Below are 72,089 nucleotides of genomic sequence, written 5' to 3' on the forward strand. Positions count from 1 at the left end.
ATTTGTTTGAGAATTTATTGTTTGAGCACATCAAAGACAGGTTACTTTGAATTCAGAAATAATCAAAATGTCCCGAAAGTTTGTCATAGCCTATGGGTTAGAAGTTTCAACAAAGAGCAGTTGAATTAAAAGTTAAACGCATTTGCAAAAAAAATGCAACTTTAATGATTTTTGCGCCAACCTAATCAAGATACAATTAAAAAAAGACTTTGTTCAAAAAAGAATTGGAAAATTTCATCGAGCCGTAGGACAATGTTGTTATCAGGCTGTTTTTGCAAAAACAAAAATGAAGAATTCATTTTAAATTGAACAACTCTGACACCTACTTTGTTTGAGCATTTTTAGGTTGGCTCCAATTTGGTGTAACATTTATCAAGTTGGGGAGAATTAATTAAGTAAGTTTTTGTGCATCCACAAGAGTAATCTAAGTTATTATTATAAAAATAGCGTCGTGAAATGAAACGCACATGTTGGGGAGTGTTGGGTTTGACGTTGTTGTATCTCCAATGGTGCGATGGTCCAGAGTTGAGGAAAGTGGGCGCCAGAGGGCGTGGTTGGTTGAAGTCACACACGATATAGCTTCTACCATGTTGTAGTTGGTCAAGTGATGTGATTTGGTTGACGCCATGTGGCGTGTACATTGTACGTGCACCTGTAATAACAAAAAAAACAATAAGTAAACTCTTTACATTTCACTTCGTTAGATTTTGACAATACATTATTCATTACTCTCGCACGTTATGATGATATATATGTATAAGACAATACAGTTTTACTAGGATATAACTTATCCGTGCACAAATATTTCTTAGTTTGTTCACTTGTACTTACGAAAATGTTATTTTTGTTTGCAGGGAGGAGGAAAATAGACAAAATGTTCAGCGTATTCTGATTCAGCTTATTTTGATCGTTGAGGACTATTAAGATCGTGGGGATGAAAGTGAGTCACACCATATTCATTTATCATGAATTTAGGAAAGTTCGATGCTGTTGTTTGTGGTCTGTCGACTTAGACTTGAGTCATGACATTGACCTTGAATTAGTTGAAATAAACAAAAATTGAATTGTTAAATTTGTAGCAAACAGTAAGCTGCAGAATGGTAAAACTACTTAAAAGTGACCTTGAGGCATCTCCACTTTTCCAGTTAGATCTTCCAGCAAGTTATCCAGTGTCCGGTACTTGGAATCACTCACCCACAGGGGTCTTCGAACATTGGACTTGTTCTTGAAAAAAGTGCATTGTTTCGCTTTCCACTCCCGAGGTGGTAACTTTGGGTAGTTGTGGAAGTATTGCTCTGGACTTTCGTCAAAACTTGCTCGACGTTTGAGGACGTTGGGGTTGGGTCCTCCAGGGTGGTAGTGTTCTGGATACTCGTATCCCATTGGGACAAGTTGCTTCCCATACTAATAAGCAAAATGAGATTGGTTAGGTACGTATAACGTATCCCATATCAAATATCGGTCTGATAAATGTCTAATTTGGTTTCGTCGGCTTTATTGGTATATTACCGTGTCTTGGGAATCACTGAAAGATCATACATGAACCTGTGGCCCTCGTGGTTGGGTCCAGGAACGGTTTTACGTACGGTACCTGAGCTGAGTCATCCCCGAAAAGTAGGTGAAAGTCAAGGAGTCAGCAAAATCAGAATGTACGGATAGACCCTGAATAAATACAGTTTGGTAAGATAAATATGAACCCGCACTGAAGATGGTCCAGGACTTTCTGCAACTTATATGAGCATGATCCAAACATTACCAGAGTTTAACTTTTGGGACGTATGTTATACATTTTAACGCATCTCAGTGCATATTACCGCAAAGTTGTTAATGACTTCAAAATCTAAAAATTCCTAAAAGGTGATATTGGTAGAAGCAAAGCCAGGTACAAACATATTAGCAAAAATGGTTTTTTTTCTGCTGAAGAGGCATTTCAGTTCCTCTTGCAAATTCGTTTCTGAAATTTTAATTCCAGTGTCACGTCAGTTTAATTGGGAAATGAGAGCATAAACAAAAAACCGTTTAAACCTTACTAGTCACTAACCGGGGGTTGTTCATTGAGCATGGAGTGACTGCGGTATCCAATCATATTGGAGGATGCACTCAGTCTGTCTCCAATGTACAGTTCAGGTTCTTCTTGTTCCTCCTCTTCCTCGCCTCCCATTGCTTCAGGGTCCATTGGATATGAGTGGTCCCTGGGGTGGTTGCGTCGATCCTCATTCATCTGGATACCAGAAAAAATATTGTGGAATTACTCACCTTTATTTCATTTGCGCTGCCTTAGTGTGTTTTATTACACATTTTGCTATCTTCAAATTTTCTACTACAAATTTTTAACTCGATTTTTTTTAAAACAAAATGCAGATTCGATTTACCCGTTTTTTTACAAAGCAAAATAATTTGTCATTGAGTAAAGAAGCCAAATTTAGCGAATTTTTCGATGTCCTGCATGTCAAGATTGGTAAAAGCTAGCATGCACAACTAAATGCGAAGCATCAAAACTCTAAATTCAAGAGCAGGTTATATTGGGGAACCAACAACTTGGAGGGATATTTCATTTTTCAACATTCTCAAGCAACGGTATACCTAACGATAAAAAAGAAACAATGGAATACGCAATCTACTGTAATGTCAAACCAGATACACTGACTTTCCGACCGAATTGTTTCGCCTTCGAAATTTGTAAGAACAACGTGGATATTTCTAAACTATGAGGCTTAAAAGTACCCTTGAACCATTGCTCACAATTTGAAGGTCCAATTTTTTTTTCGAAAAAAGTCACAGCAGCTATGAAGAAACAACAAATCTCAGCCATAAAAGGTCTTCGACGAGACCAACATGAAAAAACTATTCTATTAAATTGTGTTTGCGGACAATTAGGGTATTTTTGTTCCGAATGAATTTGTTTATTCAAAAAAAAATCAAAAACTTTTTCGTTTTCTACAACATCGAATGTAGTATTCCTATGTTTACTACTTATTCACAAGAGATTTCCAGATTACAATGAGTTGCTAGGTTGCACACGTGGGTAAAACATAAAACCCGCAAATTTTACAAATCAAAACAAATCAGAAGTCATCAATCAATCAAAACAAATTAAGGAAATCAAGCTTGTGTTAGAACACTCCGGGCCGCGTGCATGGGGGTAAAACTGAATACTCTTGTTGTATTTTACAATTGAAGATTTCGACAATCAAGTTGACATGATTCTTTTGCTGATATGTAATTTCAACATTGTTTTGTAATGTCGAAGCTGTAAAGATGATCTGTTGTCACAATTGAGGGCATTTTTGGTTTCCTGAGTGTGTGTGTGTATGTGTAAACTTGTTGTAGAGAAATCGTTAATGTCAATAACTGTATCTGCAGTTTCTATACGTATGACGTTTGTCGCTGTAAAAGTGTGGTCTCTTTGGAAATTTGGAACGGGATTTTCTAGGAAGAATTTTGGCGCTGACAGCCATTTTTCTTTCAAGTCTGTTAAAGAAAGTCCTCTTGTTCCGTGATCTGCAAGATTGAATTTACCGGGTACAAAATTCCATTGTTCTGACTTAGAGTTTGCTAAAATTTTTGCAATTCGATTTGCTATAAAAAACTTTTTGGTGTTTTGTTGATTTAATCCAACCTAATGTGGCCATACTGTCAGTCTAGAATTGAATTTTGTCAGAGTGTGCTGTCATTTCGCGTCGAACAAATGAAGCAAGTTCTGCTCCCATAGCTGCTGCTTCTAGTTCTAACTTCGGGATGGTTGTTGTTTTGATGGGTGCAACTCTTGCTTTGCTAACAACATATTGAGTTGTTATTTCTTCTGCGCTGCTTTATCTGATGTATATTGTCGTTGCTATTGCTGTACTTGATGCGTCAAAAAATATCTGAAGTTCATGCTTAGCATCTGGGTTGCGGATCAGACATCTGCTAATAGAAAATTCTGGCATCTGCTCATAATCGTCGACCTATTGCTGTAATTCGTGTTGGAACTCTTTTGGAATCTGATTATTCCAGTTGTTACCTTGTTTCACTATTGATTGAAGAATGCATCGTACTCTAATGGAAAACGGCGTGATGATTCCAAGGGGATCGAAAAAGATGCGGCGGGTGATAGCAATAGACCTTATTGCATGCTTTTTACATCCTGTTTTAAGTCTGGTCTTTTGAAGATGAAAATATCTTACTTGGCATTCCACATTTGTCCTAAAATACGTTGCTATGTCGCTGTCTCTGCATTTTCTCAAGTTATTTTCATGACAGTGTTTGGGTTGTTACTAAAAAATTTTGTAAGCTGAAAGCCACCTTTTTGTAACGTATCCCTTAATTCTATTGTTGTGATTGCTACGTTTTCGGTTGTCTTGAAACTTTAAAGGTAATGATCCATGTAGAATTTGTTTTTTATGGTTGAGTAGGCTTCAGGATTACTTAATTTGTTATCTTCGGCACATCTGTGGAGTATGTATATTGCACATGAAGGGGAACAAATTGCACAGAAAATTTGTCTCTTGTACTTGAAAATTTTTTCTTCTCAATCTCTGTTCCACAAAAATCTGAGTGCGTCTTGATCTTCTGATCTTATGGCAACTTGCACCAACATCGCTTCAATATCACCGGTTACTGCAATCTGGTACTGCCGAAATCTCAGAAGAAGTCCAACAAGGCTGCACAGTAGATCTGGTCCGGTCAAAAGTGCTTTGTTAAGTGAATGTCCTTTGTATACTGAAGCTGCATTTGTGACTCGTCTTACTCTTTCTTCATTTTATGTTCAACGAGGTGGTGTGCAAGATACCAAATTTGTGAATTCATGAAGTTGGGGGGTTGACGTTGTGTCTCTTCAACAAATCCTTTTTCAGTGTCTGCTTCGATGGTTTGGTTGTAACGACAAAATAGGTCTGGTTCCTGTTGAAGTCTGTTTTCAAGTGACTGTAATTGTGCTTCGGCAAGAAAGTAGTTGTCTGGTAGCTTAGTTTCATCTTTCCAAGGTAGTCCGATCTCATAACGAGAACCGTTGTGGCATGTCGTCCTTCTTAGTGTTTCAAGAGCTTTCCTGTCATCTGCTGTCAGTGTCTTTTTTCCGCTCACTAAATTTTTTCCCTCTATTGTCCAAAACATTTGAAGCATGTCGTTCTCTATTTCCTGTTCTGGGTTTTTAGTTCTGTTGTAAAGCGTGATGTTGTAATTGATTTCCTGTTTATTACAGGTTGGCTTGTATTTCTGTGGTATTGGTCCCGTAATGGTCCATCCAAGCTGTGTCAATATTCCGTATGGCATTCCTGGTGGTCCTGTTGTGAATTTGAGTGGTACTGTTGCTATGAAGGCATCCTCTCCAATTAAAACTCCTTTTCTGTTATCTCGTATTTGGGGAAAAGTGATGTTAGTAAGATGATCGTAGTCGGCGCAGATAGAGTTCAACATCTCAACGGGTACATTGGGCATTTGAAAATCAGATGCTGACGTGGCGTACACCTGTAGGTTGTAGAGAGGTCGGGTGCTGTTGAGTGATCCAATTCCCAGAAAGACCTCAGTTGATGTTATGATATGTTCTCCGTAAAGTGAAGAAATTGGTACTGCAATGTGATCTGTGTTTATTATTCCGAGTGCATTTGCCATTGAGTTTGTTATTAGCCACACGTGAGTAAAACATAAAACCCGCAAATTTTACAAATCAAAACAAATCAAAAGTAATCAATCAATCAAAACACATTAAGGAAATCAAGCTTGTGATTGAACTTCCTATATTAAATTATTACATTAAAACTGATTTCTTTCGACACGCTGTATCACTATGAGCCATAAAAACAGTCGAAAAACAAGGAAAACAAGCGTCAAACTCTAAAAGCACCGTTGATTAGCATATACCAAGGTATTAAAAATTAAACCTTAGCAGTGTGGTGCCTATAATAATCAGTCTGCTAACCAAGTCCTTCTTCGTATCTTTTGTATCAGACAATTAAAACTAGACGGCAGGTTTCCGAGCTAGTTCCCAAAACTATTTATGTGCCGTAGACTAGACAGCTAATAGGTATTGAACTCAATTGACCAAATTGACTCAATTGACTATTCATTCCGTTAAAAACTTCAAAAAATTTTAAATAAAAGTTTTCTGATAGTTTTTAATTAGGTATTCATTTAGTTCCAAAAAGTTTATTTGCATCAGCCTTCAATAACGAGATGTCTTTTGACGGTGAGAGAGCTTAACTTGAAATTACATTAACAAGAGCGGCTCAACCCATTTACGATTTAAAAAGTCGCGATTCAGTTAAAACTCACCGCTTACGAGCACAACAAATGACATGTTATAAGAGAAAATAAATAGAGAAGAATACGTGAGAGAAGAATACGTCAAATCCGCTCCTTTAGACATTTTGCCATTAAAAATAAAAAAGACAAATTAGCATGAAACGAAACAAAAATGCAGCAAGAAGAATTCCGGAAAAGTATTGAAGTACAAAATTGACCATCCTTACTGACCTTGAGTACGTCCTTCATAATTATACTTAACATTTTCAAGCAATAAGAGCACAAATAACATGAGAAAAGCAACTGACAAAAAGTGATGTAGTATCTGATAAAATTCACTTTAATTTGCAACTCAAAAAAACTAGTGGCAAAGAACTTGTAATACAAGGACTTCGAAACAAAATATTGCCAATTGACGACAATCAAACAAAATGGGTTCATAGAGAGGAAACCGGGGAAAGGCGAAGATTACAAAGGACAAAATCAAAAAAAATTCTCATTAATGCTTAAAAGTAACTTCCGACCCCTATTCCAAGAAAAGTGTTCGTTCTATCTTCTTCTAGATCAGTCACTTAGTCAAAATAGGGAAGGGAAGCATTAAACAATTAAAAATTTAACAAAAAAAATTATTTCAGTGAATTTTATCATGCTTAGCTTCCAAGTGTCATTTCAAATTAGCAAAACCTATAGAATTGCTCGTAATGAAGAACTGACAAAGAAAAACTACATCCAAATTACAAAAAGAGAAGAAATAGACATGCAGAAAGAACGGCCAAAAATGGGCAAAATTTGGTTAAAATTTTCTCAATTTCCTTCAACAAAAACAACTGAAAAATGAGAATCTAATTGAAAGACCAAAACTGCTAAAAACAACGTTTTAACCACACAACTACCCAAAGGCTATAAAAAAACGTAAGAATATAAAAACTGCTAAAAACTTTTAAAACAAGGCAAAATGGAAAAAGGCTTAATTGAATCTTGAAAGTTGATGAAGTAGCCTTTTACCAATTTATATAAAGAGTGAAACACTTTTGTCAGACAAAATTGACGCTAAAACTAAAAACGGCAATTGAAAAGCCGCAAGTGATCAACAAATTGCAGCTCGAGTAGATGTTTTTTTCCTATCCCCTTTTCTCGTTCTCTCAAAAAAACGGCAAGAACAGAAAATCACTCTCTCTTCTCTGTTATTCAATTCTACAACCTCTTGGCATACAGGCGAGTTTGCACATATTGCATTTACTTTTACATCCTGTTTTAAACACTCAAAAAATTATCGAAAAAAAGACGCTCAACCAATACTCCTATTTGAGTCGCAAAATCCGAGAGTACAAAATAGCAACGCTAAGCTTAGAGCTTCACAGCTACGATGAGCAGTCAGTTCCGTTAGTTAAATTTCTCATTGCGTGACGATTGTGGAGTATTAGGTCACCAATGCTTCCATGCGACAACCAATATACTAACCACTCTATTAAGAAAGGCGAGAGAAAAGGTCAAAATTTGACGAATTCCAACATAAGCACCACGCGCACCATCTATTCCTGCTGTATCTTTAGATATTGCCTGGCGAGTTGATAAAGGCTCCAGCACAGATCATGGCCCGTAACCGTTTTTAATATATTCATGAGCTCACACGACCAGCTGGCAGAGCATTCACTTTCGCATTTTACGAATTGAACTACTTATTTTGGATTTTCTCAAGCGTCGATAGGAATTATTACCAACTGCATCTGAATATTGAGACGTTAATTTTTATTCAATTTATACTTGAGCTCATCCGTTTATACAATAATTAGGATTCTCTCAATCAACATTCGGTCCATTAAAAGCGATTTTGAATTTTTGTACTTACCGTGTTTCACGGGTTTGAAGTCGACCGCCTCCTTTTAAAAGTTTCAAGTAATAATGAAGTTGAATAATCTTCAGTCTCAGTACAGAGTTTTGAAAGCAGTTAACTACACTGCTCTAATATTTATCGATCAATTTAAATTTCTCACTGCATTAAGGTTTTGCTATGCTTGCACAGCTCCTACGCTACAGAGTTAGAGAAACGTATATGGTGGTCAGTATTAGTCCAATTAATAATTCATAGCAAAAACAGGTGAAATTTACATCGATACAACCAAAAGAGCAACTGGCGCATGTTCTTTCGTATTCTGTTGCTAGGAAGAAAAATATTCCCCTGAAACAATTTAAAGCTAAACATTTAATCCCTGTTTATGCCACATCTATGGAAAATGAAATGAGGCTCAAAATGATCAATTAAAGCTATGGCATAATCATCAAGTACTTAATGGAAACACAGAATTTACAATTAATATTAACAATGGTACAGATATTTACAATTTATACAAGCTTTATTCCACACAGGTTTTGCTGCAGTCCATCACCATTAACAATTTGAATACATTTAAAATGAAATTTAAATTTATTACTACTAAAAGTACTCGCAGCAAATAGCACCGAATCAGTACTGAATTATCGGAAAATCCTAGCAGCAGTTCTTTTGATTGAAGTAATTAGGTAAAAATTAAACTTGTATAGTTTCAAAGTGGGCATTAATTATAATTGATTTTAGAAATAAATTGCTGAAAAGTTAAAAATCGAAGCTGAAAACTTTCTAGCTCTTCAGAAAAAAAGAATACCTTTTATGCTAAAAAAATTGTTAGTCTTGCCTGAATATTAAGTTTGACAGCATCGAAAATCCTTTTCCAAATAGCAAATTCTCCTAGATTTAGCATTTGAGTGAAATTAAAAGCTACAAAAACTTAATGCTTCTTCACATGAACTTGCAAAACCGAATTGACGAAGATGAGATATCCCAGTTGGCAAGCAACGAGATTCAAATTATATAATACCAAGCTGGGGTTTGGTCTGCAAATGTCAAATTTCCAATCAATTGTGCTCCTAAAATTAATAGTGATTGTCGCATTTGTATCCTGACAGTTAGGATAAAAAAGTTGGTCCAAGCATGTGCTCTTCCCACATTGGTATGAGTTTTATACAGATTGGACACAGAAAAAATTGTTATCAATGAGATTGCAAGTTGAACAAGGCCACTTTCAACTGCTGCCAAAGCTATGAAAAGTTGTCATCGGTGGTAAGACTAAAAATTATCCATTGGTATTGCCAATGACTATTGTTAAATTCTCTATTTGGTCAACGTTAGATTCGGTAATTTTCTCATTTGGAACCTTACGGATTAGGGAGAGGAAAAACGTTGCAATCTCATAATGGAATTATGATCGTCTATGCAAAACGTATACCAGGCATTAAACATGTGTAAACAAACATACCATTCTGAGACTGCAACTTTTTTCCGGGATATATAATCCCATAAATTCAACACAAAAACTCTACCGAAACCAATCAAATACCAAATCGAACAATGAAACGTATATTTTTGACGTATACTTGAACGCTGAAATGCACTGATTATATCTTGAATCAGATAGCATTCCGCCTCTGCCAAACAAGCAATGATTGCAAATAATATTTAGATAGCAGAATGAAGAATCGTATCTGTGAAACAATCCCTGGATTCCTTTCTGAACGGCGCTGAATACTTGACAGAATTCAATGGGATTCCGAAACTACTAAACTGTTAACAATTACATCTGACTATAAGAAAACTTTTACCACTTGAAGATTGGCTGTGAGGATTGATTGCAAGAAACTGATACCTCTGATCCGTATACTGAGATTCAGTTTGATGCTGAGCAAGAAATTTACCAGGAGCTATAAAATTTTAAAACCGAAATTGAATTATCTAAAAATTCCTCTCCTCAAACGTAAAGCTGCTTAGAAGAAAGCGAAGTGATTCAAGAAGACAAAACATTCAAAACAGTGAATATGATAAGATCTTCCGCGCCAACATACACGTTCTGATAACATAGGAATTGCAAAAAAAAACTCACCAGATCCTTTAAAGAACAAGGATGCAAAAGAACTCAATGAACAACTTACGCCTTTTGCTAACGAAGTGGATTTAAACCCTGAAATTATTTGTCAGGAACAATTAAAAGACCTTGTTTTACAGCAAATTCGTCAGATGAGGTCCGAAAACAACAAAAAAGGAAAAATTGAATACCGCCAATCAAAACCTACATTGTCTTACACCAAAAATTTGAAAAGTTTGTTGGAAAGTTTATTTGTATCAAAGAAACTTCAGATAACCCAGACATTGAATATCTAAAAATTTGTGTTGCTCTATCTTTGTTTTTCAACGTTTTCCTGTTCGCACAATACTGGACCCAACGCAAGAACAGGTTTTTCTCCTTATAAGATTTTCTCTGATAACAGTTTCTTTTTCCTGATAAGACTTTCTCTAAAGATAGGACTGTTAAAAGATTCGGTAATAAACTGCAAGTCCGAATTTTGCAAAAATCTTTCATTGCATAGACACACACAGCCATCTTTAAAAAATGAAATTGACAAACTATTAAAACCCACCATTAACAATTCTCTCCTGCGAGAAAACCGCTTTAAACAAATTTACAATTACTGCCTACAATTAGTCTAGATAATAATCGACCTCATAAGTATCGCAACAAGCACAAAATGGGTAAACCTCTAGAAACTGGTCAAAAAGTCATAATGGAAGAACATCAAAATGAGCAAGGCAAATAAAAAAATACAAGAGTTAAGATCTGGACCATAAACAGTGACAAATAAGATCACCAATGTAAATTATTTAGTAACTTTGGATAGCAAAAAATCTGTGAAGTTAGCACACTGAAACCATATAGTTGAATAGTACCCCGCTGAGGAAACAATTCAAGAAAAATGAGAGAGGCAAATAAATATCACAAGAGTTAAGATCTGGACCATACACAGAGAAAAATAAGATCACCAATTTATATTATTTAGTAAATTTGGATAGCAAAAAATCTGTGAAGGTAGCACATTGAAACCATTTAGTTGAATAGTACCCCGCTGAGGAAACAATTACAGAACTTACGTTAGAATAAGGAATCGATAGTAGTAACTCGACATTTTAAACAAGAAGTTAATGACAAGTCAAATAAAATTAAACAGCCATTTAACTAAAAATTCAATTTAAAATCCATGTACTACAGTATACCTACCAGTAGAACATTTAGTACAAAAAATGAATTTCACTTAGATAAAACCGCAACCAACACTTGTTCCCTCACTTCGACTCCTATACATCAAAGGATTGTTCCCGCACTTCGACTCCCATACATGGCACTTCGACTCCTAAACATTGTTCTCGCACTTCGACTCCTATACATCAATTCCAATCTAAACAACCATGCTACACTAAGACTGACTCAAGGACCCAACCAAGATCCCATACATCCACTAAAACAAAATCTTTGAAATAATCAAACAGGAAATACCAACACAAAAGGTTAGATCTTCTAATCTCTCTAAAAATACACTTTCAGCTACCAGACTGGATATACTTAACTCTAGGTACCAATGTTCCCAGAGTTAGCGGGAGGAATCCATCACTAAGCAAATTTAGCAAACCTCGTCTAGCTAAGGTAGCTGTAAAAAACAGGGTGAACATAAATCCTTGTTATAGTAAACTAAACTTTACTTCGTTGATCATCATTTTATATTTTATTACTATTATACTCATAGTAAAGCCATTCTTAATCACTCTGATGATTTAAATGATGTTTCTCATAAATCGAAAGTTTTCACTACGATTTTGTCCAATTTGGTGAACATAACATGTATGCCTTAAGTAGAGTAGCGCCTTGTAAAATTACACCCGACAACATTAAAATAGTAGATAATCAAATTACTCTTTACCAAAAATCTCAACCTACATGTGTTAACGCACTAATGTGCAGGGCAACGGAAATAGATTCGGGTTACAATTGTTGTATGTACACACAATACTCCCATCATTACTCCTGAACAAGGTTTGCAATCTAACACAACAGGAAAAATAAAAAACCGGGTACGGTTATGAAAAAAAATGTTAATATTAAACAATGAGTAAGCAAAGTGACCTACCACAACAGAGGAACAAGATAAGAAAAAAGATCACCTATCCAAAGCTTGCAGTGGGATAGATTGGAGTGATTTTGGGAGTTGATTGGAGTATGGTGTTAAGAAAGAGATCAAGGCGTGTCGAGCTGTTCAATAAGGGGTGGGTGGGTAGAGGAGTTTCTGTTTATATCTTTTGTGAGGACAAGACTCAAATGACCCGACAAAAGCATAACTACAGTGGGAAGAATTGCTGTCAAACGACTAGTGGGAGCTCTAATCAATCGGAGCCTGCTTCAGTAGGGCGAGGAGTAGCCTGATTGGAACCAAGAATATGGACAACAGGGCTTCAAATAACCGCATTAGAGGTTAATAAAAACCACTATTGAGATCAATATAAAAAAGGCACTAACTTTGGCGCACTTACCAGTTGGCTTTTAGTATTAAATTGCCGCCAATCGAGTTCAGCTACCTCAAAATGTGAATGATAGAAAACGTAAATCACGCTACACGCAGAAAGTCAAGGGCGTAAAGGTCAATCAAAAATTTGGATAGAAAATGTACACGTTTTGAATAATTGCTTCTCTTCGAGTGCAATAAATGAACTCATCCTCAATTTCTTTTCAATATGATTCGGCTTTGAAATTTCATGTGGCCTTCAACTCTTTCTAGGGCTGAAGGCAAAAATTATTCACATTTTTTTTTTGAAAACGGTGATAACAAATTTTAAACAGTGAGTGGAACAATCTCCATTGTTACGTAGACACGATAAGAAAAATTCTTTTTAGGCTGAAGAAAAACAAGAGAAAAATCTCAACAAGCTTTAAGAAAACTCCTAGTTTGGCATTTTTCTTTAACTCGGATACGGTATCAACAATTGAGCAGTAAACAAATCAGATCCCATTGTTATTCAGACTCGCCAGGAAAATTTGTATTTTTTGTCTAACATTTTAAGATCTAATTTAAAAAAAGTTTTGTTTATCTATCTTCTTTTCTAATATGCTGGAACCCTTCGCTTTTTGAAAGAAAGACTCCGTGAGAAAGACCTTAAGGAAAGATTCCGTGCAATCCGTAGACAAGGAAGGGCTGCTCAGAAATGCAAAAACGTAATATTATTGAAAGAAAACAGAATTCAGGTTTGCCCTTAAAATACGATCTCGGGCTCTCAAAAACACTATTATAAATTGAATAGCGCTGCAATTCACAGTAAACAATTTGAAACCAAGAACTAATCTACAAATAAAAACGTCTACAATCCGCCAACAACTTAGTCAACAATAACTATTCAAAGTAAAAGAACCATATAATATGCGCAGCGCAAGATAGAAAAAATACTGTTGAGTGAATATCCATATATACCATAAAACATTCCCCTACCGATAAAATTCATATCACTCATCTTGAAATTCTTAAACTTCCAATTTAAAAATTTTTTGGCTGCAAATTCGCGATCTTAAAATGTTGATGATAATCCTACAAAAATTACAAACGGATCAGTCAGCACTTAAACGTCCAGTACTCGCCAGCTCTGGAGAAATGTTGACTTCAGCGGATAAGAAAGCGTAATTTTTCAAAAGTCAAACCATAATTCGGAAGTTTTTAACATGTGTCAATAAACCGAACGAAACAAACTATCGTCCTGATTCTTTTGAAGTTGAACATCTTTAAACAGTTTCTGAAAATGTAGAACATAGCTAGCAGATTCTCAAATAATGATAACTGCGAGAGAAATCTTGTCTACATTTAAAATCGGATAATAAATCCAAGATTACTTTAACTACATTTGTCTAAAATAACAGGAATGAATTCCGGTTGAGATGCATATTTAATTTCAAAAATGTTCGAATTCGAAAATGAGATTTTTCTGCGTGCATATTAATAATAGTGATAAATTTTGTAATTCTGCTGTTTTTCTCTCAGTTCGTTTTACTCATTCGATGCAGCTTCTTCTCTGTATATATACTGTGCAGTGTTGCCAGAGTTGGCGTTGAACTCTGTCATGCAGTATGGTGAACAGCACGTGAATAGGAAGGGGACATTTGCAGTTCCAAATATTCGTCTGGCTGGTCTCACTACTCGCAACCCATCTCCGAACATGCCACTGCCACAACAGTCACACACTCCGTCACTAAAGCAACAATTACTTCTTCAGAGCAGAGAAAAACAGCTAACATAGCTTCACAAAATAGATCTGAATACCAGCTTTATTTTTGAAATAGGTATAATTATAATGCAGCTTTGAAATGAGTATAAACTACATTGTTTAATTCAAATAGAAGTGTTTCCAAACATTTTTGGTTTTGTATAAAATGATGTACTGTAAGGAACAAATTTGAACCAAAGAAATATGTATGCATTTCAACGTTCATTATCGACTAGATTTTGCAGAACCAATTCTGATGTTGAAAGATTTCAAAAAAAAACAAACGACTAAACGTCGGAAGAATTGCTCTCGACTAGTGGGAGCTCTGATCAATTGCAGCCTGCTTCAGTCGGGGGGGGGGGGGGGGGGAGGAAGGGGGGGGAGACTAAATGGGACTAAGAAGTTCAATAGTGGGCTTCAAATAACAACATTAGAGGTAAACATATACTACAATTAAGATTTAAAGTAAAAAATGACACCAGTTTCGGCGCCCTTTTCATTTGACTTTTAGTATCACATTGCCGCCAATTGAGTTCGCCTGCTTGAAATTGTGAATAAGAGAGTATATTAGATCACGCGAAACGCAAAAGGTCAAGGGCCTAAAAGTCACTCGAAAAGTCAAAATTGTCAAGCGAAAACTTTGCATAAAAAAGACACACACGTTTACAACAATTGCTATGAACATCGTTCAAGAGCAATTAAAAACCTTAAGGAAAAAAAAGAGAGAACAGCATTCTCCTAATTTCACAATACGAAAATGATGAGCCAAAAAATTATTGTTCTCAACTCGGTTGTTTTCAGTTATCAAGCCAAAACTATGCTCGGACAGGAAAAATTAACTTCTCACTTCTCACTAACCAATGTGTCGTATCTCACGTTGATCCGTTGAAAAACAAAATTGGCCACAATGGGCAAAATAATGCTGCAGTTTCCAACATAGCCGGCAGACTGCCGGAAAATAGCCGCCGTTGACGCGCTAGACGCACGTCGGGATTGAAACAGAAAAAAGAATAGAGAAATTCACAAAACTTTTCCCTAAGATTCAAAAATTGTTCTAAGTCAGTGTGCAGTTAGATTCTAAACCTATACTTAATTCAGCTTCTAAACTGAAGGGTATTAAGCTTAATACTAATATCAGCTGGCAATCGCTCTAATGAACTTTGATTACCGAAATGAAGACCTAATGACTGTCATGTACGAATTCCTTGATATTATTCATTCAAGATTAAATAAAAATAGAATCATAATTTATCCGCTATAACTATGTCTCGCCAATGAAAGCAGTTCTCTTTAAATCTCTCGATTGCTATAAATCGGATTGACTTCTAAATGTGTTAAATCCAAGTTTTACTAATGAAGGCAAATCTCTTTGTAAATCCGTTTGGTTACTTAGAATGATTGAAGTTTTATGGAACTTACCAAAAATGAGTAGAGACGGTTGTTAAATATTCGTTGATAGAAAGCAGATGAAAAGAAAGAAAGTTGACTTGCAGAATTGTTTTGAAAGAGAAAGGGATAGACCACACAAAGAACACCAAACATTCGAAGACCTGAAACAAAAAGGAAGGATATTACTGAAATAATTAGTCTAACTTAACTAATTAAAACGTACATAAGGTGGTTACAGAAAAATGTGATTGATTTTACAGTAAAAGATCTGTTTTCCCAGTTATTGATGTTCGAAATAACTATCTATAGATTCAAATAGATCAAATTAACACAAAATCTCTCTTATTCTTTCGACGAAAAAATTTCAATTACTTATTTGACTTATCAACCATTAGAATTTATTCACCATTAATTTATTCACCACCATTGGAATATTTGTGGTTGACAATACAAACTTCCAATTTGGAAAAGTTAACTTTACTATCCTTGTTAAATTGAAAAATAAATGTAATTACGACAAAAACTCTGAATGCTCAATAGATTATGCTACTTAAAGCAATAGACACCCTGATTGAAGCAGCGCATACAAATAAATTTTTTAGAAAATTACTATTTAAAAGGAGCTACGTTAATTACAGAACACCAAACTTCTGATGTACTTTCTATGATTACAAACAAAAATAAAAACCCAATATTTCAAATTATTACAAAAGATATAAAAACAGAAGAACCTACCGTGCTTACTTTGGAAAGCTATTCATTTCTTTATATTAGGAATTATTTTCTTGTAGTTCGACCAACGGAGTAAGACCCTTTCGAATTTCCATATCTATATTTAGAAAAAAACTGCAGATCTTGCAGCCGCGGGTACTGCAATCGTGTATGCGATTACTACGAGTATTGGAACAGCCACAACAGCAGCTACATCAACAGGACCCTCAGTACAGTTAAATCTTTTCTCAGGTGGCCCAACGTAAGACTTTCGCGCCTTCAAAGAACGAAATGAAAGTTGTATAACACATGCTCAAGTTCCGGATCGTGGAAAAGTTGATTATCTTAAATTACACTTAGCCGGCGCTGTCTTCAACTATTTCTTGGAATTAACTGCAAGAAGCAAGAAAAAACATTATTGATGTACTGGCCGCAAAATCAAACAGATAAGCAACTCATAGTCAAATTGAACTATAGAAAATAAAATTTCAAGAGAAAATTTAATCAATCTAAAGAAACGCGGGAACACAAAGTTTGATTACAAAAGTTTGTCCAAGCTAAATGCAACAAAAAACAACAAAAGAACATTCGTATTACAAAACCTGTCGAAAATTACTCTTCATCCAAACGAATAACAATGTACAAAACAATGTTTATGTTGAGCCATTGGACAGAAAATTTCTTTGGTTTGCGGCACCTGAAAACTGTTTGGATAGCTCAAAACTGACTGGAATCCAGTTAACCATCTATAGTATAATAAAACATTTCAAAGAACTAGAGACATTAGATCCAACAAAAACGAAAAAAAGATGCAAGTTTCTTGAAAAATTTGATTGGAGTCAATCTATATTCTCAAAACTAGAAAGGATACGCATGGAAAATCTTTTAGTAAAAATTTACAAAATTTCCGCTAAACACCGCCTAGACTTTGGAAATAACGGACTGTCTAGAAAAACTGACTCGCGAACAATTGAAAACAATATATTCATCGAATCCGGCAGCACCTATTGGTTTACGTAATGAACTTCAAAATCGAATTAGCATTAATGCAATATTACGACATCATTACAACTTTACCATTCTCAAAGTAATCATCTCCAACTTTTGCGCAACGAAAATCATTGGGAAAACTAAGAATCCTAGTCGGTCTGCGACGAATCAGCCATCTACTTAGACATGATTATACGAACAATAACTTTCCAACCCTGACAGTGGCCGATGCAACTGCACACCTAGCTGAAATGTTGAAAAGAGAATATTTGCCACAACGGATTGCAGCCAAGCATATTTCTCTATGCAGATGGCAGATGAACTGAGTACCCAATTAATAGCATTCAACTTTGGTGGACCTTCAAACGTCTAGCTCAAGGTCTCAGTCGCTCCCCAACAGCATTCAGCTCTTGTGTTAGTCAACATTTAGAATCTGTAGTGGCAAATGATCAATGTTTTGTCTACTTTGATGACCTCGGTAGTGCTACGGATGGAAACTCTCATAGATTTATTTTGAAAACTTATAACTTACTTTTTATAACTTACAACATATTTTTGTCTGCAGAGAAAAAATGGGTTTCAAAGTTTTGAACTCTCTATTGAGAAACGCCTATTTGGAATACGGGAAATCAAATTTCTTGCTCACCCAATTGCGGAACATTGCATATGCCGAAATCGTGAAAAAATTGAAAAGTTGTTGAAAACTATTAAACGATTAAGCAAGTACGACGCCTTATCGGATTTGTCAAGTATTTCCAAAAACTCATACCAAATCTAGTTGTAAAGCTGTTACCATTCTTTAAACTTCTGAGAAAAGACCAAGAGTTTTTAATCACAAAAGAACATCAAGATAACCTCGCTTCATTGACAACAGACTTAGCTGCTGTGAAATGTCCTTGAAAATGGCAAAAACTGTGTGTCAATTTGTCATCGTCAGTGACGCGAGTTACTTTGCCGCAGGACATATTCTACTCATTGAAGACTACCATTGCCACTCGAGTAACAAAAATGAAAAATCGTATGATCCAGTTGCATTTGGTTCACGTCTCTTCCCATACAATCAATTAAAATTTTCCACATATGTTAAGGAATTTTTAATTGTCTACTTTGCGTTCGAAGCATTTGAACCCTACGTATGGAGAATAACTGATAAGCCGATCATAGTTCTAACAGATAACAAAAGCTTTACGCGGCTATTTCAAGCAAAACAACTGCCTGGTAATTTGTGGAACGCATTAGACTATGTTCCAGCATTTAAATTTCAGTCGGGACATATGCCCGGTTAAGCGAATGCAGCTGCCGATTATCTTTCTAGAATCTATATTAAACCATCATTAAAATTTCAAATGAAAATCAGAAACGAAGTTCCCGTTCAGAAGATTGAACTGAAAAATTTATCAACAACGCCAGACAACAGTCTCACAGAAATATCTCAACGAAACGATATATGCAAACCAAAAATACCCATCAATAGCGTAGAAGAAAACTTTACATTGTATTCAATGGCAGAAAATAATCCAATGATTGAACTCAATCTGGATTCTTAATTAGGCCCATTATAAACTGCCGCTGAACGAACAAAAAAACAAAGATATTGCTGAGACCATACGATGGATTGAACAGAAAATAAAACCAAACACAACATAATCATCGTATGATTCACGAAGATTATAAATAATTGAATAGACTTGTTCTTGTAAATCGCGTATTGCACAGAAAATTCTTGGATGACACAGGAAAATTTGTTGCAGAACAACTTGTAGTACCGAACACTTAAAGAGAGGAACTTTTATACAGAATATATAATTCTAAGCTCAAAGGCCATTTGGTTATACGAAAAACGATCGCCGAGCTACCCAGAAAATATTATCCTGGTTTCATTGAAATTCTGATTGCATATATTAACAACTGTTTATCTTGTCTGGCTTCAAAATCACCAAAACCTGAAACAATCACACCGCAATTGAACCCGGTAAGCTCGAACACGAGTTTCCCAAGTGACCTACCTCAAGTTGATATTGTTGGCCAATTACCAAAATCAGGTGGTTATTCCTACGTGGCAACAGCAATGGATGTCTTTTCCAAACACCTGTTTGCCCAACCAATCATCTCAACCTCAGCTGAGGTTGTTGCAAAAGTTTTAATGGAGTGGTTCTTATAACAATCATATATACGACTGCCTATTTTAACTGATAAAGGATGAAGTAAAAAATAAACCACACGTTTGTCAAACACGCACAAACAATTGGTCTTTTCGAGCGAACACATGGACCACTGAAAGGATGCTTGAAAATTTACCAAAACAGAGACAGGCATAAATACACTGAGTTGGTGTTCTTAAACACAACACAAGTTATCACACTGCCATAGGATGTCCACCTACACCAATCTTTCATGTGAATACCATTAAATTCAAATGATCTTCGATTCAACAACAAAACGCTAACAACATTCTCATCCAAATATGATTACATAAGCGAAATCCAAACCAAAATGTTGGATCTCTTTTCAGATGTGGAAGAATTACTAGTATTCTCTTTCAACAAACACCGCGAACACTATGAAAGGAAAGCAAAAGCTTTTCCACTCAAACAACAGCAAAATTGAATGCTTTTTCATCCAAAAATTTCAAATGGACATGACAAAATTGGAAACCTTGAATGCAAATGGGTAGGCGGGGTAGGTGTATACAGGATAGAAAACGTCCTTACAAAAAGCAATTATCTGATTCGAAAAACGAATACAAATCATACTAAGATCGTCCACCTTGTACGCTTGAAGCCATTTCAACCACAACTCAAAAGCGAAGATTTGCCATTAAGCAGCAGTGAAAAATTGGGTGAAAATTCAATGATTCCAGATGCTGTGAAGGGACCACAAATTTTTGACTCTCAAGTCGAGAACATTATTTATAAAACAATTGATAACAGGAGTACGGCTCAAGTGAAAATTAGAATACAACAGCAAGTTGATAAAAAAAGGAGAGCAAACAGAAAGCTTACAAACTCCGAAAACTTTATCAAATGAGGTAACAGAAAACATAACATCTAATATAAACTCACCCGAAAACCCTTCATCTTACAAGACGCCACCCTCATCTGTAGAATCTTCAAGTCAACAAAATAATGCTCAAGCCATATCTAGAACCAGTAGTGCACTGACAACAAAAATACCTGAGCCGAAAGTCCCAGTATCAAAACTTCGCAATATTCTAAAAATCAAAACACAACAAAAACAACAACAGCAACATATACCACAAGTTCAACAGCCTTCAACAAGCCAATCAGTTCCTACGTCAATTTCAGGACAACAGGTATATAATACAACATCTCGTTACGGAAGCAACGGAAACCACCCCAATTTCATCAATCAGAAAAGTAAATAATACTTCATTTCATACTACCATCATTGCTTTACCCTCACAATTATTAATAAGTATTATATTCTTAACCTTCTCACCGTCAATTACCTTAGCTGTTACCATTTCGATTACTTAATTTTATTCTCAAACATTGATTGTTTTACCATTTGTTCATTGAAATATTAATACCATTATATATCTAGACGTTAGCCTAATACTGCAGATACACAATAAGTATTCCATACTCTAGCGTATCGATATGCAGACTACCGAGCACTGCTTTCAATAGTGCCTGAGGCTATTACCACAGCTAGGGAAATAATAACTACTAAACTTTCAAAAAAGTAATTAAATAATTTCATGTTATCACCAATCTTAAAACATTGCCGGAAAAAAGATGTAATAATTGTGCAAGAACAAAACCTTTTTGAAAACTCTAATTCCGAGATGTTGACCTACTCATTACCAGCTTTCGATGGATATATACTTCAATTACTTAAACTCATTCCAGAAGAGAGGGTTAAATGACTTGAGACCGCTTACCTTATATGCTTTGACTGCGGATATATAGTCTGCAGTTTTCATTTTGCGGCCATTTTGGAATTGCTTGCTCAAATGCATGATGAATGACTCAAGCTTTTACAAGCTTCCGCGGCATGCTGAGCCACCACACAAGTGAATGTTGTTGTATTAAGAGAATTACAAATCCTCCACAAAAGTTTCTTTATATCTTTTTGCCACTTTGCTAAAAACAAAATTACACATACCAACTTCGATGCCACCATTGCAGGGGTACTCTAATCTTGGCGCATTGTAGACAACTAGGTCACCTTTGTCAAACAGTGCGATCTTTGCAGCACATTGCATTAGTGTCACTTTCAAACTGAATTATTTTTACCAGACGCAATCACGGCAAGAAGAAACAGGAAGTAAACGCTCATGATTCAATCTTAAAAAACCATTAACTGATTATTCGGTGATTTTATTATTAAATACATTTCATTTGATGAGCCAAAAAGAAATAAAACAAAAACGCTAACAATTGACTGACAGAAAAAATCACCACGCCTCTTTTAGTAAACCTTACTTAAACTTTTCAAATTGACGTCAATCGACAGACAGCGCCTATAGAGATGCGACAACAATTCTCGGTTTCATTAAAAAACATAGCCGGCAGATTGCCGGAATAGCTGCGAAATAGACTTGCGTGCCGTAAAATACAGATGGAAAAAGGTACAGAAGTGAGTTGATAATAGTTATCGCCGCCGCCTATAAAACTTACAAGTTTATTTCAAAGGAGGTTGTTTTTGGGTGCAAAAAATCTTCCCTGTCGCGTCTCGAACCGGCGATCTCCGGATTAACAGCCTTAACCACTTGGCTGTCGGACCATACAATCCGTTTTCTTACAATCAACTTTGTTTTAGGAACAGATTCTGTTTCTGAATAACCGCAATTTAGGTCACGCAGAAAGCGTGAAATCAAGCGCGAAAAAGCCATTTAAGCAGTGACGAGACAGAATGTTCTAGAACAAATGTAAAACGAAAATGAAGCGTCAGACGACGAAACAAAAAAACCAAGAGCAACGCAATATAGCTACGCTCAGCTTACAGCTTCGCAGCTATAATAAACAGCCGGCAGCAAAATTTTATGAAACAGCAATTAAATTACTTTAAAAATAGTTACCACCCAAATTTATTACTTCTTTAAGCTATTTTAATTAAACAAAGAGTGTTTAAAGTCTCCGCTTTACATTAAACAAGCCCCTCCTTTGCAGGAGGACCACACTTTGTATATTTTCACATCGGAGATTATTATTATCGATAAATTTTTCTCACTTTTTCCACAGGCTGCTCCATATAATTTTGTCAGGTCAACTTGAGTGCGACGTAATTCCTGTACAAAATAGATCTTTTTCAAGATCACTTTCCTATATGTCTGAATTAAGTACAAAACTTGACAAATTCAACCACACTTGGATTAATTACAACAGAAGATACCTATCATTAAGATAGTACTCAAAACTCTTGCAACCCTGATAATGATTATTTTATGCTTACTTTCAAAATCGACAGAGAAACTTTCTAACGATGGAGTTGAATTCGTCTATCAACAAAAACTGCCCCATGCTGAAAAATTTACAAACATTGAGTTCTTGTTTCCATTTCCACAACTACCGCCGTATTGATATAAATTTAGAAAATTTATCTAATATTATTGAATCTTCTTGGCGCACATACAAATTTGGATGTAATCTGAGTCATATTAATACTCTGAGTCATATTAATACTGAGTCTTAATTCCAGTTATTCAACCGAATATGTAAAACAGCAATTACAATACGCTCAGATGGATTTGACAAACGTAAAACAAGAAATCTCAGAAACACTGGCATCAAAAATGACAAATGCCAGACAACGATGAGGTGTACCATGGATTGCTCTGGTGCTATCTCAGCTATTACGGCAGGTGTCAAATTTTTCTAAGCGTCGAATACTTCGAGTCGTAAAAAACCAAGAGCACCTCAATATAGCTCCGCTCAGCTTACAGCTATAAAAAGACCGAGCAAGCTATAAAAATCTAATTGCTACCAACTTTGTTTGAGAGCAATTAAAAAGCCTTTCAGTTGAAACCGTGAGTTAGATAAGTCAAGAGTCACACGTGAAAATTTTAAAACAAAAAACGTGATCAAAAAAGTTACGCAAATTTCAAAGAAGGAGAGTGCCTAAATTATAGCGGTTGAGAGGCTGATGGCACCTATTAAATAGAATATGCAAAACGACTCCTTGCATTAAGTTACGCATTTGTCCCTGACAATGTTCATTGAACTGTAGGTTTCGATTCGGTCATAATAACAGCGTTTCATGAATAAAGAGAATGGTAAACTCATTTCAACTATTTACTGGTTTGAATAACATTGAGGAGTATTCCGCAATTTGAAAACACCATTAAAGTCTGAAAGTCTACATTTATCCATGCTTCTGATAGGGAAATTGAATGTACAAAAAACGGAGAGTGCATAATTGAGAGGTAAACTTCGAAAATTCAAATATATTATTGAAGTTTTCCGTTCATCGTTGGTATAACAGGAAGTTAGTGTAGATTGATTTTATTGAATGTTGATTGATTTTATGTAGATAGATACTCACGGTTCAAGTACATTGAGAATGTTGCTAGGGACTTTCTTGGGACCAGAATGAATGTCTATTCTGTTTCGAGTGATGATAACACAACACAAATCTTTCAGGCTCTGAAACCATTGAGATGTTTTTATTTACGGTTATATGTGAAAGAACCCAATTTATGCTTTTATGTTATAATTGTTCCAAAAGGCGACACAATATAAACCGATGAGTTTTAATGACAGCTTATTACCAGTCAGTCATGAGATAATCTCCTTTCTCACTGTTCTCCCATTGTAATATCCAAGAACTCCGAATCACTTAACGAAATTTCTCACTACCTAGTTTGGAGTCGGATGATTAGGAAACTATTTAAAATTTACCTGTACATTGTTTCCTTTGGTGAGATTCCTCCAGAGGAGAGGATGCATGAAGTTGTTCCTCACTCCCAATGACGTCACTCGCTTCAACCTCAGAAGACCACAAGGCATGTAGGTCAATTGATTACCCTCCACGTTTATTTCCCGCAGGTTCCTAATAATATTTATCGCTATTAAACCCATACTCATCCTCTTCAAAAATTTGTAGAGAGTACTAAGCATTTAGAACGCAACCTAATTTAAATTATGGACGCTAAGGATGACGCTAGGGAAACAAGCAGACTTGCATAAATGTAGACTTTTCACATCTAGAATCAGGTGTTTGCCCCAGGCGGTCAGTTGAGAGTCATTAGTTTGATTGTCCTCGCAGGCGTTTTGGCCGTTTTCATTATCTTGTTGTGAGTGGGTGGCAAAGAAGATGGTAGCGCCCTTCGGGCGCTAACAAGCTGTTGCACTTTGGCGAAAGTACGCATTGAACTACGCAAAAATTTTAGAAACTCATTTTCTCAATGGTGGCAGAAAATCAGGCTTGAAATTTGTTTCTGAACTTCAATAGGGGCATGATGTGGTGCAAGCCCCACATGCATGCCCAGTGTAATTTTCTAGCGAAAGTATACAAAAATGTTGATCAAAATGCCATAATTTGAAAATTTTAACATTTTTCTAAAAGTTTGCATTTTCATAAGACCAAAAAGCACTGAAAGCGAGGGACTTAGGTCTAGGGAACACGTGACAACATATTTCTCGACCAAAGAAAAATTTCCAAGTTTTTAAAATTTTTTGCACTTAGAAAAATTTCAAAAAAATTACACTTTTCAGTCAAAAATTGAAGTTTTTAATTTAAAATTTTCCAAAAGTCCGATTGCTCTCGTTTTTGTTTAAATGCAGGCCCAACTATAGGTCATAGGACTTCAGATTGACCTTGACGGAATATTGCTAACAGTTATGGTTTCAAAGGTACAGCTTTAGAAAAACGGTCGAAAAAATGAAAAAAAATTTTGAAAAATTATGTTTTTTCAATTTTTTTCAAAATCTGTAAATTTTTTCACCAAAACACCTTGATTACAACCGACATGATTTTTCACGGCAGACAAAGTTCTCTTTAATAAAAAAAGTGAAAAAATCAATATTTTGGGAGAAAACTGCAAAATTTTTATAAAATGCATAAAAATGGGTCAAAAATGTACATTTTCTGAAAAACTGGAAAAAGTTAGCAGAAAACTGTTTACGTGGACCAGACTGCAACTAAAATTTATCATAATTCACCCTCATGAAAAAAGACGTAAAAATTAACACAAAAGAAACTAGAGCAAAAAAACCCAAAATTTGGGCAAAATTGAACCCAAAATTTGCCCAAAAACCCATGAAGGAGAAGTTCAATCAAAAACTTCACTAAGGGACTTTTCATTTTCTTGGCTATTCGGGGTCGCATGCAAAAATTTGGAGAATTTTATTGAAACAATTTTGAGAAACCCACTTTTATTTTTTTCAGGGTATATAGGTATTTGGTTTTAGACCGGCCGGGGCCCCGACCCCACCCTACCGTATTTTTGATGCAAAGGGCGACCACCTAGGCAATGAGCATTGAGGAATTTTCATTCTTTATTCTGATTGGTTGATAGCTTTGAATCTCATTAAACACATTTCCTCGTGTTTTCAGATAGGAAACATGAGGAAAACATGGGAAAATCAATGCAAAAATATGATTTCAAATTATTTCAATTTTCGTCCAGCTTCAGCAATTAAATCGAAAAATTTCATTGTTTCGGATCGGAGAAGACGTTATAGAGACGAATTGGAAATAATTGCGATAGCTAAATATGTAGTGATATGTACTTGAGGTTCTTAACTTCCGGTGGCATAAAAGTGAGAACATTGTATCTGAAGTCAACAATTTCAAGAGTGGAGATGCTGAAGAGAGTGAGAGGGATCGTCTTGATGTTGCAATAGGCCATCACTATACACTTCAGTTTCGACAGGGAGCCAATATCTAAAACAGATTAGCACTTCATTAATCGACAGAAAACTTTGCAAAATAGTTTTGAGGCAGAAGAGAAGGGTGCATTAGTTTACCCCGCCTCCAGGGACCAAATGTGAAATCGATCAGAAAATAGGCCTTAGAAACGGAAACAAATTATTGCTACAAAATTAAGTTCAGAGAAACTGTTGAAACACAACGGAGCAAGTTACAAAATACCAGGCCTCTGCAGAGCCAGATTTTATACAGTGTCATAATTTAAAACTAGATAGAGTTTCAAAACAGGTTGAGCTTGAGCAACTCACTCTGGGGCAGTTCAGTGATAGGGTTGCTTCTCATCTTTAGAATTTCTAATTGTTTCAGCTCAAACAGCGCATCTGGGATCGACTGAAACAAATCAAAAATATATTCGACAAAGGACAAACAGAACGCTATTCACTTTTTTCGTTGTAATGATAAAAATAAGCCACCGAAAAATTGACCAATCTCCGATTTCGCCCACCAAAAACCTCGATTTCCCAAGAAAAATGTTCAGTGGAACTCGGCTTGGAACCTCGACATTTGTTTCGCTCAAATTTGGAACCTGCTTTGAATTATGTAAGTCCATTTCAAAATGGAATCTTATAAAGCAATTCACCTATGTACTTTACTGCTTGTTTGCAACTATTGAGCAAAACACTTTGCGGAACTCGCTGAAAAAATTTATATATTATTTATTCAATTCTTGTCCTAATGACTCAAACTCTTATCTATAATTTTTTTGATGTTAAATTAAGTAAATTGATTGTAAAAAATTTGATATAACTGACTAGCAATTTGCTCTCAAGCGAATATCGAGCGATTGGCATTGTCAGTAGCTAGATGCAGATTATTAAGGGGGTTGCGAGCAGTGTGGGGTGAGCGGGATGGTGGGTGAGGTGTGCGTATTGGGGAGAGGGTAACGTGAGGGGAGTGGGGCAAAATTGGTGGTCAAGCATGTGGGGTTACTGGTGGATTGCGATAGAGTAGTAAGGCAAGGACATCGGGTAGCCAAAAATACTAAGGTGGCTTCAAATGACGTCATTATAACTACCAACTACTAAGAAAATTGAAAGCAAAAAAAATCACCAATTTCGGTGCACTTTTCATTCATTTTGCTTTTAATAGTCGACTAGCAGGTCCGTAAAGCTATCTGAATGCATCTTATCTTGAAATTTTAACAATTAATTTTCTCATTGAAAATTTCTTAGAGATAACTGGTGTACATGCGCTCGCTTCAACATTTTTTTTTGCAAAACTACTTTGGACACACCAACAAAAAGTAAAAAATGAAAGCCAAATTTGTCAAAGAAAAGTTTTATGTGAGTTAAGAGTAATAGACGATCTCACAGAGCGTTAAAAAATCTAAACAGATAAAGTGAGGTATAATGAGGGAGAGAAAAAGAGATCGATAGCAGCAATATATAATGAGTCGGAGAGCAAAGAGATTTAAAAATACGAAGAAAAACAAAAGACAGAACAAAAGAAGGTTGAAAGAAGAGAAGGAAAACTGAAAAACCAGTCTGAGAGAAAGCAAACTGGAGCGAAATGCGAAAAATAATGAATTAACGTGAAAGACAAGGGGAAAATCGAAATTGATGACCGAGGAAAGAACAGAAAGAATACAATGCAACAGAAACCATAGGAACATCAGGAACCCACCATAAGAACAACGCTAGGAAACAAAAAAATTGAGTCAAAAACAGACAAATCAAATGAAAAGAAGAAGTTAAACAACCGAGAAAAAAAGAGTGTGAGAGAGAGAGAGAGAAAGGAGGAAAAAGGAAAGTGAGCGCGATGAAAAACGCAAGAAAAAACGGAAGCAATAGAAAGCAAAATGGGACATCTAAAAAAGAAGCCGAAACCATGAGAGAGAGAGAGAGAGAGAAAGAGAGAAAGTACAAGAACGGCGAGATAATGAGCAACCGCAAAAAGCAAAAGCTTAAGTGGAGAAAATGTCAGTTAGAGAGAACACTTGAAGAGCAGAAAATTAGCAGATCGCACAACTGAAAAGATAAAGAAACTGAAGAGAGGGAGAGATACAACAGTTCAAAAGAGAAGAGAAAACAGATTCTGGGTGAGGCAAATAATTCCGGTTCTCATAAAAATGATGAATGTGCTAATGAGAACACGATAGATGTACCCAAGACGATGAATGTGCCGAAAATAAGGAATCGTATGAAAGCTTTTGCGAACGCTTCTAAGAACTCAACAGACACCGAACTGAGTTAAAGAGATGCGTAATGCTTCCAACAAAATTCTCCTCAAAAAATTAAAGACAGAAAATTATATAACTATCATATTTTGTGTGCAATAATTTTTTTTAATAAAAGCCGTTATTATAAAAATATCCTACAATGAGCGCAAAAAATTTGTATTTGTTTCGAAACCTCAGTTTTGTCATATATAATTTTTTTGGAACCTAACTTTGGTTTTTGCATCGGCAGGTTTTGGTTCTCTTACACTTCACAAATTTCGTTTGCTGAATTCTTCTGTATTAAAAAAATTTCTTTCAGTGAAATCTTGACAGAACAAATTTCCATCATCTTCCTTTTATTCCTTGACGTTTTCAGTGAGTGATTTTTCCTTCACAAATATTCAGGACAACCTTTCTCATGAACAACAATTTTTTGACAATGAATTACGCCAACTAATGCTTTTCGGTCATAAATCCTCTTTGTCTTGACACAATTTCGATCATTTGCCATTTCAGTATCAAAAGCTTTTCAGTCAAACCGTTTTCTGACACAGTTTTTGGTCACAGACCCTTTTTCTGAACAACTAATTGGCCAATGATTTTTCGACATTATTGTTTTTGTTTATTGAAACACCGATTACTGTCTGTTTCTTTAAAGCAATTTCGGCAACAGGCTTTTTCGCAAAGCGTTTTTCGGTAAATGACACGACCTCTTTGCGACATTTTGGGTCAATGAACTTTTGGCAACACTATTCGGTCAATGACGTTTTTGTAGCATTTTTCGGTCAATGATCATTTAGAACCATTAATCGGTCAATGACCTTAAAGCCCACTTTTTCGGTCATTAACCCCAATTAAGCAACCGCTTAACCGTGCGCTTCGGTAGTACTGTTAAAACATGCTGCTCAGTGATGGTTCTAAAACATGCCGCCTTATGTGTTCACGCAATTAATATATAGATTGTCACCACTTGAGTTTGAGCACAAAAAGCAACACGAACAAGAGAGAAATTTAGATCACGCAAAACAAAAAAGTCAAGGGCGAAGAAGTCATTCGATTACTTTGCATAAAGAAGGCCAACACGTTTACAATAATTCCTTTAAACTTCCTTCGAGAGCATTTAAAAAACATAAACCGAATAATGTAGGAAGAATTTCTCTCGGACGACAGGCTGGAAGAAAAAAATTTGACTTCACTGGGATTCGAACCAATGACCTACCAATCCATAACCTGATGCATGACCACTGTGCTATCAGGCCCTTTCTATAGATTTGCTAAAACGAATTTATATTAGCAACAAGCTTTATTTCGGAGTGAGAGCAATAGAGATCACTCAAAAATGAAGAACGAAAGCGTGAAAAAGTCACTTGAGAAGTCAAAGAGTAGAAAAGTGCAAAATGGTCAAGCACAAAATTTGCATAAAAAAGACCAACACGTTTACAATAATTGCTATGAACTTCGTTCAAGAGCAATTAATTATGTAATGCATTAGGAAATTTTATTCAATGAAGGACTGAAAGGCACTACAGCTTTATCTGTGCCGTCCTAAGTAATGTGAATCGTCATATCTGCTATCTAATACTGTTCTCCGTGGGATTTATTATCTTTCTTCAGATTTAATAATTACTATCTTCCTATTTATTATCTTTCCTCAGATTTTTGAAGAAAATACCTAACTTATTTCACATATTGCATCATTTAATCTTTCTTTGCAAAATTGGCTCTACACATTTATTCATTATTAACTCCATTTCTTCATTCTAACAGAAAGAACTAATTGTAGAAAAATCCCCAGCTGCTAAACGGAACAAAAAAATCGATACCGCAGTATTGTGTGCAACAAACTTAAGTAAAACGAAAAACGTGATCAAAAAGTAAAACGAAATAAAAAAACATAGCAGGACAAGTCCTGAAGTACAATTCAACGAATTCTTATTGAATAGACAAAAACTGGACCTAGAATGGACTATAAGTGATGTAACCATTTCCAAAATGAATCAGACCAAAAAATTTAAAAAAAAACTGAAAATCAATGTCAAAAATCCGCATGTGAACAAAAAACCGCTAGCTAGAAAGATAAATTTGGTTCAAACAAAAAAACGAGGCCTATAATGACCTATGAATGGATTGGGAAAACCATTTAGAAAAAAAATCTGATCCAAAAATCTAAAAAAAAACAGTAGAAATCAAAGTGAAACTGCCGCATGTGAACAAAAACCACTATCGAGAAAGCGAACTTTTGTTCAAAACTGTTTTCTCAATCTGCTTTAAAGTTAGAGTGAACAAATTGCACGCCGCAAAACCACTCGCTTTTTCGCTCTACTTCTTGTTTCGGCGGGACCAAAATCACTTCTCCAATATGACTTCAAAATGTGTGAACAGATCTTTAAAAAAAGGACTTCTCCAATGTTCATCTTCGAGTCGTAAGAAAGACAGCACCCCAAAACATTTCAAATTCGAATTGTAAAAAAGGAGAGCGCCTAAATAGTAGCCGTAGAGAGGCTGACAGCGGCTATTAATAACCAACGATCTCACTTTTTCGTTGAAAACTCAGATTACACTTACTTTAACCGCTTCTTTAATTCTAATAGGAGACTTCGTTGGTTCTAGATTTTTCCACCAAAGATTTAAACGTAATCCAATTCCTCGGATTTTACCTCTAATGTACATAAATTAGATAAATATATAAATAGGAATATCCTTAAAACAGTGTTTAATGTGGACTAAAATAAGATGTATAATGGAAATGCGTTTCGGAAAGAAACACTCTCTATCAGATTAAAAAAGTTAGTAGTACGAACAATTGCATTTAGAAAGACCAGCAGAACTAATATATTTGCTATATACATTTTTCAGAGCAATTAATAGATCCAGCAGGATGAAGGACCAGAGGAGTAACGCAAAAAAGCAGATTTCATTTTTGCCAGGCTACTTACTCTGAGTTCGTTGAAGGAGAGGTTGAGGTATTTCATGGTGTTGTAGAGCGGGGAGATGTCTGGGATCTTCTTGAGGAACTGTGCCTTGAGACTTAGAGCTACTCCTCCACACACCATTGCATCCAACACTGCCAACTCATCTGATGTTATCAGAGCAGACTCTTCTACTTTCTCTGAAAGAGATAACAAGTTTAAAGAACTACACGTCTCCAATTACACTCATATTTCGTTTCTTGAGAAATCTGAAACATGTAAATTAAACTAACCACTTGGTTAATGTTACATAACAGAAATTTTTATAAATCAAACATTATCATTTGACATTTCATAACAAACTAAGGTTCGGCTTTCTTTAAATAATTTTAAAATAAGGTATTTGAAATCTTCTACCCTTCTGTCTATTGGAACTTTTTCATGTCGTTTAGGCATTTCTGCAATAACTTTGGTTTAAATTTGGTTTTCGATGTTTCTTTTCTAAAAGCAACTGGATGTGTATTCTATTTTCGAATAAAATTACAAACAATTGAACCATTACTCCAATTTGACTCACATTTCAGTTCTAGGAAAAGGTTATGGGTTCTTTTGTCTACAATGATTGGCACGTTTTCTAATATTCTGAGATGTTTATTTGTTTAACAGTTTTTTGTTTGTTGAAGAATATTGAAAAAAAAACAATTAATGACACTCTTGTTATTTGGAGTTCTGCTGGAAGAATTTTAGTCTCCAGAAGTGGATCTCTGGCAGAATGATATTTGGTTTTCAGAAAACAAATGTTTATGTCCCAGTTAATCTGCTTGTCGATAGAGTAAGATGGTAAATTTTGAAAAAAAATCGCACTAAAATCTAAATCTTACAATACACGTGGTTGAAAAAGATTTATTCTTGTTTCTAACGGTACCTGATGACGAACCAAGTATAATGATCTGGTCGCTGAAGCCATTTCATTGATAATTTTGTTTAGTTGATTTTGGTATGTCAGTTCCTCATCAATTATTTCACATAAAAATCTACACTTTTCAAATGCTTGCAATCGGTGTCCTTTGAAACTGCTACTTTGGCGGATGGGCATTTTTTCTTTCCTGAACACCATTAACTCCGTTTTGTCTTCATTCAAGCCTGCTTTGTTTCACTTGTCTCGTTTAATGCATCTTCAGCTTTTAGCTATAAAATTTTGTCAATCTTTGCATGACATAATTGCTGTATCATCGGCAAACTTTGATACATCACAATTCGTTGATACAGCTTTACTGAAGTCGTTGACATAAAGTTTAAAAATTGAAGGCAGTTCCTTGCGGAAACCGTGATTTATAACAACCCGATCTGATTTTGCGATCCAATTGTTAACACTGATTTCTATCACAAAGGAAGGAGTTATGTCAAATTCTTGCATTCTCTCCAAATCCACATTTTTTTTGCATTTTGTTCATAAAAGCATCTATAGATATTGAGTTGAAAGCTTTTGCTGAGTCTAAAAAGTCTAATTGTGACAACAATTTCGTTTTCGTCAAAGCATTGCTTTATTTTTTCAGTTAAGGAAATGATAGCATCGAAACAAGACTTAGCTTTTCAAAATCCGGTCATGACTTATCATTACAAAGTAGCAACGTAATTAAACAATTTAGGACACCGGCCAAAAATTCGATTATAGGCGCCGAAAATTAAAACCTGAGTCTTCGAAGAGTCATAAATTGGAAAATATAGATTAATTTAATGCAAAAAAAACTCCATGGAATAGAGGCACTAAAAGAATTAGTCAATGGTCTTACAAAGGTCAGTCAAGAATTATCAAGAAAGTTGGCTCAAGTTCTGTCAAGAGTATAGATTCCGTAAGCAGTAGAAAATGTATCGATTTCGTTTCACCGATTAGTTATGCTTTTCCTGATAGACTACATAAGCTAATGAAAACTAGTAACTTCAGCACAGCTTTGTCCGTAAATACATATTGGAAAAACTATTGGATCGTGAGGAAACGGAATTACAAAGTTCAAGAACTGACGTGAAAAGCACAGAGCATGAATAACGTACTCCTGTTTTACAGGATATCTATTATGGTAATTTCTACGCATACGGTATGATGAAATGACGAGAGCACTTACTGCCAGAAACACCTGTTCAAGAGATGAAGAGGGGACAAAATAAATAACAAATGCGGCTGTTAAAACCGAAACGCTTCACCATATGCAAACCATTCAATCTGAAACACATCATAGGAGACAAGCAGTAAATTTATTTAAGAATTATTCAGGTTAAAATGGCCGAGCAAACAATACATACAAATCTTCAATAGAGAAGAATAATTTTAATGAATTGAATCCACACATCATAAAAGAATTAAATTTTTGAAATAATGCCGTTACCATATTTCTCTCCAAATTTTGTTGGCAGCAATTTTTTGGCAGCAATTTTTTTTAGTAAGCCCCAGCTCAAATTCAAACTGACCAAAGCATCTTTGTTTATTAATTTTAAGTTCTGAAGTATTGTCTGCGATAATAATCATGTGGTAAAATTATCTCTGTCCCCACTTCGTGGGCATACAAATTTTACGCCCCAGGCGCGCGTGCATTTTTTACTGGAAAACTGGAAGGCCGAAGCAGGAAAAAATTCATATATCTTACCAATCGGAGAGTCGCTCCTCTCAATATTTTCGAAGAATTTGGCAGTAGTGTATTGATAAACATCACCCTCCGATCTCATCACATTGTCAAACCTAAATCAAACAAGAATCATTTAAAATAGCATAGGGATGAGAAAAAAAACAGACTTAGACTTAAGTCGAACGAATTAATCTCAAACGAAGGGTCGAGGCTGAAAAGGGAGAGGGGTCGGGATGGTTACGGGGAGATCCTTAAGCGGTTTCGGTGAACCAACAGTTTCGGAATTACATATTTAGAGACTAGTAAGGCGTCAGGCTCTAAGAGCGCTGCTCAGCCATATAATGCCCTCTGGGCTTTACCTGTTTATTCCGTTTTTGAGAATGAAAAGTTTGAGCGTCAGACAAAAATCAGTCGATCAAAAAATTGCATTAAACAAACCACAAGACTAATATATTTGCTACAAACTCCGTTTGAGAGCAATTTAAAAAAAAATGGTTTGATCTGCCAACTATCTAACTACTAAGCAGTGGAAACAAACGGTTCTTGTAATTTTAAAGCTCAATATTGAAAAACAGAAGCCAATATGCAGCTTCATGATTTACAAATAACGGCTTTTGTAAATCATGAAGCTGCAAAGAAAACTCAAAATGAAAATCGAATTGAGGGAAACCCTCTCTAAATGTCTCACAAATTTTGCAAACTAATAGGTAATTAGAAACCATAAACATTTCAATTATTCTCTACTTCTGTGTAAATTTGGTGATCAATTTTTCAAACACTGTTGACTAACAAAAGACAAATCTTCGACCTAAAAGCGAAACACTGCATATCACCGCATAGCTAGTACGAAAATGCAAAACAATTAATTCTGAAGTCTGCAAAGATTACTATACTAAAATCGCCAAATTGCGAATAAAAACGATCTTTCGAAAGTAATAATAGCAAAATTCAGTTTTACGTAAGCTCGGTTTTCAACTGCTATAAAAATGCAACAAAATATCCATTTTTTTTGTAATTCTCACACTTTCCGCAAGAACAAATTGGCTGCGTAATCATCTTAATTAATTACTTCTAATCTTTGATTTTATGCATGCAAATGATTAAAATTTGCCGAACACAAAATATCTAAATCGACAAACTCGGTCGTGCTGCGGTCTGAAAAATTTCTTTAAAACAAATTTTTCGGCCATTTCATAAATTGCGGACATTAAACACCAATCCAAGTTTTGGTTAACACTTTCCGCGATTTGTACATTCAACGACTGCCAATATTACTTTTCATTCTCTGCTCAGGCTGTCGGTGAAAAATTGAAAAGTGAAATTTTGAGTACAATGAAAAGTAAAGGAGGTAAGGCCACTCTAGCAGAAAAAGACCAAACAAAAATTCGGAACCACATAAACAAAGACACTTCCGTTTACAAAAATTGCTTCAAACTTTTTTCAAGAGCAATTAAACAGACAAACTTAAGAAAAATTAGACATCGACATTCCAAAACAAATTTTAGTTTTTATGGCAATAGCTTTTATCTAAAATATAAAGGAACTACTAACAAACAGAAAACCTACCCCACCTTATATAGGCAAACTGAGAGTCAAATTTATGTAAACAATGAACACTTTCAATTATTAGCATTTATTAAAAAACCTAAAACGGGCAAAAATTGGACATCTGCACACGCAGTCCTTTTTAGCCTATGAAAACCAGCTTAGCAAAAGTATCGGAAATCATACAAATATGATTCAAATGCTACGGTTGCTTTTTATGGCTTTTAAGCTAGTACTTAATGCTAAAAATTCTAGCCTATCAGGAGCCTTTCCCACCATCTCTGCAGCGCCCTTGGCAGTTTTGAGGAATTTATTGTACGCTTTCTGAGCAGTTGCAACATTCTCACGCATCGTGGCTGCTTCTTCTTGTAGAATAGCGGCCATTTCAAGTACTAATTGGCGCCAAGGGATACGATTAGCCTTTGCCTCAACCTCCTCACCTGTTAACACAAAAACACGCTAGCTTTTCAAATTCTGTACTAGTTTTTCACTCTAATAAGGACATTTTTTAACAATCGTTAAGCGTGATTTTTGGCCAGAAAGCAATTGTAGAATTCTACGAGGAAAATGAAGGTTATGATCATCAAGAAAAACCGTTTGAGAGTACCTGATAAACTGATTCATTTATTTTATACGAAGTACGATGCAAGTTAAAGCACATGCTCGAATTAAAGATTACCTTTTCTCATTTCAGTAAAAAAGCCATTGTAACACCCACCCTTTCGATCGCATCAATTAACAAATTTTGACTGACCCTGCTTGGTACAAGTAGCTTGCGCTTAGCAAAAAAGTATCTTTTTATATACTTAATTATTTACCATAACGCAGCTCTCAAAAGTAGGTCAGTAACACTTAGTTTTCTGAGAAAATTAATTGTTTTCCTTTTTAACAATGATCTAAGTTGCATTCACCTGAGAAGTAAATCTGATGCACGTGATTTTGTTCAGTTTTGAATGCCGTATCTGCGAACAATTTTGTCAGCTTATTGTAGTTGTGCCTAGACAACACCGCCTCTTTGATAGCACTGCGAACAAGCCTCGGACCTCTGGACTTTGGAACTGGCTGCTGGAAATCACCGAGAGTGAAGTGATCTTGTTGCTCCGAATCAGTTCTAGCATCCATTCTGTATTCTTGCTGCTGTGATTCTTCGAAAGCTGGAGTAAAGGATAACATGAATCTTGATTACATGTAGAAAAGTATTCGAATGTTGATTTAAGAGGCGAATAAGCAGGGTTTCATTTAAATTCTGTAATCGCTTTTTCAGCATTTTCCAAAACACTTATTAAATAAACTCTTAAGCTGACTTGTAAGATTACGACTTGAGGTATTATGAAAATTTGGTTAGTTCAAGATGTGCGCAAAGTCCTAGGCAAAAAATGAAACTTGTGCTTATAAAAATAAAAATTTCCGTTATTGCACCAATAATGGAAAAAAATGTAGTAAACGCAGCCCGTACTTGACTAGTATGACGTGGTCTTGATCATCAAATATATCGCACATTAAACCATAATTCCGTTAATCAATCAATTTCTTTCAGATATTAGGGAGCTATTACTACATGACGGGTTTGTCTAATGATGCAAAAGAAAATATCACGAAAACAAAAATAAATTCTCAAAGTGAATGCTAAACACACGCACAACTATATGATATAAACACCCAATAAACATCCAGTCTTTCCTGCTTCACTTTGCGTCGGAAGAAATCTTAAAAAGCATATTGAGCGTTCAGGTGATAAAAATATCACACAAGAGTCAAACAAAATCGGATCTGCCGCCTTCCCTTAATAAAGGATGAAAACCAACTATATTTGACATTTGGACAGCATGGATAACATAAAAAGTTACCAAATATCAAAATACCCTTTGTGCCAAACTACCCAATCTTTACAGCCTTACTTTTTTGTTGTGCCAATTTTGGCTCATGGATTTCTTTTGCTGATATCTATGTTGTACAATTAGAAAGCCCTTAATAACGGAATCTAAAGTTTTAGACAATTTTATTTTTTTTTACACATTTGCATTCTTCCTCGTCGCTGATATGCTCATGGATTAAGTTAGAAAGAAACAAGGAATTTGTGAACTTGCCCAACAAAGTTATTTGATTAAAAGGGAACCTCAAATGGAAAGAAGTCTAAGTGTCGGCTAAAATGCACCAGATTGTTAGTAAAAATGTTCCAAGAAATATCCCAAAAGCAACTTTCTTCCTTTTCCGTTTAAAAAGCGCTCAGAAGGTTGCTTTTATAAGCCAGTACACCATTTTTTGAGGTAACGAAAAGCTGATTTCGGAACTGAACAAAAACAGTGGTTCAAAGGTACTTTTGAATTCGATTGTTAAATAGTTGTGCTAAATAGTTAAATTGTTAATAGAAAATAAAATTTAGCAACATCTAATACCTAAATCTTGAAGATTTTCAGTCATTTTTGTTGTTTAAAAAAGGAAGAAATAGACCAACAACTGTAATTTTCTGGGGGAAACTACGGACAATTGTTTTGAAAAGTTCAGTTTCACTCTACTAAAAGAACGTCAAAATTACAAACACCACTTGTACAAGCTAGTTTGGTCTATATCATTTATCAATAGACACGTCAGCACAGCTAATTTTTCATTCCTTTTAAATTTTTTATTTATTTCGTCAGAAAAAGTATGTGCTTAACTTACTTTAACCACTAATTAAAAATACGCAATCCATTTTTCTTCAACTATGGCACTAGATTTTGGGCTGATATGTTAAGTTTTTTTTTGTTGCACTGAGAATTTCTCTTAGGAATTTCTCCAACTTCACTGCGCTTAAAATTTTAATTTGCTGTGAAATTTTGAGTTATGCGATACTATAATAGATATTATTATGTTAAAATTGCCATCCCCAGTTACAAACCTTGTTCTTTTCGTCAACTTGCAATCTATTCCATTACTAGTAGAACTCATCTGATTCCTTGTAATTCAAAAAATTACCGTGTATATTAATGCTATGTCATAACTGATGTCTTGTTTGTTGGACAATATGCGTTTTCATAAAAATTTTGTGAGTGGTCAACATTCGTGTTTTTTTCTCTTTTTTAAGCACATTCGCGTATTAACAGATCCACATGATTTTCAAATGAGGCCCGAGTAAACTTATTTAGTCTTGCAGTACAATTTAAGCTGAATTATTATAAATAACAATTGAAATTTTTAAAAAAAACAACGTTCAGATAACAGCTAATGATTTTAATTTAATGGCTTCAGTAATTTGCGTTTCGACAAATTGTTTGTAATTTTTTGAGCTCTTCTGTATGTCAGAATTATTTCAAAGCTTATGATTTTTTAGACGTTTGAAATCAATTGATTTAAAAGATGTTGATTGATTTTTGAATATCCCCTCATTATTTCTTTCTTTATCGATTTGTTACCTAGTCTTAATAAAGAAAAGTTCCATCTACTGTGTAGTTAAAAAAATAATTGTGTGTGTGTAGATAAGGTTTTATCTGATTGCATTTTCACGTTGTTACTAGGTGCTTTTAAATTTAGATATTGAGTTTTTGCCGCGAAATTTTTGTTTTTGCTTATTGTTTTCTCTTCTCGTAGTCTTTTTAATGGCAGATCTCGTGAGCGCTGTAATGAGGCATGGCATTACGCAATTAGTAGTTTGGGTGTGTAACGATTTCTTAAAACTCAAACATCTATTTTTGATAATATCTCTTCATTTGCCTGACAATTAAGTCAAAAATATAGATAAAGTCGGGTCGGAACATCGTGTGCAAACGCACATTAACGAGCCTCCTTGTTTTATCATTCAAGCAGCTGTTGGTCAATTTGAAGTAAACATTTATTTTTTTTATATTTTTATCAGTATATTTTTAGCAATATATTTTTTATCAGATGCTGAGTTTCAATAAATAATTAGTAGAATTGAACATCTGTAAAATCCAAACGCTCGCTGCTGCTTTTTGATCGCACTTTTGGCTTGAACAATTCTGATTCTTTAAACCTATCAAAATTATGACATTTAGTTCTCAAAAATATTAATGCCGGTATTTATGATATTGTGGTTGATCGAGGAAACCTACACCGAAATTTATTTCAATGGTTGATTTGAACGAAGAATGGAAATCTTTTTGAATTCAACACTGATTTTTCAAATTAACTCATTGTTCTTGCCTTCACTCAAAATTTCCTCTCATACATTCATTAAAAAATGGTAATTTGATAGGTTGGAATACTTCCCGTGCGAAGCACAGCGGATGCAAATCTCCCATGTTATTATTAATAGTCGTTATGGCTATTTTTACGATAGGATAAAATATTGGCTATAATTTGATTATTCTGTCCTGACACTCAAAACATCATTTTGTTCACGTCTCTATGAAAATACCTGCCTCTTAATAACCCAACCAATCCCAAACCAAAACTGATTCAAACTGCCTTTAAATTTTAACAATTAAATGACATGATATTTCAGGGAAAGGAAGCAGATCCGAGACGACAAACATTTTCACTCTATAGCACACAAATAGATTGCTTAATGTCTCGGAGTTTTATTTTTGGAAGCGGTACGAGTCAGTGGTTTAATCTCTGCTCCCATGAACTGCATTTTCCCACAATCAGTGCACATTTCGAAACAAGCTGACGCCGATTTGGCTCTCGCTAGTTTGCTTCTGTTGCAATTTTTGGCTTTCAATGCGGCCGCTTTAGCTTCTGCGGCCGCCATAACAGCCGATGCTGAGGCAGCTTGCTTGTTAAAAGCCTTGCTTGCTTGAATTGATGCCTGATGCCGGTCTTTGGCTGCAGTTGAAGAGATAAACCATTTCAGCAAAAAAGCGATGCTTTCAATACAATTTAATCGAATTGTAATTCTAATAGAAACAACGATCGTATTCTCAATGCTTAGAAATTTTTAAATATTCAAAAAAACTGACGTAAAACTTAAAATTAAGGTTCGATGTGATTCCTTTGGTTGAGTCCAATGGCTAACGCTCAAAGCGCTTATAAAATAGAGAAATCGAAAAAGGTAAATAATTTAACACTATAGTCAGAAGTGTCTTTATTTTTTTGAAGCGCCTCCTTCTACTATTTTGAAGATTCGGTTTCAACAACAGTGTCAGATATCATTTTTAACAACCTTGTAATAAATGCTAAATGGCATCGACTTCAGTTTAATGGGAGTTTCAACGACACATCGTTTGAAAAAAATTCTCAGCTAATTTTAAAGTCCCAAGTAAAAAAAAAACGCTGATGTGAGGAACTAATATTATCATTTCAATTTCTACAATGACAACTATAAACATCGTTGGCAAATCTAAAATCTGCCAGCCCTGTCAGCTCTGCAGTCTCAACGAGGTAATTAAAAATCGGAGCAAAAAATTCCTTTAAATTTCATTCGATGAGATGTAATATTTTGATTTAACATCTGTATAGCTTAATGCTGCTTCTATTATCTGTTCTCAAAGATCCTTTAGTTGAAGAGACATAAACTTTGGTAACCTATTCTCCTTGAATTTAAAAAGGCAAAGTCATTTTGATAGCGAGGAAACTCATTTTTTAGAGTGAGGTAAGTCGAGTGTGACCAAAAACTGAATCACGCTATTGAACAAAATTCCCGTCACCAGGAGTGAAAAGGATGTTATGCATGCAATTCAATCAAAAATAGTTCAATAAATGAACAAAAAGCAGATTTGAAGTGATGGTGACGTCATGTTCTAAGAAAAAATATTGACGACGAAAAACAAAAATATAGCCGGTTAAGTCTGAAACCTACAATTTAAGTTGCCGCATGTGAACAAGAAACCACAAGCGAGAAAAAAATTCTAATTTAAAATTCACGCCACAAAATTGCACGACAAAAAATTATTCGATTTTCCGCTCTACCGCCGGTTTCAGAGTGACCACAATTTTAACTTCAATTTGACATAAAAAATCATGAAAATGAGAGAACAGATCTTACAAACACGTCGACCGAATAAAATTTAAATTGTTTGGATTGTAAAATTTCTGTGAATTGTAAACATAAAACGACTAACGGCGGGTGAATTGCTCTGGAACGCCAGATGTCGGCAATTTAATTTAGAGGGAGCGTAGCTTAATGTTTAACGGGTGCAAAAAAACACGAGGTTCGAACTGAAATAGACTTGCGTGCCGTATAATTTAGGTAAACAGATACAGCTCAGATTATAAAGTTATTTGAGCCGCTCAAAGACCTATGTAGAAAACATACAGCTATAAATTTTAAAAACATAGCTGGCAGATTGCCAGAAAATAGCCGCAATAGATTCGTAGATCGGCAGTCTAGAAAAAAACAGTAAAAAAGACAGACCAAAAAAATGTCTTTTCATTGAAGGCTGATCTGTTATACTTTGATTAAAAATCTGTATAAGTTATTGCTGCCTCTATTAGCTGATCTCAAATAACCTTCATTTAGAGTGACACACGCCCATTTGATCTTATCTCTTTGAATTGAAGTAAATAAAAGTTAATTTCAAAGTGAGGAAGTCATTTTTGAGAGTGAGGTAAGTCAATTGTGACCAATAATTTTATCACGCGAATGAACAAAACTTGCTCCACTAAGAGCGAAAAATTACGTCACGCATGCAATTCAGTTGAAATTGCATTAACGAATGAACAAAAAGTGGCTGTGACGTCATATGGTCGTAACAGAGATCATGACGACAAAAAAACAAGAGAAGGCCAATAATAGCCCCGGGTATCGCTGTGCGGCTATTAAAAAAACTTGTTAAAAATCATTCTGCGGAAGTCTTATTGTCGGGGATCTCTATTACATTTATGATTTCCTTTGACCTTAAATTAATCAAATTAAACTTAAGCTTTAAAAGGCAAAAGCTATTTATAGTAAATTAAGTCACGTATGATCAAAATTTAATCATGCAAATGACCTCAAAAATATGGCAAAAGATAGTGAGAAATGAGGTCACGCGCGCAAACGCCATTAGAGAGGAAGAAGTCATGCGGAAAATTTGACTTTTTCAGCTTTGCTGTGAGAACAAATGTAAAAGGAAAAAACATCAGACGACAAAACAAAAAACATAGCTGAAAGGAATCCGGAAACAAGCCAAAGCGTGGGAACTCCGAAAAAAACGGCACTGAGGGATGCCGAAAAAAGATAGGATGAAAAAACTGACAGGTCTAAATGTGATGAAAAAAATCATGATGTTAGTCTCAAAGAACCCTACAATCAAACCAAAAGACACATTGTGCAATCAATCATAGGGCACAAAATTCTTAAAAACGGAAATGAAATTTTCTAAAAAAGGATACAAAATTTTGCAAATAAAAAAACTATGAAAAAGGCTACAATCATTTAATTTTTTAAACGACTGATAAAGCCCGATTAAATAAAACTACAGGTCTTAGCAGAATGCTAGAACAATACAAGCTAGAATGTTGGAATGAGATCATGGACACATTATGAAAATACAGAAACAAAAAAAAACAGATTTTTTAAAGTTAAAACTAAATTAAAAAACATTGAAGTAGAAAAACAAATGCATTTCATTACTTTGGATTCTCCGCTTATATAGATACATTGCCAACTTCCTGGAGAGATAAAGGAAGTGAAAACAGTTCAAATACGTGAAACATAAAAATAAATTTCAAAATGTTTTTCAAATTGCACTTATCCAAACAACATTACTGAATTGCAAAAACTCGATACCAAAAAATTACTCGGTTATTAATAAAAACGAGAAAAGGTCCAATAAAATAATTTCGAGTAGTTAAAACTAAAATATTAAATAGTTTCAGTGCTTGTTTGAAAAGACCGGATTATTGTGAGCCCTTTTCGTGAAAGGGATTTTAGAGGCCGGCATATATGGTTTACATAATTGTAGACGTGAGGGAGCCCCTGACATTTTTCGCAAATTGTTGGAGAGCAAAATCACCATATTAGACGTTAAATCAAACCTTCTATCCCATCGCAAGAGTAAAGATTTCAAAGTATTAGACGACCTAAAACAAACCCACCCGTCCACTGAACTTGAAGCCCGACTGCTCTCAACTGTTTGGCGGCACAGAAAGAACTTGAAAAGCCTTTACAAGAGTGACAAGAAGAAGAGGTCGAAACAGTGCAAGCCAAAGAAAAACAAGCCATCAAAGAAGGAGAGAGAAAGAGCGAAACGGAAGAAAGAAACAGCTCAATAGGTAAATTTTGATTGTTTGACTGTGTTGTTGGTTTTTGTTGGAGTGCCTTCGCAACCTTAACTGGTAGGAAGGGGCTCTGACGATTTCTAAACGGTACAGTTATTCGATCTGTTTATCTTTCGTTATAAGCACGAGTGTGTTGTTTGATTTTGATTTTGTTAGAGTGCCTTCGCAACCTTAACTGGTAGGAAGGGGCTCAGACTTTTCTCAGACTTTTACGAAATTGTATAAATACAAGTGCCTTCGCAACCTTAACTGGTAGGAAGGGGCTTGTACTCTTGAACTCTTGAACTCTTTGAAAATGGGAGATAAAGCTAGAACTCAATCAACGAAGTACCCATGTGGTACCTGTAATCTTGAATGCAAAGATGGATCAGTTTCGTGTTTTAAATGTGGTTGCTGGTACCACGCCGGTGATTGTTCCGGCATTGCTACAAGTGTCCTTAGATGTCTGCAAAAAACTTCAGGGCTTATTTGGTTGTGTAAAGACTGCGAAGAAAGTGGTAAAAAACTCCTCAGAGATGGACCCGATGATATAAATGAAATTGGCAGTAAGCTAGCCTGCATACAAAAGCAGTTAACTGATCGACAACTGAATGAGAATAAGCTTGAAAACACAGTGCAGAAATTCATTGATGAAAGAATGTTGCATATTGAACAAAAGCTTGAGAACAAAATAAATTTAGTCATTGAAAAACAGCAGCAGATACCGGATCAAATTAAGACATCATGGCAAAAAAGCAATGTATCGACTCCCATACCAAACATGAAGAAAATAATGAAAGAAACTCTACAACAGCAGGAACAAGAAAAGGAGGACAATGAAAAACGGGAGAATAATCTGGTACTATTTAATGTTCAAGACAGCAAACTCGAAACTCCCAAGGAAAGAGAAAGTGTGGACCTACAAGTCTTTCTTCATTTCTGCGAAGAGGGCTTAAGGATTGATCTGGACGAAAATCAAATAGAAAAAGTTATACGAATTGGGAAAGTTAGCAATGAAGGCTCACCAAAACCGAGACCGCTGAAAATTGTCCTCAAAGAGAAAAGGGATAAAATTAACATCTTTAGATCATTGAGAAATTTGAAGGAATCGCATTCGACACTCCAACTGATCAGTGTTTCTCATGACTACTCAAGACAGACCCGCGAAAAAATAAATTCAATGATTGAGGAAGCTAAAAAGAAGGACGGAGACGACTCAATAAACTACAGATACACAATTAGGGGAACTGCAAGTCAGCTACAGGTTCAAAAACGCCGCAGAAAAACGGTTTCAAACGCTGCTGCATCTGGCTTCTGACTAAAATCTATCAATATCTTACTATACAATGTAAGAAGCTTGATCGACTTGAACAAAAGAGTTAAATTTGCTGACTATGTATACAGACTTGATTTCGACGTTTTACTTTTAACTGAGACATGGCTCACTGCTGAGATAAAAAGTGCTGAACTGTTCCTTCCCGAACCAAGTGAACAGCATAATTTTGGGGAAAATGACATCTTAATTACGGAAGATTTAATCAAAACAGAGCTAAAGTCACTTAACATCTCGAAGAGCAGAGGTCAAGATTCGATACCACCATTATTGTTTAAAAGATGCGGGGGATCAATAGCTATGTCCCTGAAAAACTTGTTCTGTAATATCAAGCGATTGCGCAAATTTCCATCTGCTTGGAAGACTGGTATTGTCAGTCCGATATACAAAGATGGTGACAAAAGAGAAGTTTCGAACTATAGGCCAGATACTCTATTAAACATTGTCGCAAAATTATTTGAAAAATTTATCATTGCACCACTCTACACTGCGTTTGCTGATCGAATAAGCAATTTCCAATTTGGTTTTAGGCCAAGACGTTCTGTTGTACTACAATTACTATACAGTTTGTCTCATATTTACTCACACTTGAACTCGAGAGATTCTGTTAATTTATTTATTTTGTTTGATTTCTCCAAAGCGTTTGACAAAATAAAACATAGTATCCTGATGAAAAAGTTACTTCAAATTCCCATCTCCAAGGCTTTATTCGAACTGATACAAGACTATTTATTAGGAAGAACACAGAAAGTGCGAATAGGTGACCAGCTATCAAATGAGCGAACTGTAACATCTGGAGTACCACAGGGATCGGTATTGGGACCATTATTCTTCCTGATATACATAAACGATCTCCCCAATGCTGTTTTCTCATCGTTAGCCTTACTATTTGCTGATGATTTAAAACTTCTTTACAATGGGAGACCTGAACAAGAATCCTTAGAAAAACTGCAAACGGATTTACAAGCCCTTCACAACTGGAGTGTGCAAAACCATCTACTATTTAACTTGAAAAAATGTTCCATTAGCGAATTTCAGTACGGTAGAAATAAGAACACCCTAGAAGATTTTTGTTTTATTATGAATGGAAGAAATTTAAACCACAAAAGCCTTGTTCGTGACGTTGGCCTGTTCATGGATGAATCACTAAACTGGAACGAGCATGTGAAAGTAAGAGTTGGAATGGCCAGAAAATCGTTCTTTCGGTTGAGAAGCAGTACGTCCCCGATCATTTGCACCAAGAGTAAAGTCGACCTATACCGATCAATAATATCAATGTCGATGCTATCTGCATCCGAATGCTGGGAACTAAGAAAAACGAATTTCGAAATAATTGAAAAATTCAATAAAAAGGTTCTGAAGTGGATTTGCGGAAATTTTGACTACAAGGATGCTTTGATCAAATCAAACTTATTACCACCACTCTACATTAAAGTGCTTAAAGACCTTCTACTTTTCAGTAACATCTTGGAAGGAAGGTACAATGTCGACTTTTCGAAAGAATTCAACATCACCAACAGCGGTAGAAGGAGACGTGTTGTGCTTCCAGACACTAGATTTGAAATACAGAGGCAAAATTTTTGGTATAGGACTGGATTCCGAATAAACGTCCTGCAAAGAGCTCTTGATTTCTTTAACCCGGAGAATCTGAAGAACAAACTTATTGAATACATGTGGAGTTATTTTAATAGACATTGGACTGAAAACAATCCCTGTACTTGGATTTTTATTTGTTTATGTACAAACTGTCGTGCCAATCCTAGATTGTAAACGCGGGGTGTGATTCCCCAGTGGCATATCCACGAATTCATAATAATAATAATAATAATAATAATAATAAATAAAAACAAAAACGGCGAAAATCGGACAAAAACTGGCACAATCACTGAACAAAACCTGGTAAGGAGGAGTATTGGTTTTCTATTGGTCTTTTTTGTTTTTTTTACACGAAGGAGTCTTGTTCGTGCGGCATTTTGACCTAAAAGTGAAAGTCAGAAAAGCTGTAATGGCGAACAAATTTCTGCTTTGCAAAAACTTGGGCTTGGCGAAACTCGAAGGCTCAACTTAAGAATCAAGGCAAGTGACACCAACCGATGCGAAAAAATGAAAAAGGAGGAAGACACGGTTAAGCACACACTGTTATGTCAATGCGACATCACACCCGAGGTCTTATGGGCTAACCCAAAAGGCACCGCGGAGAAATCAAGGGGGCCTTCACAACAACAACGCACATAACTAATACTGTTGTTGCCAAATTAATTTCTTAATCAGTCCTCCTATTACTCAATTAAACTGATAGCTATATCCGGGTAAATAAACAATTCCAGAAATTCTCGAAAAATGTATAAAAGTGATAAGTTGACAAAGATAACATAAATTAGTAGTTCACATTTCAGATAACTTTACCATTGAGATATGCTAGAGACACAACGGAAGGCTGCTTGATAGAGTGTGAAGTATGGAATGGTTTTGGTCCTCTCACTCTGAAAGGCTGATGAAGACCTGCGTTTGAGTTGTAGGAGCCAAATTGATACATGTCTCTAGAAATACACGAAAACTTATCGACTTTAAAAAACTAACAACCGAGGACATCTCAAACACGAACAATTCGTGGGTCTTGGTATTGCTAAGCAGTTCATCGCAACTAAACTATCAAGTATTGAGTCGCAAAAACCTTGAATACATCTGTTTCCTCAAACCGATATTGAGGGCTGTGAAACCTAAGTTGTTAAAAAGAACTTGGCAAATTATTCGGGCTGCCACAAAGCTAAAATCTGAGGGGACTAAGCTTAAAAGATGGAGTGATCTTCATGCTACGATAAGCTCAAATTTTAATATTCAGGAAGTTTTCATTAGGTCACTTACTCTTCTGTGAACTCTCTTGCTCTGCTGCCTTTTTTCCGCATCATACTCTTCAGGTAGGCAGTCCTTGGACTTGGCTGTCGGTTCTCGACATGCGGGTATGAGTCGTACGAACGCTCACTCGGAGAGTCATCTTGGGCGTACGAGGAGTTGTCTTCTGCAGTTTGGTACTGAAATGAAAGCGCGAAGTTATCAAAATTTGGATATTTTCCGTTTATGTGGATGCATATATCGGCAGAAACGGAAAAGATAACAAAATTTAAACAATATTTCAACTTACATAATTCTTGAAAATTGTGTCGATAATATTTGTGACCTTTGAGTATTTAACAATAACGCATTTTCTCTTAGAAACGTTTTCTCTTTGAAAAATGCAGAGAAGAAAAGGAAGCAGATTATGTGGAAGTAACGATAGATTACCATAAAATAACAAACATTTTTCTACCAAGTTTTTTTTGCAGTAGTCAAGCGCTGATTTCAAAAGAAATAGTTTCTCCAAAAATCAGTTTCATCCATGGTCAAACACTTACAATGTCACTCAAATTGCGATCAAATATGTCATTTAGGTCTTCCACTAGTCCATCAATTGCTTTCGCAGCTTCACCCGTCCCTGCTTTGGAATCTTTTGCTGCCAATGGCCGCCTCAATAACGGCTGAAAACATGCGGGTAGTTAATTTGAGAACTATGTCAAGCCAAATTCCATTTAGGGGTATTTCCCAATACAGCCCCCCCCCCACCTTACTGATCAGATAACCAATAGCCCCCATCATCATTGTTAATATACCATAAAGGGGGGGGGGTAACATTTTCATGGGGGGGGGGGGGGCTATAATGGGTAAGACCCCCATTCAGAGTAACGCTTTCACAGTACCTTTGCTGTCGAGTGTGCCATTGTTATCTTACGGTTCCATTAAATCTGAAAAAGAACGCTTCACTTTGATTAGAAATTGAACTCACTAAAGTGTAACAGCGTTAAGGAAAATCAAACTGTGGAAATAAACATATTAGAACGACCCTCGATAGGCTTGTAGAGGTGAAGACCTATAAAAAAAATCTATTACGAGGTACAATTTTTCATTTGAGACCTATAATACTTCTATGGTAAAGAAACTGGAGAAAGGTAAAACTGAAGAAAATGGAAAAACGATTAAGAAATTCCTTGAATGAGGACCAAGCAGAATTCGAAAGTAATATAGCCACCCGTCTCATCTCTACATCGGTAAGTCGACCATACTGTCTCAGGAAGGTACGACACAAGGCGATCCCCTTGCGATGGCAATGTATGGAATCGCAATCCTACCCCTAATAACAAGACTTCATAATGACTCTTTGACACAAAAATGGTATGCTGATGATGGTAGCGTCGTTGGTAAGCTAAAAGATATCAGGGTACTCTTCGACAAGCTCACTGAGCTTGGTCCCAAGTATGGATATCTTGTCAATGCTCCGAACTGTCAGTTGATAATTAAGCCAGGAGGCGAGCGCCAAGCGTCAACTGTGTTTGCAGGCACAAATGTGGAAATCACGCAGGGCGCTCGAGTCCTGGGATCAGTTATCGGAAGCTCTGAGGCCAGTAAAAATTTCCTGAAAGATGCAGAAACTAAATACACAAAAAGTTTAGACAGACTTGGTCAATTTGCTCTCACCTCTCCCCAGAATGCCTATGCATGTTTGACGAAGGGGGTTCAACAGAAGTTGAGCTTCCTCTCGCGTACTACACCTTCCATGGACGGGGTTCTGGACAAGGTGGAGGAGAGGCTTGGCCGAGTCATACCGAACATCGTCGGCAAAGAAGTAATCCAAGAGGAAAGAGAACTTTTTTCTCTCCCTCTCAGAATGGGTGGGCTTAACATCGCCCTCCCACAAGATCTTCACAAAAATCTTGAGCAATCAGTTGAACTCTCAAGACCATTGGCGTCATTCAATAATATTCAACATTGTGAAGTAGAACAAACCAAGATCAGTCTCAGACAGAAAGCAGACAATCAACGTGAACTCATCTCGAAAAAATCCAGAATCGAAAACAATCTACCAGAAATGAAGTATACCATCCAGCTGGCCTCGGAGAAAGGAGCATCAAGCTGGCTTAACGCGCTTCCGTTGTCAAAACATGGTTTTGACCTCACGAAGACTGAGTTCCGTGATGGAATAGCACTTCGCTACACCTGGGAAGCGAAGAACACGCCAGCCATATGCCCATGCGGGAAAGAATTCAGCCTCACCCATGCCCTCCATTGCGCTAAAGGTGGTTATACGCACCTACGACACAACGAAATTAGAGATGTGTTTGCAAACCTGATGGATGACGTTTGCCACGATGTACAGATAGAGCCAAAACTTCAGTCGCTCGATGGAGAAATCTTCTCGAGTAATTCCACCACCACTGATGATGACGCTCGACTGGACATCAAGGCAAACGGTCTGTGGGGCTCCCGCTTTAATCGCACTTTCTTCGATGTGAAGATTTTCAACCCTCATGCGAAGAGCTGCCCTAAGACCATAAAAGATGCATACAAATATCACGAGAGCATCAAGCGAAATAAGTACGAAGAGCGAATCCGCAAAACCGAACACAGCAGCTTCAATGCACTGGTTTTTGCTTGTTCGGGTGGTGCAGGTCCATCAGCATCGCGCGTTATGAAACAACTCGCAACCAAGATCAGCGAAAAACGCGGAGAGCCGTACGCCGACACTATAAGCTACATCCGAACGAAAATCAGCTTCGCACTTCTGAGGAGCTGCGTTCTCTGCTTGAGGGGATGTCGTGCCCTGAAGCCTCGTGTTCTCAGTGAGACTTCGATTAGCGCCGTCGTGGAGGAGGGAAGGCTGCACTGAGTGTTTGGCTGCTTATCATTTTTCATTTGCTTATTCCTTGATGTTCCATTTTTATTTTAATCCTTCCATTCTATTTCCCTATGTGTGCTATATATATATAGGTGCTTTCCTCTCCACTTGTTATTTATTTTTGTGACTGGGCCGTCTTTACACTGTCTGGAGGGGAACAGCTTGGAGTGCAGCATCCGGCTACTAAGTGCTACTCATCATGCCCTATTTCTCGACCTACATCCATCGATGCCGGATGGTGTACACGGCCCTTTATTGTTTTTTTTTATTTCCTTAAAACCAATCAAATCAAGAAAAACTCCTTCGATAAACATCAGCACAATAAAATTGAATTAGACGAGAGCAAGATCAAAGAAAATCGAAAAATGGTGCCATAACAACAAAATGCAACTCAATGAAAGCAAATGTCACATCCTGCCGATTAAAGTAAACCAAAAAAACTGGCACTCCTTTATACTTAACTCTAAAACTCTCTCAAATAAAAGCGAGCAAAAAGATCTAGGTATAATTATGGCTACTAAGTTATCATGGAAAGCGAATATAAAGAAACGTTGTAGCAAAGCCTGGAAAGCGTTTTATTTCCTAAAACGAAACATATCAAACCTTGCATCGCAAACATCAAAACTCAATGCATATGTCGGCTACGTTATACCAGTCATAAGTTATGTCTCACAAGCATGGCTCGCGAATAAGACCGAAAGCAAAGACATCGAGCGCATTCAAAGAAAAGCAACGTCGTGGATAATCAGTAACTGGGAAATTAGTTACAAGCAAAGACTGACCACACTGAAGTTGCTGCCTTTGTCATATTACTTCCAATTGCATGATCTATTAATGCTCATCTCACTGCTTAAAGGATCTTACAATATAAAAATACCCATTAAAACAAACAATAATGAAGGGTTGTTAAGAACACGTCAAAGCGAGCTAATAACAATTAATAAAACAAGAACAAGGAACGCTGATGAAAACTTCTGGAAAAGAACCAGTTATTTACTAAATATAATACGAAAAGTAGGGAACGTCGATCTCGATCAAATTGATAAGAAATATTTAACAAAAATATACTGGAACTACTTCTTCAAAAGTTATTCGGAAGTCAACTTATGTTCCTGGGCTTTCAACTGCAGCTGTGGACATTGTAACCCGGTGCAGAAGCTCAGCTCAGTCGTTATATGAAGGATGCAAACCCATGTAGAAAGACTCACAGAAGCCTAAACTCTCTCTCTCTCTCTCACTACATTAAAAAATCAATTTAGCAACATCATAAACACTTTAATCTCTTCTTTCTAAAAAAAATTGTATTTATGAGTGAAAATAATGTTCATGTTTCTTAATGAAGACCTTTAACAGCCTCGCTTCTCGTGAAGCTAACGACTTTTTTACAAGCAGACTAGGTGGTCGGGTTTTTTTAAAAATTTAATTCAACCCGTTTGGCAGGGGTAGGGGCCCCTGTCCGTAGATCCCCATCAACATGGGACACAAGGCCCAAAATTTTGCGCGATTTTTTGATCTACCCACACGATTTGGCTAAAAACTTCCATGCGGGCCCTAATCATTGAGAAACCGACAAAACTTTTGGTCTTGATTAAAGTGTTCTTTGTTGCACTTTTTGCCGGTTGGAGGGATAAAAATGGCCTTTTTTCAACTTTTTGGAAAAAGACATCCCCGCACGAACTTTTTTGAATTTATTCCAATTTTTTTCAGAAGAAACTTTGATCACACACACGTAGGGGTGTTATTCCGCGCAATATTGTCAGAATTCACAGAAGTCAAAATTTTTCAAATCACGATTTTTAACAATTTTTTGCGATTTTTGACTTTTTCTTGGAAAAGGTTGACTTTTGACCCTTAGCCTCCATGATAAAAGTTGTTTATCGTCGAAAAATAGTGGTGGTCACAGAAAAATTGTTTTGGCGTAGGATCACTCTAAACGTCAAAAATTTTTCGACGGTTGGGGGCACAATGACCCTTTTCTAAAAGAGTTTACTGCTAACCTAATTAGGGTGTTGATGTTCTGAAAAGTCCAGTCGGTCATCCATGTAGTTAATAATGCACGCCAGTGATAAAAATGCACAAAATTTAAAGTTTTTGAAAAAATTTTATTTAAATTTTTGAATTTTTGACCAAATTTTTCGAAACTTTGACCAAAAAACGCCTAAGTCCGCAAAAAAATCAAAGTTTCGAAAAAGTGATTTTTGATGCCAGAAAAGTGCTTCCCGAGCAAAAATTACTACTGGTTGATGTTTTTTTTGCAAAAAATCGACAAAAAAACATTTTTTTAAAATGTTGAAAATTTTTTTCGAACTTATGATTTTTTCAACATAAGGTGAAATCGGGACAGGCTGAGGGGCTTGCCCCTGAAGACAGTCCCCACATTAAACGGAAGGACAGGAGATTGCGTCTCCATTGAAACTGAGTTCGAACCGGAACGGCTCGGCCAATTCAACATTGGTGTTGTAACAAAAAAAAAACATTTCTTTCCTTGTTTTCGTTACTTTTTGTCAAAAATTTGATAGACGTTGTAACTAATGATCAGTCAGCGACCACATATCAGTCAGCGCGAACTACTGTGAGCAGCAAAGACCTGATAAATTTTCACCACTTGCCGAGAGGGGGAACTCCTGCGACTAGATTGGTCAGGTGACTAGTACCGTCCCCTATCTAGTCAGCACTTTTCTTGTACAGCGAGTTTAGAAAAAAAGACGAGTGGCATTTCCTGATTGATTTTAGCGTGAACCTACACAGTTCAGTGGCGTAAAGTCGAAGTTGGGATTTTGCCAGGAGATATCCTCTACTTCTGAAACGTGACTTACATCTTCTTAACCTAAACTATCCAAAAGATAGATAAATTATACATAGACTTTTTCAATCTACAAGCAACAGACAGTATTTTTATGAAGCCCCTAAACTCAACAAACGCATATGGCGGAAAAATCAATATCCCGAGAATTGTTTGTCAAGCATTGTAAATCAGACAACTGGGAAATTTTAATTGACTCTAAAAAAGACCGAAAAAACTACAGCGCAAAAACAGTCGAAAGCTAACGTAAACCGGAAAGAGATACCCACACTTTTTCTAGAATGCATGAGACTAAAAGAAAAGCTGCAGAAACATCGGATATTACAGTGATCTACACAACCGGGGAACTCAAAATCTGCTTTCCGTAATTAAAGTGTGGTTTTGGTCAGTATTTTAAATCCAAGTGGTATACGTAGTATTAAACGCACGTGGTATACCTAAGTACTTGTAGTGTTTACAATTCCACATTTTTTGGCAAACCTGCAGCCATACAACCACGCGGATGGCACAGCATCAAAAACAAACTTGCCTGTAGGTTAACACACAAGCGAATGTTGTGACATCTTACGCGCGTTTCATAGGCGTATAATTGATCAGAGCAATGTGGCACTAGAGTTTACGACTCTCGAAGCAATACATATATTTGCAAAGAAGAAATTGTCAATTAAAACAAATTGATTTAAAAACACGAACGATTTGGAACATTGCGTTCATCAACAGGTTTAAAAATCAAATAAAATCATTTACAAAGATTAAAAACTTGTCATTGACTCTAATTCTAAGAAATGAATTAAAATAACCACGAATTTTTGAACTTAGTTAGAGTGAAAGGCACATTTACACCAAATTATTTACACTTATTACAATAAAATTACTTAAATCTTTGTTCCGGAGTTTTTGAAAGAACTGGGTGTTTTGTTTTCTATTCCTAAAAAGGGGTTTTTACTTTCATTCCTATCTGCTGTAATTGTTACTTGTTGTTGATTAGTAGTAGTAGTTCAGGATTTAGAGTAAGACTTTTGGATTTCCACCCAATTTACAGTTCCGATCAGTTTTATCTTCTTTAGTATGTTGCAGTTTCCACATCTGCAAATCACTCTTCTTTTGCACTTATTCTCTTCCACATAATGATTTCTGAAAAAAATCGAGCATACTTTCTGTAAAGTAACTTTGTTTAGGGTTTTTCCATAGTCATTCGCAACTCTAGAAATTTAATTGAAGAGCAATTTCGTTCTTCTAAAATTTTTATCGTTAGTTTTGTTAATTCTCGCTTTTGGGTTTTGATATTCGCCCCGTTCTGTCTGACGTGTTGTTTCTACTGATTCTTCAATATCGTTAATAACTACACCATAATCCCCTCGAATAATGGATAATAGAAGCAAAACGTTGTCTATTTCTAAATAGAGACTCATTGGTAACAATTTTAAGGTCGCTAAGCGATACCGGTAGCTCTGATTTGAGTTGAGCATCCATTTCATAGCATGGTGTTGGACTTTTTCAAATTCGTGGAGGTTACTTTTACTTGGTACACTCGTTTGAGGCGCATAGACGGCAATCGGCACAACATATCCAGTGTATGCTTTTAATTTCACTTTCCAGTCACATGAGCTTTAAAAATTACGTTTTATTTGAAAGTGTGCGCTCATTGCTTTCATAGAGCTACTCAGGCAATTTTTATTCCAACTTAAGCTTTGCTGTATAATAAGTCCCAAATCACGTAGAGACTTACTGGTTCGACATCTTTTTCTCTAATTTTTGCCTTGATGCTCCCTTTTATGTTAAGTGTATGCGATTTTTTTGTTTTTAGTTTCAATTTGCTGGTCTCAAGCCATTTCTGAATAGTTTCTGTTGCCTTATTCATGTCATTTTGGTTGCGCGCTATCGCATTAAAATCATCAGCGTAACCGTAGCTTTGAATTTCTTGCATCATCACTTCATTCATTGATGAAGAGGAGAAATTGAAGTGGCCCATGAATTGACCCTTGGGGTACACCGCTTGTGACATTCTGGAGGGAAGGTTTTCGGCCGTTTATTTGAGCAAATTGCTTTCTGGTTGAAAGATACGACTTTATTAATCCCCAAATGCTTCCACCAATTCCAAGAATTTTCAATTTTTCAAAAAAGACGACATGGGAAACAGTGTCAAAGGCTTTGGCGAAATCAAGATATAGTACACTTAATTCTCTAGTTGATTCGAGATCGTTGTATTCAAAAATTTGATCCGGAAAAGTGATTAACTGAAGCGTGGCAGATTGTCGCTCCCTAACAACGTACTGACTTGGGTGCCACTTTCTTTCAAAAAAGTAGTAAATTTTGTCAAAAATTAATTTTTTCAAAAACTTGAGGAACAGCAAAGAGACATATTGTGGTTGACAAAATTTCGAATTAACATGTACCAGAATATAGCACAACGTAGGCCATTGCTATGAGTACGGAAGACATGAGCTTTTATTAAAACACTAGTTAACAGAAGTCCTGTTGTTTTATTCGAAAATTAGAATTTAGTGAAACAAACTAATGAAAAGCTCCAAACTATTACGGGAAAGGTAGAAAGTTAAAAAACTTTTAAAGGACAGAATACAAGATCATGAATGCAAATTTAAGATCTAAACCAAAACGAAATTTCATAATTTTTGGTTTCAACAAAAAAAAGCAACTTCATATTTACTGTTTTATTCCATAATTATAAAAAGGATCGTGTACACCATCCGGCAACGATGGATGTAGGCCGGAACATAAGGGATGATGAGTTTCAAATCATTTTAGTTACAAATAAATTGACTTTAAGTTGCTTTATACCCGATGATGCTAGATAGAGCGAAAACGTTTGTAAAGATGGTTTTACAATTGACTTAGTCCTTTCACAACTTCTAAAGCTAATACCTACTCGTACATAGATTTACGTTACTATCTCTATATAGATTTTTACTTAGCCTAGCACGGAACTGATGATTCACCAGGTTGGTGCTTTTTTACACGTTCTCCGATTGGTTTTGTTAAGCTCTCCGATGGCTTGACTGCCGCAAACTGCTATTGGTTCTATACAACCTTTGGGTCTTTCCCATTATAGCCCCCCCCATGAAATTATAGCCCCCCAATGAAATTATAGCCCCCCCCTTATGGTATGTTTACCATGATTGGGGGCTATGAGCTATCTGACCACTAAGCTGGGGGGGGGGGGCTATAATGGGAAGACCCAAACCTTTATATGCTTTCAGTTTTGTCGTAACTGGAGAAATTTTTGAAAGGTTTTGATAGAGTGGGTGCAACACTAATAGTGCTTTTTTGCATATTTTTTACTTGCTATTTATCTTTTTTTCTATCCTTACATTTCAGTTTGAGGTTAACAATAATGATGGGATCGTTTGTATATTGACATTACTCAGATCTCTCTGATAAGGGTTCGTAGTGACAACTTTAAGTTCACAAGAGTTCAATTTTTGCTTTCAGTCTCATACAGTTTTCACTGCACCAAGTTTCCATTTCCTTTTCTAAAAAAATATAAAAAGGACTGTGTGCACCATCCGGCAGCGATGGATGTAGGTCGGAACATAAGGGATGATGAGTAGCGCTTAGCCGGATGCTGCACTCCAAGCAGTTCCCTTACAGACAGTGTAAAGACGGCCCAGTCACAAAAATAACTAACAAGTGAAGAGGAAAGCACCAATATATATATATATATATATATATATATATATATATATATATATATATATATATACATACATACATATATATATATATATATATATATATATATATATATATAAATAGCACACACAAGAAAATGGTAAGGAAGGATTAAAATAAAAATAGGATTTCAAGGAATGAGCAAAGGAATAAAGTTAAGCAGCCATTCACTCAGTGCAGCCTTTCCTGCTCCACGACGGCGCTAATCGAAGTCTCACTGAGAACACGAGGCTTGAGGGCGCGACATCCCCTCAAGCAGAGAACACAGCTCCTCAGAAGTGCAAAGCTGATTTTCTTTCTGATGAAGCTTATAGTGTCGGCGTACGGCTCTCCGCGTTTTTCACTGATCTTGGTTGCAAGTTGTTTCATAACGCGCGATGCCGATAGCCCAGCACCCCCGAGCAAGCATCAACCAGTGCGTTGAAACTGCTGTGTTCGGTTTTGCGGTTTCGCTTGATGCTCTCGTGATATTTGAATGAATCTTATATGGTCTTAGGGCAGCTCTTCGCGTGAGGGTTGAAAATATTCACATCGAAGAAAGTGCGATTAAAGCGGGAGCCCCACAGACCGTTTGCCTTGATGTCCAGTCAATTGTCATCATCAGTAGTGGTGGAATTACTCGAGAAAATTTCTCCATCGATCTGGACATCGTGGCTCTATCTGGACATCGTGGCAGACGTCATCCATCAGTTTTGCAAACACGTCTCTGATTTCGTTGTGTCGGAGGTGCGTATACCCGCCTTTGGCGCAATGAAGGGCATGGGTGAGGCTAAATTTTTTCCCGCATGGTCATATAGCTGGTGTGTTCTTCGCTTCCCAGGTGTACCGAAGTGCTATTCCATCACGGAACTCATTCTTCGCGAGGTCAAAACCATGTTTTGATAACGGAAGCGCGTTAAGCCAGCTAGAGGTTCATTTCTCCGAGGCCAGCTGGATGGTATACTTCATTCCTGGTAGGTTGTTTTCAATTCTGGATTTTTTTAGATGAGTTTACGTTGCATGTCTGCTTTCTGTCTGAGACTAATCTTGGTTTGTTCTAATTCACATTGTTGATTTTCGAATGAATCATTATTAAAAGACGCCAACGGAGTTGAGAGTTCAATTGATTTCTCAAGACTTTTGTGAAGATCTTGTGGGAGGGCGATGTTAAGCACACCCATACTGAGAGGGAGAGAAAAAAGTTCTCTTTCGTCTTGGAATGTTTCTTTGCCGACGATGTTCGGTATAACTCAGCCAAGCCGTTCCTCTACCTTGTCCAGAAACCCGTCCATGGAGGGTGTAGTACGCGAGAGGAAGCTTAACTTCTGTTGAACCCCCTTTGTCAAACATGCATAGGCATTCTGGGGAGAGGTGAGAGCAAATTGACCAAGTCTGTCCAAACTTTTTGTGTATTTAATTTCTGCATCTCTCAGGAAACTTTTACTGGCCTCAGAGCTACCGATTACTGATCCCAGGACTCGAGCGCACTGTGTGATTTCCACATTTGTGCCTGCAAACTCAGTTGACGCTTGGCGCTTGCCTCCTGGCTTAATTATCAACAGACATTTCAGAGGATTGACAAGATATCCGTACTTGGGACCAAGCTGAGTGAGCTTGTCGAAGAGTGCCCTGATATCTTTCAACTTACCGACGACGCTACCATCATCAGCATACCATTTTTATGTCAAGGAGTCGTTATGAGGTCCTGATATTTGGGGTAGATGCAGGAACCCACAGGATATTAGGGTTTGATGCAGGAACTCACATTTTATTTATTTAAATAAAGTTTGCTGACAGCACATATTGTTTTAGTACTGGACATACGATTGTAAACACCCGTAAATACTATCCCTCCCGACGCCAAACATGTCTTGACAAGTCGCTTAAGCAATTGTATCAAATAATAGTAGCCGCCCGAGCGCAATACTCTATGACTTTGGCTAATTGAGCGTGGTAATTGTATAAAATGCAAAGTTTGAAATAAAATTAAGTAGATCAATGTCAAGAAAAGTTGGTTTAAATAAATTAGGATTTAATAAAGTGCTTAGCTCTGATGGTAGGTTTGGTGTTCAATGATTGAATTTAATCCTCGCATTGGTTGGTACCCAATATCAGTTTTATCATCGTGTTTGTTTAACCAAGTCAACAAAGATATATCAGTTTTGGTTGATTTGGCTTGAAGCCAGATCATTATCTAATCAAAGGTCTATTCTTTTCTGACACCTATCAACATTGTTTTTAGTACATTTTTGATGTGTGACACTCACACTTCCCCCTATTAACAAAAATAAAGTGTACCCCTCACTCAAAATCAAAAAATATTTTTACTCACAGATCTTGCTATAAAAACGCCTAATTATACGAAAAATTTGTAGTTTCATATGGAAAGTTTAATTACCAGTTTTTGTCGTTCATAACTGTTTTCTGGCTCGTCAAGTCCAACTGTTTTGTACGCTTCTCGCGCCGCATCATGTGTCAGAAATTGATATGCCAGGTTGATGGTCTCGAAGAATTCTTCGTCTCCATCAGCATCAGGGGCATCAATAGGCTCTTTTTGTGGTAATGCTTTGTTGATCTGATCTTTTGAAGCAGAAAATAACAACAAATTGTCATATAGCGCAGCAGGCCGGTTCATAAAAAGTTTGTTTTGAAACTGAAATAAACATTTCTCAATGACCTTTGTTTTGGCCTTTTCGTTTCGAAGAGAAGCCTTTTGTCGATCAATGACAGAATCTCATTTCGGCATTCGCTGGCCAAAAACTGGTTGTAGTGTTCCAGCTGCTCAAGCTCTGACCGCAATTGCTCAATCATTTTCTCCTTTTTTGATGCCTTCGTCCTTTTTAGCAGCATTGACTATCAAATCGGCTAACTCTTGCTTCAATACCCCGAAAAATTGCTCCTGTGCAGCATTTCTGGCGCTCTTAATTATCTTGGAATGCCTCACGCTCGATGCCTCATTTGACCAATACTTCTTTTGTTGCCTCTTGTTGGTCTTGTTGTAATGGTTATCCAACTTTTGTCGAAACTCGACGAGGTCTTTTTTGAAGTGAAAAATTAGTACTCTTAAACTTCTGTAACTGCAAGCACTGATTTTGCAGTTCCACTTCAGTCTGCAGAGCACGCGAACGGATAATGGCGAGTGCCAGAAGTTCTAGCCTACATTTTTTCTGAGTCCACAACAGACAAGATTCCACTGGGTAATTTTTTCCCTCTTCCCTTTTTCTGGTCTCAAACTCGATAGTTTCCCGTTTTTTTTAGTCTTGAACTGAAGACAACTTTTATGGTCTCAAACTCGAGACCTTCTCATTTTTTTAAACAGCATCTTTTCTTCAGTCATTTTATTTTGTTCCCAGCGTTCAGTTATTAATTTGAGTAATGGATTATACATACGTAATTCTGTTACAGCGTCAAAATTTCGCAATAGTTGTTGCCAAGACACACCATTAATAACTAATGCTAAGCGGATAAACAATTTGGGAAATATTTCTACAAATTGAAACAAGAGGTAGACTGTTATATTTTGCACAGCAATGTCCTTCGTTTTTAATCAAATGTATAAGTTTTGGTCTTTAAATTCCGAAAAAATGTTATTTCATCCGCTAGAATATCTTCCTGTTGAAACTGGTCCTTCCAGTGAATAAAATTTTTTTGACTTGTTTCCATTCAACTCTCGGATTGCTTCGTTGACTTCTTATAATTTGACAGCATTTGGGCACAGCGGGATGCATGCAGCGAAAGTTGAATTCCAATATTGTTTGTGATTACCAGTTTTCAGTTCTGAACTTTCCTAGGAGTAAAAAACACCTGGGTTTCCGGTTATTTTCACCATTGCTGTCCAAAATACTAATTGTTGTTTCCTTTAAGGTTTCTATTGCAAACTTTTCATATTCGTTTTTGTGTAAAAGTTGTCCACTGATAAAAGTGGTCTTGTTGTTACCAAAACTTATTGCAGGGCCCTCCTTATTAAAGTGTTTGATCGTCTGACATGTTTGCTCTCCTTGATTTTCAAAAAAAGAATTAATAGCCGTCTTCAAAACATTTGTTTTCCATGAAAAAATTTTTCGAGAAACCTGGGTGATCCTTAAATTTTAATGGATTAATGGTTTTCTTTTTAGCATCTTTCCCCAATTTGTTTCGATCAAAATTTTTACATTAATTAACAAATATCCAATAGGTTTTTCTCCTGTAGGAGACCCACTCTACAGGCTCTGCACACCGCGTCTTTGCGCCCAATTTTTTGCCATGCAGTTTTGACTATGCTCTTCAACATAAGTGGGTTCGTTGGCCTGTTGTAAAATATTGTCAGTTACTGACCTGTTGACTTAAAGGTCCTATCTCTAGATTTAATAAAGTGCTTAGCTCTGATGGTAGGTTTGGTGTTCAAGAACTGATTTTAATCCTCGCATTAGTTGGTACCCAATATCAGTTTTATCATCGTGTTTGTTTAACCAAGTCAACAGTGATATATCAGTTTTGGTTGATTTGGCTTGAAGCCAGAGCATTATTTAATCAAAGGTCTATTCTTTTCTGACACCTAGCAACATTGTTTTTAGTACATTTTGTATGTGTGACACTCACACTTTCCCCTATTAACAAGAATAAAGTGTACCCCTCACTCAATATTAAAAAATATTTTCACTCACAGATCTTGCTATAAAAACGCCTAATTATACGGAAAATTGGTAGTTTCATATGGAAAGTTTAATTATCAGTTTTTGTCGTTCATAACTTTTTATGCCTCGTCAAGTCCAATTGTTTTGTACGCTTCTCGCGCCGCATCATTTGTCAGAAATTGACAAGCCAGGTTGATGGTCCTGAAGAATTCTTTGTCTCCATCAGCATCAGGGTCATCAATCGGCTCTTTTTGTGGTAATGCTTTGTTGATCTGATCTTTTGAAGCAGAAAATACCAACAAATTGTCATATAGCGCAGCAGGCCGGTTCATAAGAAGTTTGTTTTGAAACTGGAATAAAAATTTCTCCGTGACCTTTGTTTTGGCCTTTTCGTTTCGAAGAGAAGCCTTTTGTCGATCAATGACAGAATCTCATTTCGGCATTCGTTGGCCAAAAACTGGTTGTAGTGTTCCAGCTGCTCAAGCTCTGACCGCAATTGCTCAATCATTTTCTCCTTTTTTGATGCCTTCGTCCTTTTTAGCAGCATTGACTATCAAATCGGCTAACTCTTGCTTCAATACCCCGATAAATTGCTCCTTTGCAGCATTTCTGCCCAATACTTCTTTTGTTGCCTCTTGTTGGTCTTGTTGTAATGGTTATCCAACTTTTGTCGAAACTCGATGAGGTCTTTTTTGAAGTGAAAAATTAGTACTCTTAAACTTCTCTAACTGCAAGCACTGATTTTGCAGTTCCACTTCAGTCTGCAGAGCACGCGAACGGATAATGGCGAGTGCCAGAAGTTCTAGCCTACATTTTTTCTGAGTCCACAACAGACAAAATCCCACTGGGCAATTTTTTTCCTCTTCACTTCTTTTGGTCTCAAACTCGAGAGTTTCCCGTTTTTTTGACCTTGAACTCAAAAATTGTTTCTGGTCTCGAAATCAATACGTTTTCTTTCTTCTATTTTTGGTCTTGAACTCAAGACAACTTTTTTGGTCTCAATTTCGAGACGTTCTCAGTTTTTTTTAAAGTGCATCTTTTAAGGTCTCCTTTTCTTCACTCGCTTTGTTTTGTTCGCGGCGTTCACATATTAATTTGAGTAATTGATTATACATACGTAATTCCGTTACAGCGTCAAAATTTCGCAATAGTTGTTGCCAAGACACACCATTAATAACCAATGCTAAAAAGATAAACTATGTAGGAAAATTTTCTACAAATTGAAAAAAGAGGTAGACTGTTAAGCTTGGCACAGCAATGTTCTTCGTTTTTAATCAAATGTATAAGTTTTTGATCTTTAAATTCCTAAAAAATGTTATTTCATCTGCTAGAATAGTTTCCTGTTGAAACTGGTCATTCCAGTGAAGAAAATTTTTATGACTTTTTTCCATTCAACTCTTAGATTGCTTCCTTGACTTCTTCTAACTTGACAGCATTTGGGCACAGCGGGATGCATGCAGCGAAAGTTGAACTCCAATATTTTTTTGTGATTACCAATTTTCAGTTCTGAACTTTCCTCGGAGTAAAAAATTACCTGGTTTTCCGGTTATTTTCACCTGCTGTCCACAATACTAATTGCTGTTTCCCCTAGGATTTCTATTGCAAAGTTTTTATATTCCTTTTTGTGTAAAAGTTTTTGCCGCTGATAAAAATGGTCTTGTTGTTACCAAAATTTTTTGCAGGGCCCTCCTTATTAAAGTGTTTGATCGTCTGACATGTTTGCTCTCCTTGATTTTCAAAAAAAAATAATAGTTGTCTTCAAAACATGTGGTTTCCATAAAAACATTTTTCGAGAAACCTGGGTGATCCTTAAGTTTTAATGGGTTAATGGGTTTCTTTTTAACATCTTTCCCTAAAATGTTCCGCTCAAAATTTTTACATTAATTAACAAATATCCAATAAATTTTTTTTCCTGTAGGAGACCCACTCTACAAGCTCTGCACACCGCGTCTTTGCGCCCAATTTTTTGCCATGCAGTTTTGACTATGCTCTTCAACATAAGTGGGTTCGTTGGCCTGTTGTAAAATATTTTCAGTTACTGACCTGTTGACTTAAAGGTCCTATCTCTAGATTTAATAAAGTGCTTAGCTCTGAAGGTACGTTTGGTGTTCAATGATTGATTTTAATCCTCGCATTGGTTGGTACCCAATATTAGTTCTATCATCGTGTTTATTTAACCAAGTCAACAAAGATATATCAGTTTTGGTTGATTTGGCTTGAAACCAGAGCATTATCTAATCAAAGGTCTATTCTTTTCTGACACCTATCAACATTGTTTTTAGTACATTTTTTATGTGTGACACTCACACTTCCCCCATAATAACAAGAATAAAGTGTAACCCTCACTCAAAATCAAAAAACATTTTCACTCACAGATCTTGCTATAAGAACGCCTAATTATACGAAAAATTTGTAGTTTCATAAGGAAAGTTTAATTATCAGTTTTTGTCGTTCATAACTTTTTCTGCCTCATTAAGTCCAATTATTTTGTACGCTTCTCGCGCCGCATCATTTGTCAGAAATTGATATGCCCGGTTGATGGTGTTGAAGAATTCTTTGTCTCCATCAGCATCAGGGGCATCAATAGGCTCTTTTTGTGGTAATGTTTTGTTGATCTGATCTTTTGAAGCAGAACTTACCAACAAATTGTCATATAGCGCAGCAGGCCGGTTCATAAGAAGTTTGTTTTGAAACTGGAATAAAAATTTCTCCGTGACCTTTGTTTTGGCCTTTTCCTTTCAAAGAGAAGCCTTTTGTCGATCAATGACAGAATCTTATTTCGGCATTTGCTGGCCAAATACTGGTTGTAGTGTTCCAGCTGCTCAAGCTCTGACCGCAATTGCTCAATCATTTTCTCCTTTTTTTGATGCCTTCGTCCTTTTTAGCAGCATTGACTATCAAATCGGCTGACTCTTGCTTCAATACCCCGATAAATTGCTCCTGTGCAGCATTTCTGGCTGCTACTGCCTTTAAATTATCTTGGAATGCCTCACGCTCGATGCCTCATTTGCCCAATACTTCTTTTGTTGCCTCTTGTTGGTCTTGTTGTAATGGTTATCCAGCTTTTGTCGAAACTTGACCAGGTTTTATTTTTGAAGTGAAGAATTAGTACTCTTAAACTTCTCTAACTGCAAGCACTGATTTTGCAGTTTGACTTCAGTCTGCAGAGCACACGAACGAGTATTGGCGAGTGCCAGAAGTTCTAGCCTACATTTTTTCTGAGTCCACAACAGACAAGATTTCACTGGGTAATTTTTTCCCTCTTCCCTTTTTCTGGTCTCAAACTCGATAGTTTCCCCTTTTTTTAGTCTTGAACTCAAGACAACTTTTATGGTCTCAAACTCGAGACCTTCTCATTTTTTTAAACAGCATCTTTTCTTCAGTCATTTTATTTTGTTCCCAGCGTTCAGTTATTAATTTGAGTAATGGGTTATACATACGTAATTCCGTTACAGCGTCAAAATTTCGCAATAGTTGTTGCCAAGACACACCATTAATAACTAATGCTAAGCGGATAAACAATTTAGGAAAATTTTCTACAAATTGAAACAAGAGGTAGACTGTTATATTTTGCACAGCAATGTCCTTCGTTTTTAATCAAATGTATAAGTTTTTGATCTTTAAATTCCAAAAAAAACGTTATCTCATCTGCTAGAATAACTTCCTGTTGAAACAGGTCATTCCAGTGAATAAAATTCTAATGACTTTTTTCCATGCAATTCTTGGATTGCTTCGTTGACTTCCTCTAATATGACAGCATTTGGGCGCAGAGGGATGCATGCAGCGAAAGTTGAATTCCATTATTATTTTGTGATTACCAGTTTTCAGTTCTGAACTTTCCTCGGAGTAAAAACCACCCGGGTTTCCGGTTATTTTCACCTGCTGTCCACAATACTAATTGCAGTTTTCTCTAAGATATCTATTGCAAAGTTTTTTATTCGTTTTTTCTGTAAAAGTTTTCCGCTGATAAAAGTTGACTTGTTGTTACCAAAAATTTTTGCAGGGCCCTCCTTATTAAAGTGTTTCATCGCCTGACATATTTGCTCTCCTTGATTTTCAAGAAAAAATTAATAGTTGTCTTCAAAATATGTGGTTTCCATGAAAACAATTTTCGAGACACCTGGGTGATCCTTAAATTTTAATAGGTTAATGGGTTTCTTTTTAGCATCTTTCCCCAAATTGTTTCGATCAAAACTTTTGCATCATTTAACAAAAATCCAATAAGTTTTTCTCCTGTAGGAGAACCACTCTACAGTCTCTCCACACCGCGTCTTTGCGCCCATTTTTTGCCATGAAGTTTTGACTATGCTCTTCGACAAAAGTGGGTTCGTTGGCCTGTTGCAAAATAATTTCATTTATTAACCTGTTGACTTAAAGGTCCTATCCCCAAAACCTGGTATGGCAAAATTTTTGTTCTGCCAACTGTTGCTACAAGTTCCCTCCTTTTTCGAAGTCCACAACATTTTTTCTGAGTGCACAACAGACAAGATTCCACTGGGTAATTTTTTTTCCTATTCACTTCTTTTGGTCACAAACTCGAGAGTTTCCTGTTTTTTTGTCTTGAACAGAAAACAAAATGTTCCTGGTTTCGAACTCCAAACGTTTTCTTTCTTCTATTTTTGGTCTTGAACTCAAGACAACTCTTTTGGTCTCAAACTCGAGACGTTCTCGTTTTTTTTTAAAATGCATCTTTTAAAGACTCCTTTTCTTCACTCGTTTTGTTTTATTCCCGGCGTTCACTTATTAATTTGAGTAATTGAATATACATACGTAATTCCGTTACACCGTCAAAATTTCGCAATAGTTGTGGCCAAGACACACCATTAATAACTAATGCTAAGCAGATAAACAATATAGGAAAATTTTCTACAAATTGAAAAAAGAGGTAGACTGTTAAATTTGGCACAGCAATTTCCTTCGTTTTTAATCAAATGTATAAGTTTTTGATCTTTAAATTCCGAAAAAATGTTATTCCATCTTTTAGAATAACTTCCTGTTGAAACTGGTCGTTCCGTTGAATAAAATTTTTATGAGTTTTTTTCCATTCAACTCTTGGATTGCTTTGTCGACTGATAATTCCTTTACTATTATGGCAAATTGTTCGAGCAATTTGACTCTGTTTTTTGACCGATGTTGAGAAAACGCCTCCATTTTGTTAAACATCACCTACATTTAAATTATTACTCATCGACCACTGATTTATCTCGCGATTGAATTTCTTCGGCGTTTCTCCATATTTTTGAAAGTTGACTTCTTCTAATTTGACAGCGTTTGGTTACAGCGGGTTGCATGCAGCGCCAGATGAATTCCGTTGTTATTTTGTGACTACCAGTTTTCAGTTCTGATCTTTCCTCGGAGTAAAAACCACCTGGGTTTAAGGTTATTTTCACCTGCTGTCCACAATACTAATTGCTGTTTCCTCCAAGATATCTATTGCAAATTTTTTATATTCGTTTTTGTGTAAAAGTTTTCCGCTGATAAAAGTGGTCTTGTTGTTACCAAAATTTTTTGCAGGGCCCTCCTCATTAAAGTATTTCATCGTCTGACATGTTTGCTCTCAAAAAAAAAAAATAGTTGTCTTCAAAATATGTGGTTTCCATGAAAACAATTTTTGAGAAACCTGGGTGATCCTTAAATTTTAATAGGTTAATGGGTTTCTTTTTAGCATCTTTCCCCAAATTGTTTCGATCAAAACTTTTGCAATAATTAACAAATATCCAATAAGTTTTTCTCCTGTAGGAGACCCACTCTACAGGCTCTCCACACCGCGTCTTTGCGACCATTTTTGCCATGAAATTTTGACTATGCTCTTCGACAAAAGTGGGTTCGTTGGCCTGTTGCAAAAAATTTTCATTTACTAACCTGTTGACTTAAAGGTCCTATCTCCAAAACCTGGTATGGCAAAAATTTTGTTCTGCCAACTGTTGCTACAAGTTCCCTCCTTTTTCTAATTCCACAACATTTTTTCTGAGAGCACAACAGACAAGATTCCACTGGGTAATTTTTTTTTCCTATTCACTTCTTTTGGTCAAAAACTCGAGAGTTTCCCGTTTTTTTTGTCTTCAACAGAAAACCAATTAGTTTAGAACTCAAGACGTTTTCTTTCTTCTATTTTTGGTCGTGAACTCAAGACAACTTTTTTGGTCTCAAACTCGAGACGTTCTCATTTTTTTTAAAACTGCATCTTTTAAAAACTCCTTTTCTTCACTCGTTTTGTTTTGTTCCCGTATTTCACTAATTAATTTGAGTAATTGATTATACATACATAATTCCGTTACAGCGTCAAAATTTCGCAATAGATGTTGGCAAGACACACCATTAATGACTAATGCTGAGCAGATAAACAATTTAGGAAAATTTTCTACAAATTGAGAAAAGAGGTAGACTGTTAAGTTTGGCACAGCAATGTCCTTCGTTTTTAATCAAATGTATAAGTTTTTGATCTTTAATTTCCGAACAAAATTTATTTCATCTTTTAGAATAACTTCCTGTTGAAACTGGTCGTTCCAGTGAAAAAAATATTTATGAGTTTTTTCCATTCAACTCCTGGATGGATTGCTTTGTCGACTGATAGTACTTTTACTATTATGGCAAATTGTTCGAGCAATTTGACTCTGTTTTTTGATTGATGTGAAGAAAACGCCAAAATTCTCGTTTTCATCACCTACATTTAAATTACTATTCATCGACCACTGATATATCTCGCGATTGATTTTCTTCGGCGTTTCTCTATTTTTTTGAAAGTTGTCTTCTTCTATTTTGACAGCATTTGGGTACAGCGGGTTGCATGAAGCGATTTTATAGTTATAATACAAAATTTTGGTAATAGGGTCCAAATATCTAGTAGAAGAAAAGTTCTGACCCTATACTAAAACAGAAATTTATTCTGTGCAAAATAAAGTTTTGTTATTGTTGCTACCATCTTGGCACATTTATGAGGATATGAAACAGATCCTGTTCTTTCAATGTGAGATCCTTTCTCGAAAAGCGTTAGTGATGGACTGACAAGGTTTTCTGATATTTCAAATATTATTTGAGTTTTAAGTCGTTGATTTTCGCTTTGAAGCATTCTAATTTTCATTAAAAAGTCCCTTTCTTTGGGAAGTTTGAAAATTAAAGTATCAATAACGCTTGGAAGATATATTTCCACTGTTTTTTTGTGATTACCAGTTTTCAGTTCTCAACTTTCCTCGGAGTAAAAAACACCTGGTTTTCCGTTTATTTTCACCTGCTGTCCACAATACTAATTGCAGTTTCCTCTAGGATTTCTATTGCAAAGTTTTTATATTCGTTTTTGTGTAAAAGTTTTCCGCTGATAAAAATGGTCTTGTTGTTAACAAAAATTTTTGCAGGGCCCTCTTTATTAGAGTATTTGATCGTCTGACATGTTTGCTGTCCTTGATTTTCGAAAAAAATTAATAGTTGTCTTCAAAATATGTGGTTTCCATGAAAACAATTTTTGAGAAACCCTGGTGATCCCTCAATTTTATTAGGTTAATGGGTTTCTTTTTAGCATCTTTCCCCAAATTGTGTCGATCAAAACTTTTGCATTTATTAACAAATATCCAATAAGTTTTTCTCCTGTAGGAAACTCACTCTACAGGATCTGCACACCGCGTCTTTGCGCCCATTTTTTGCCACTAAGTTTTGACTATGTTCTTCGACATAAGTGGTTTCGTTGGCCTGTTGAAAATATTTTCAGTTATTGACCTATCTCCAAAACATGGTATGGCAAAATTTTTGTTCTGCCAACTGTTCCTACAAGTTCCCTCTTTTAAGGGGTTTATTGATTTTAGTAGTCTTGAAAATTCTTCATGACCTTTGTTTTGGCCTTTTCGTTTCTAAGAGAAATCTTTTGTCGATTAATGTCAGAATCTTTTTTCGGCATTCGTTGGCCAAATACTGGTTGTAGTGTTCCGGCTGCTCAAGCTCTGACCGCAACTGCTCAATCATTTTCTCCTTTTTGTTGATGCCTTGGTCCTTTTTAGCAGCATTGACTTTGAGATCGGCTAACTCTTGCTTCATTACCTCGATAAATTGCTCCTGTGGAGCATTTCTGGCTGCCACTGCCTTTAATTTATCTTCGAACGCCTCACGCTTGATGGTTCATTTGCCCAATACTTCTTTTGTTGCCTCTTGTTGGTCTGAATGTGGTTATCCTGCTTTTTCGAAACTCGACAAGGTCCTTTTTGAAGTGAAATTTTAGTATTTTTAAACTTCTCTAACTGCGACTTTGCAGTTCCACTTCAGTCTGCAGAGCACGCGAACGAATATTTTTCTGAGTCCACAACAGACAAGATTCCACTGGGTATTTTTTTCCTCTTCCCTTCTTTTGGTCTCAAACTCGAGACGTTCTCATTTTTTTGACAACTGCCTCTTTTAAGGACTCCTTTTCTTCACCTGTTTTAATTTGTTTCCGGTGTCCATCTATTAATTTGAGTAATTGTTTATACATACGTAATTCCGTTACAGCGTCAAATTTTCGCAATAGTTGTTGCGAAGACACATCATCAATAACTAATCCTAAACAGATAAACAATTTAGGATAATTTGCTACAAATTGAAAACAGAGGTAGACTGTTAAGGCTGGCGCAGCAATGTCCTTCGCTTTTAACCAAATGAATAAGTTTTTGATCTTTAAGTTCCGAAAAAATGTTACTTCATCTTCTAGAAAAACTTTATGTTGAAGATGGTCGTTCCAGTGAAAAAAATTGTTATGAGTTTTTTCCATTCAAACCTTGGATTGCTTTGTCAACTGATAATTTCTTTTCTATTATAGCAAATTGTTCGATCAATTTGACTTTGTTTTATGACTGATGTGGAGAAAACGCATGGATGCTGGTTTTCATCACTTATAATTAAGTTACTATTCATCGACCACTGATATATCTCACGATTGAATTTCTTCGGCGTTTCTCCATATCGTTGAAATATGACGGCTTCTAATTTTGACAGCATTTGGGTACAGCGGGTTGCATGCAGCGATTTTATAGTTATGATACAAAATTTGGTAATAGGGTTCATATATCTAGTAGAAGAAAAGTTCTGACCCTATACTAAAACAGAAATTTATTCTGTGCAAAATAAAGTTTTTTTTTGTTGCTACCATCTTGGCACATTTATGAGGATATGAAACAGATCCTGTTCTTTCATTGTGAGATCCTTTCTCGAAAAGCGTTACTGATGGACTGATAAGGTTTTCTGATATTTCAATCATTGTTTGAATTTTAAGTCGTTGAATTTCGCTTTGAAGCATTCTAATTTTCATCAAGTACCTCTCTTTGGGAAGTTTGAAAATTAAAATGTCAATAACGCGTGGAAGAAACAATTCCACTGTTTTTTTGTGATTACCAGTTTTCAGTTCTGAACTTTCCTCGGAGTAAAAAACACCTGGGTTTCCAGTTTTTTTCACCTGCTGTCCACAATACTAATTGCAGTTTGACATAAGTGGGTTTGTTGGCCTGTTGCAAAATATTTTCATTTACTAACCTGTTGACTTAAAGCTTTTACCTGGTATGGTAAAATTTTTGTTCTGCCAACTGTTCCTACAAGTTCCTTCTTTTAAGGTGTTTATTGATTTTAGTAGTCTTGAAAATTTTGTGAAGAAAACGAAATCGTCATGTACGTTGCTTTTCCAAGTGCAGACAATGTATATACCACTTTATACATGCAAAATTTTAGTTTCACATCAGGTTGAATCTCAGCATATATCAAACTAACTTTTTATTTTGTTTTAGTTAATCGAATTTTCTTATCACAGTTCGTACTGTGATCTAGATAAAAGATCTTTGTTGAAGCGATACTGTCAAAAAACCGTTTAACTTGATACAAAGTAATCGAGAAGCAAAAATGGCTAGCAATGCCAGATACAAACATAGTGATAATCCATAAGACGATACTCCGGACGAAATCACTTTTCTTTTCAATTCATATGTCGTTTCCGAATTTTCCTGAAACAAAAACATCATCAGCTTCCTGATTGCTAAAGTACTCTTCATATTGCTCAGTAAAGTAACTCTTTAATTTCTCAGGCACCGATTTTGATCAACTGCTAGACTTTGTAGCTATTTTTCGTGCCTTGGGATCACTATTAATGTTTTCCTCAGTACTTATTATTTTACTTCTAGCTTCTTGTGGCCTTTTTTCTTGTTCTGGAATTTTTGATTCTGCTGCTTTTTTTCCCAAGGTAATCTGTAGGTTTCGAAAAAGTTTCACTTCCTCCCATGGCAACCTTGTTTGCCTTCTCTTGCCCTTTAGAGGTTTCTTGCTCTGATTTTCAGCTTCATTCTCACACATGTCATT

At 36.1% G+C, this 72,089-nt stretch overlaps 1 protein-coding gene across 1 annotated transcript; it reads right to left on the reverse strand.

Moving 5' to 3' along the window:
* Nucleotides 1-13,676: 13,676 nt before the first annotated feature.
* LOC142347853 (uncharacterized) lies at nucleotides 13,677-49,582 on the reverse strand. Its single transcript, XM_075398987.1, has 13 exons — nucleotides 48,730-49,582; nucleotides 48,388-48,510; nucleotides 47,861-48,027; nucleotides 47,402-47,535; nucleotides 36,456-36,698; nucleotides 35,801-35,984; nucleotides 34,021-34,112; nucleotides 31,406-31,578; nucleotides 26,560-26,641; nucleotides 26,113-26,266; nucleotides 24,280-24,430; nucleotides 23,924-24,024; nucleotides 13,677-14,311 (listed from the first exon to the last, which is right to left on the reverse strand). Exons 1-13 carry the CDS (start codon nucleotides 48,748-48,750, stop codon nucleotides 14,110-14,112), a joined length of 1,827 nt encoding a protein of 608 aa, XP_075255102.1. The 5' UTR covers nucleotides 48,751-49,582; the 3' UTR covers nucleotides 13,677-14,109.
* Nucleotides 49,583-72,089: the final 22,507 nt, after the last annotated feature.

The sequence above is a fragment of the Convolutriloba macropyga genome, chromosome 10 (genome assembly GCF_964194025.1).
Source record: "Convolutriloba macropyga chromosome 10, txConMacr16.3, whole genome shotgun sequence".
NCBI lineage: Eukaryota > Metazoa > Xenacoelomorpha > Acoela > Convolutidae > Convolutriloba > Convolutriloba macropyga.

Excerpts from the sequence above, each read along its gene's own strand:
- LOC142347853 (XM_075398987.1), bottom strand. The coding sequence starts at position 48,750 with ATGGCACACTCGACAGCAAAG. Across the intron at positions 48,028-48,387 it reads ATCGCAATTTGAGTGACATT|TACCAAACTGCAGAAGACAA; the intron begins GTAAGTGTTTGA and ends CTTTCATTTCAG. Across the intron at positions 34,113-35,800 it reads GTGGGAAAGGCTCCTGATAG|GTTTGACAATGTGATGAGAT; the intron begins GCTAGAATTTTT and ends TGTTTGATTTAG.